The sequence below is a fragment of the Papio anubis genome, chromosome 4 (assembly GCF_008728515.1).
Source record: "Papio anubis isolate 15944 chromosome 4, Panubis1.0, whole genome shotgun sequence".
In the NCBI taxonomy this organism is placed as follows: Eukaryota; Metazoa; Chordata; class Mammalia; order Primates; family Cercopithecidae; genus Papio; species Papio anubis.
In genome coordinates, this window is record NC_044979.1 from 45,978,866 (window position 1) to 46,050,954 (window position 72,089).

Genomic DNA, 72,089 nt, shown 5'->3' on the forward strand with positions numbered 1-72,089 from the left:
GGTTCAGCATTTCAGCTGCAGCCATTAGACTCTTAACTAAGGTGGGGAATTCTCCAAATACGGAAGGGGATTCAAATGGGAAGCATAATAAATATATATAAATGTCCTTTAAAGGCAAGTTGATTTGGACGTGATGACAATCTATTTGAGTAGAAACATCTAGCAGTAGTTGGAAATGTGACACTGGTGTTCCCCAGAGAGCTAGTTACAGATTTGGGAAGTTGAGTTGTGATTGCTTTTAGGAGTCTCGAGAGACTCTAACTCAAAATTTTCATATACATATGCAGAATCTCAATCTGAGGGTTGTTCATTCTTGTAGATATGCTGGCCACACCAACCCCCAACATCTATTATGAAAATTAGGAAATTCACACCCTATTATGGAAAATAGGAAAAATATAGATAATACATGCAAAATAAGTGGGAGGAGAGAACTAGGGATCGTGGAGAGCCTATTGTACGTTATTATTTTACAAGTATTTAAGTGCTAACTTTGTGTCACGCACTATGCTAAGGTGATTTAATGTTTAGCAAAACCCGACATGTCCCGGCATTTGAGGAACTGAAGGGTTCTGAGGGCGGGCCTAAGGAGCTTGGGGCTTAGCTGGTTACAAAGCCATATATTATGCCATATATATTAAAGAGCAGCAACGCCTCCCGCAGTATTTACAGCCCACGCGTAGCAGTCCCGTCCGCCCTGTCCCCGTTCGGTCCAGCGCGAGGCGGTGGGCTAGATGCTTGATGGGCACTGTCAGCCTGATCTTTGGTGGTCTTCCCACTGTCTGTTCTCAGTCACTGATTCCAGGTCCCAGGAGTCGACTTTGGCTCGAGGAAGTCAGGCGCCTTAGGTGGGGCAGTTGACACTCGCGCAGCGTCTTGCTCACCTCGGTGCGCGGCGGCGCGCGGGTTTGGGCGGGGAGGGGGCCGGGCCTCGGGAAGGACGCGCGCCGCGCAGTTTGACCCCGGCGACGTTCCGTACCGTCGCGGATTTTGGCGGCGGAAACATGGCGGTCGCGGCCGGGCCGGTAACGGAGAAAGTTTCCACAAACACCGGCCTGTATTAGCGCGTATGGCCTCGGGCCCTCGTTCCCCAAGGCGTGCCGCCTCCCTGTTTTCCGTCGCAGGCTGAAGCCTTGTCTGCCCTCCTCCTTTTTGGTTTGGTTTTGGAACTGATTCTGAGGTTTGGGAGAGCGCGTTGGTGGCGACGGCCGAGTCAGGTAGGGAGAAATGGATGGACGGCAGGGCGGCGAGATCTAGGTACAGACACCGCCAGGCCTCCGCGTGGTGGACCCCAAGCTCCGCCCAGTCAGCCTCCCAGGGCCGGGGTAGGATACCTGCCCCTGGAGGAGTTGACAGTGGTGGTTGGAGATTGGAGGGTGTGGGAGCGCCTCTCCGTGTCTTGCAAGGGTTCCCCCTCAACTGGGCGCCACGTTGTGGTCGCGCTCTCCCGAGGTAGAGAGTGGTGGAGAACAGCCAAGCTCCTTGTAGGACCTCCCACATCTCGCTAAAAGGAGGCCGAAAGGGAGAGAAATTGCTATTGCTGCTCTAGTGCCCAGGAGTTTAATATTCGAGATACCATTTTCCTCGTATGAGATGGCTCAAATAGTTATCAGTAACTCAGAACCGAAGCACTGAAATTCCCTGGCCCTGTTTTTTCAGTGTAGTTGTTTTAGCCTTGACACTTCTAGATGGGACAGAAAGTTTCTGAGTGAAGGATAATGCAAGTGATACGGTATGCCTCAAGTCATTCCCTAGAGGTAGGACATGGAGAGAGGATTGAGTTGGAAGAATTTGGGTGAATTAAGTAAAGACTGGTGGAAAGCTGAAAGAGAAACCAAACATTTATGGAATCTCCCTTAGTACTACCAGTTATTAGTTGTGAGATATTAGCTAAGTTCTGTATTCTCTTTATGCATTAATAAGTGTCCAGTGGCGACCATTGTTGTTAAATGTAGTTATTTCTGTATTAGTCTTTATTTTTCAACAAGCATATATTGAATACCTTCTTGATGCCGAATTTTTGCTAGTCACTGGGTGTACAGTATTGAAGACAAACCCTCAGAGACCTTTTGATCTAGTGGGAAAAGCAGACATGAAATAAGTGATGGTATGTAACAGAGAAAGTACGGGGGTCATGTAGTGGGGAGGGGGCAAGGATAATCTCTTAAGATAATGTTTTATCTGAGACCTGAAGAGTTGGAGTAAGCCAGGTGTGAGCACTGGGGTGGGGCCAGGAGGAGGGAAAGGAGTGTACCTGGCTTGGGAATAGCATTTGTGCAGTTTGTAATTGAAAGGTCAGTAGGTTTGGAAAACAAAGTGTGAGAGGAAGAGTGGTAACAGATAAGGCAGGAGAGTTATTCAGGCCCAACACGGAGAGCCTTATAAGGCATTGAAGGAGTTTTGACTTTATTGTTAAGGGTGATGGGACGCCATTGGAGCGCTACATTTTGGTTTTAAAAAGTACACTTCTTAGAGAGGGCAAGAGTGGATACAGGGAAATGTTCAACATGATGGTGGCCAAAATCGGGATGGTGACCCTGGGGACGAGAAGTAGAAACACTTAAAAAATGTTTAGGAAGAATAGTAGACAGGACTTGGTGAGGGTTAAATGTAGATGATGGTGGAGAGGAGGGTTAGAGTAGTATGTAAGGTTTTATTAAATAATCAGACTCTGGCAGTGATTAGTTAACTTTTCCCGTATGCATATTGAATCTTCTATGCTCCATTTTAATCTACCTCTGGAATAATTGTTCATTGAATCATTAATGATGGCAAACCAATTGAAAAGGATTGTAATGTTTTTCTATTATTCTCTAACTCAGGCTGTCTTTTGAAGAAGATCAGAATGGGGAAAGACTTTTGTAAATTAGCCATTTAAAAACAATCTGCCATGTTGATTTTGGTCCATCAGAAGGTAACTGCATATATTGCATTATATGGATGCACTGTACTTGACTAATTTTTTTTTTTACATGTTTACATTTACTTTGTTTCCAGGTATTTACCTCTGTTAACAGTGCAGAACAGAGCTGGTGCTTCAATTTCTATAGTAGATTAATATATGTGTGCACTTAAGTAGAGAGATAATAATTGAACACATAGAAATAAATGACATTGCTTAGAGAAAGTATGTAGTGAGAGAAAAGCCTAGGTTTGGGGTTGAACATTACAAAGGATGGATTGAGAATGAAGAGCCTTCAAGGAGACCGAGGAGGGGAAACCAATGAATTAAGAAAAAAAATCTAGAGACAGTCTTTGGATGCCCACGAAAAGGAATGGTTTGGAAAGAGAGAGAAGTCAACAATGTAAGTTTGTTTAAAGAATATGCAGGATACGGCCGGGTGCAGTGGCTCACGCCTGTAATCCCAGCACTTCGGGAGGCCAAGGCCGGCGGATCACCTGAGGTCGGGAGTTCGAGAGCAGCCTGACCAACATGGAGAAACCCTGTCTCTACTAAAAATGCAAAATTAGCCGGGTGTGGTGGCGCATGCCTGTAATCCCAGCTACTTGGGAGGCTGAGGCAGGAGAATCTCTTTAACCTGGGAGGCCGAGGTTGCGGTGAGACGAGATCGCTCCATTGTATTCCAGCCTGGGCAACAGGAGTGAAACTCCGTCTCAAAAAAAAAAAAAAGGCCAGGTGCAGTAGCTTGTGCCTGTAATCCCAGAAGTTTGGATGGCGAGGCCGGTGGATCACCTGACGTCAGGAGTTTGAGACCAGCCTGGCCAATATGGTGAAACCCGATCTCTACTAAAAATACAAAAATTAACTGGGCATGGTGATGGGCTCCTGTAATCCCAGCTACTCTGGAGGCTGAGGCAGGAGAATCGCTTGAACCCGATAGTCAGAGGTTGCAGGAGAATCGCCTGAACCCGATAGTCAGAGGTTGCAGCAAGCCGAGATCCTGCCACTGCACTTGGGCCTGGACAACACATCGAGACTCCGTTCCCCCATCCCCCCCACCCCCCCAGAAAAAGAGTACGCAAGATACTGAGTGAAAAGTACCCATTGGATTTAGGAATTTACAGGTCATTTCAGCACTTAGCAGAGCAGTTGTGTAGTGGGAAACACCATTTAGTGGTTTGAAAAGTGAGTAGGTAAGAAGTAAAGCAACTACCTCCCAGCTGTCAAAAGGACACAAGATTGAGTTTCATATAGGATATGGGGATTAGCAAGGATTGTTTTTGTTTTGTTTCTTAACTTTTTTGGTATTGTTTTTAAAAGAAACAGGTTTATAAATGTTTAAATAGTAACAGATAAAAGTGAGAGTTTGCAGAGAGGAGAGAGTCTGATGTTCTGGAAGAGGCAGAAGGAAAGATGCACAATATGGCTGAAAGATTTAACCTTAGAGAAGCAACAGCCTTCTTTCCTTATATTTGGACATATAAGTAGAGATGGGTTTGTGGACTTGGGAACTCAAGTGAACTCCCTTTTGATGACTCTCTAGGAGGCAGAATCATCTGGTGAGCATGCAATAGGAAGAAGTAGGGTATCAGAGATTTGAAGAGAGGAAGTAGGGTTTTGAGTAGTCACAAGAATGGAGAAGAATGTTGACCAGGGAAGGATGTTCCATGGATTTAGAGTGGTACTATTTAGCCTAGTGTGTGGTTTTTTTCCCCCTCCTGTCCAGCAGTGTTCAGTAGTCTGAGCCCAGATTGTACCATCAGCTCTTTGAGGATAAATATTCTAATGTATTTGTTGAATTATTTTATAACACACAATAGTGATGTTTTAAAAAAAACCTCAGTGCATTCCAGATTTTGTCAGTTTCTCACACTCAAGTTAAAAAGATAAACCAAAATATACCAAAGGAAGACATTTTCTTTAACATTATGTGGTACCTTAAGACATAAGTGAATACAAATTTAATTAAGGCAAATCAGTTGGAATACTTAAATAGACTTAGTTGTAAAAAATTTTTTAAAAAATGCTTGTTGAACATATAAAAGCAAAATAAGTAATAATACTTGGAACTTCCCAGAGACCCTAAGGTTGCTTTAGTAACATTCCTCTCCAGCCAAATGAGTACGAAGAGTTGATTCTAGGTTCTCATATTTCTCTTGAGCCTTTTAGTGTAGAGCTATTAAGAAAGTACAGATAAACTAATCACAAACTAGTATTTTTTGTTTGTTTGTTTGTTTTTTGGAGGCAGAGTCTCGCTCTATCCCCCAGGGTGGAATCCAGTGGCGCAATCTCGGCTCACTGCAACCTCCGCCTCCTGGGTTCAAGCGATTCTCCTGCCTCAGCCTCTCGAGTTAGCTGGGATTACAGATGCCTGCCACCACACCCAGCTAATTTTTGTATTTTTAATAGAGACAGGGTTTTTTCATGTTGGCCAGGCCGGTCTCTAACTCCTGACCTCAAGTGATCCGCCTGCCTCAGCCTCTCAAAGTTCTGGGATTACAGGAGAGAGCCACTATGCCTGGCCCTAGTTTCTTTTTAAGTGTCTGATTGGGTTCTCTTTAGATAGAGTTACCATGAATCATTGATCAGTTCTTTTGAAACAGTATACTAGGAAATTTTGAAGAATTATAATAGATGGTTAAATCATTTTTTGACTACTATCATTTTGTAGGTGTGACTTGTGGAACCTTTAATTTCCTGGGTCCTCTAACAAATAATTGTAGTAACATTTGTTTAAGTACAATTGAAAAGTTCTTCATTTACTTTATAATGACTATTAGGGTGAGCATTTCAGTTTTTCATTTTTGACTCGGAATTGATCAGGAATTGGTTTCTATAGAGATAGTGTTTAGATTTGGAAAGCAAGTTTAGTAATCAGAGTAATTTAATAGAGGTAAAAGTACAGGGAGAATTATGGCTCAACTTTAGGGACTGAGTAACTTTAATACTAGTGAGTTTATTAGTTAAACAATGTAAAGACCTTGTGTAACATTCTAGAGCTGCCTTGTAAAAAGATGTAGGGGATATTTGGCAGGTAGTAATGGTTGCTGTTACTACTAGTATATACAAGTGCTTTTCACATTAGAGGTAACAGTGAAGTCCTTCATTTGCTTTAAGAACTAAGTAGCTTTATGTTGTACCAAAACCTGCTACAATCTAAGCTAAAGCTAACATATCACATTTCCTTGTTGTTGAAAAACCAGATATTTAAACCAGAATGGATTAGGTGAATTCTTCACCATCTCTGGAAGAACAATTCTATTCATGCAGTCATAGCATATGATGAGTAGAAGGCACAGCCATGTCTGTTTGGATAAACTGCCAAGTTTTAAGCCAGAAACAGTAATCATTAAGATATTGCAAATCAGGTTATAAATTGGATTTCAGTTTTTAAACTGGATTTTTTCACTTTTTATATGCATCTTTATATAAAATAATGAGTAACTTATATAAAATTAACTCTGAAATATTTTCTTCTTCTTTTTAGATCACTATAAACAAAATTTCCACGAGAGAAAATGTTGAAATAGGAGTTGCGGATACACTGGATATACTGGATGAAATACAAGCGGTTAATTTTTGTAACGTGAGGGAAAAGCCCACATTGCTGGTTACATGTGTAAATCACTGCGTTACTGCTTTAGTCATTGTCTCTATTTAGCAATGACAAGACTGGAAGAAGTAAATAGAGAAGTGAACATGCATTCTTCAGTGCGGTATCTTGGCTATTTAGCCAGAATCAATTTATTGGTTGCTATATGCTTAGGTCTATACGTAAGATGGGAAAAAACAGCAAATTCCTTAATTTTGGTAATTTTTATTCTTGGTCTTTTTGTTCTTGGAATCGCCAGCATACTCTATTATTATTTTTCAATGGAAGCAGCAAGTTTAAGTCTCTCCAATCTTTGGTTTGGATTCTTGCTTGGCCTTCTATGTTTTCTTGATAATTCATCCTTTAAAAATGATGTAAAAGAAGAATCAACCAAATATTTGCTTCTGACATCCATAGTATTAAGGATATTGTGCTCTCTGGTGGAGAGAATTTCTGGTTACGTCCGTCATCGACCCACTTTACTAACCACAATTGAATTTCTAGAGCTTGTTGGATTTGCCATTGCCAGCACAACTATGTTGGTGGAGAAGTCTCTGAGTGTCATTTTGCTTGTTGTGGCTCTGGCTATGCTGATTATTGATCTGAGAATGAAATCTTTCTTAGCTATTCCAAACTTAGTTATTTTTGCAGTTTTGTTATTTTTTTCCTCATTGGAAACTCCCAAAAATCCGATTGCTTTTGCATGTTTTTTTATTTGCCTGATAACTGATCCTTTCCTTGACATTTATTTTAGTGGACTTTCAGTAACTGAAAGATGGAAACCCTTTTTGTACCGTGGAAGAATTTGCAGAAGACTTTCAGTCGTTTTTGCTGGAATGATTGAGCTTACATTTTTTATTCTTTCAGCATTTAAACTTAGAGACACTCATCTCTGGTATTTTGTAATACCTGGCTTTTCCATTTTTGGAATTTTCTGGATGATTTGTCATATTATTTTTCTTTTAACTCTTTGGGGATTCCATACCAAATTAAATGACTGCCATAAAGTATATTTTACCCACAGGACAGATTACAATAGCCTTGATAGAATCATGGCATCCAAAGGGATGCGCCATTTTTGCTTGATTTCAGAGCAGTTGGTGTTTTTTAGTCTTCTTGCAACAGCGATTTTGGGAGCAGTTTCCTGGCAGGTAAGCTTATTGTTTGTCCATCAACCCCAATGATGTAATAAAATGCTAACTTCAATAATTGAAATTAAAGTTGTAAGGTCAAGTTCCTGATTTCAAAAGGATATTCATATTTGCTCTTATTTAATTTTGTTCATGGAATTGAAGTACTGAATGTGTTTCAAGAGGATAATTTGTTTGATTTCTAGCAAAGAAGTACCAAAATGTTATGAACACTCAGCATTGAGATGCCTCCCACTTCCTGACTGTTCATTAGTGAAACACTCATCGATTAAAGAGTCTTAGAAAACTAACATTCGGAAAGTATTTAAAGATAGTATTCTGATGCTTTCATTATACCCATGAGGAAACTGAAAGCCAAAGAAAACACATCCAGAGTCACTAATACTGGCAGGAACAAGATTACTTAATTTCTGTCTATTCCCTGGACTCCTCACTGTAACATGTTTCTTGTATGTAGCCATTTCTCTGAAGATTTTATATAAAAGGTGTTAGATATATAACTACATATCAGTTGCTTAATTATAGATTAGAGGTTATCCTAAGAAAGAAAACGTGGGTTTCACAGGAACTTTGCTGCCCAGAAATGTTTTCTAAAAGGTTCTTGTAGACAAAGACATTTGTACAGTTGGAGTTTGCATCTACATTATTAACAAACCCAGTCTTCCATTAATTGAGCATGTATTGACTATGCACTATATGCCAGGCACCGTAGTGGGTGTGGAAGATCTCAGGATGTCTGTCAAAGGTGGCACAATCTCCAATGGGAGGAGGAAGAGGCTGGCATGTAAACAAACAATTATGATTACAGTGTGATAAATACTATAATCTGTGTACATCAGGCTGGGATGTGGGGCATAAAGGAAAGTCAACTCTGCTTGGTGCAGCTCTCTGAAACAGTTTGTTCTGCTCAGTGATTTCTAGAGGAAAGTCAGCTCTGCTTGGTGCAGCTCTCTGCTTTGTAAGTTTGTTGCTGCTGAGTGATTTCTAGAAGTGTGTTTTGAAGAGGGAGATGTGGAGACTTGCCTGGACATGGTGCTTTCTAGTCAGCTGGGCTAGGGCAGGGATCCTGGTGGGAGTCAACCAAATGAGGAAAACATCTTGGGTGTGGCCTGAGGATATTGTCCTTACTTTGTTTGCTGTACTTGCTAGTGTTGGATACTATCAGAATTATGATGATGATGTCCAAAACTCAAGCATGAGTTTTCTTTCCTCTTCCTTGCCTCTCTTCCTGCTAGCTCCTTTCCCAGCCCTAAATACTTTTTCTTTTCCAAGTCAACCTCATTCATGCTGGATGCCATTCCAGGCTGTCAAATTCTGTTAACCAAATATTAATATTTTCTTGGTCTCCAAAGTTTTTCTTATCTAGTGGTCTTCAGATATGGTGTGTACCACTGGAGGTACACAAAAACTTTCCAAGGAGTCTGTCAGCAGCGATAATTTTAAGAGCATCAGTTTCCTGATTTTCACCTTCAATTCTGCTCTTTCCTAAAGTTGATCTGTTTGAGAATCCCTCGATTTAGATGTAGGGTGATAGCATTGTGGTTTTAATTTATGTCTCTAATGATTAATGATGTTGAGCATCTTTTTATGTGTGTATTAGCCATTTACTTTGTTGTTTAAATATTCACATCTTTTGCTCATTTTAAAGCTGGGTTATTTGTCTTGATTGAGTTTTAAGAGTTCCTTATATATTCTGGATACAAGCCTTTTGTAAGATAAATGATTTGGAAATGTTTACTCCCAGTCTGGCTTCCGTTTCTATTTTCTGAATGACACTTTTTGAAGAGTTTTCAGGAGTAAAGGTTTTTAATTTTACAGAATCCAAATTATCCACTTTTTCTTTTATGGACTCTGCTTTTAGTAGCTTATCTAAGAAGTCTTTGCTCAACACTAGGTCACAGTTCTTTCAAAAGCATTATTGTTTTAACTGTTACATTTAGGTGTATGATCCATTTTGAGTTATAGTATGAGATAAGGATCTATTTTTTTTTTTTTTTAATATATAGCTGTCTCATTGTTCCCAGCACCATTTGTTGAAAAGATTAACATTTCCCCTATTGAATTGCCTTGGTGCCTTTGTTTAAAATCAATTAAACATAAATGTAAGGTTGTATTTTTGAGTTCTTTTGTTATACTGACCTGTATGTCTCCCGTTATGTTAGTACTATGCCATCTGGTGAGATGTTTTCTAATTTCCTTTGAAATTTCTTCTTTGACTCATGGGTTATTTATAAGTTTGTTGTGTGATATCCTAATATTTGGAAGTTTCTCACATTTCTTTCCGTTGATTTCTAATTCCATGTGGCTGGAGAACACTGTATGATTTTAGTCTTTTAGGCCACTTGCTTTGTGGCATGGCATGTTTTATTCCATGTTCACTTGAAAATAATGAGTCTTCTGTTGTTGGGTACAGTGTACTATAAATATCAGCTAGATTAAGTTGGTTGGTAGTGTTATTCATATATCTATAGCCTTGTTAATTTTCTGTCTAGTTCTGTAATAGATTAAAATCTCTATTATAGTTCCTGAATTGTCTACTTCCTTTTTCAATTCTGTCATTTTTTTTTTTTTTTTTGCTTCATGTATTTTGAAGCACTGTTCCTAGATGTAAATGCATCTTTGTTATATCTTCTTACCGTATTAACTCTTGTAATTATGGTAAACAGCATAGTTGAGTAGTTAAAACAGAGATTGCAATGACGTGCAAAACAAAATATTAGCTATCTCTCCCCCCCCCGCTTTTTTTTTTTTTGACACAGAGTTTCACTCTTGTCACCAAGGCTGCAGTGCAAAGGCACCATTTCTGCTCACTGCAACCTCTGCCTCCTGGATTCAAGTAATTCTCCTGTCTCAGCCTCTCACGTAGCTGGGATTACAGGCACCCGCCACTAGGCCTGGCTCAATTTTGTATTTTTGTGAGAGATGGGGTTTCGCCATGTTGGCCAGGCTGGTCTCTAACTCCTGACCTCTGGTAATCCACCTGCCTCGGCCTCCCAAAGTGCTGGGATTACAGGTATGAGCCACTGCACCTGGCCCCCTATCTGGCCCTTTTAAGAAAAAGTTTGCCAATCTTTGTTCCAGACCAGTGTTTCTCACTCCTCAGTATGCATGTGAATCATGTAGGGATCTTGTTAAAATTCTGAAGATTGGAATTCAGTAATTTTGGGGAAGAGCATGAGACTCTGTGTCTCTAAAAATCTTCAATGTGATGCAAACACTTCGGTCACCAGCGTACTCATTTAGTGGCAATATATTCATTTAGCTATTCAAGACCAGTGTGAATCTACATGAGTTGTGTCTGCATTCCACAATTGGTCGCTATTTGGAAACTGCTGCCCATGGCATGCCTTAAAGGTAACTAAATTTTTTCAACTTAATTTAACCAATCCTCTGTAGAAAGATTTCAAACTCTGCTCTGCCCAGTGTTCTGTGAGATGTTAGTGAGTGTACTCTGAGAAAAAAATGTTCAAAGTACAGAAAGAAAAACATTTCCAAACTAACTTGACCGTGAAGTCCTTGCTCTACCCTCATTACTTACATTACACACCTCCCCACACCCATACCTTTTAACCTCTATGTGAAACATAATTTGGGAAGTATCTGCTGAATTTGTGCATGTTCCAGATCTCTTGAATTATGAAAGAACCAGAAAATTATGTAGAAAGGCAAATAATTAAGAGCTTTGTTAGGACATGACTGTTTTGGGGATAATAACACCATTGTTTAATGCAAATAAATTCTGAGGGCTATCTCAGATTATTTAAATTGGATTTTAATTGATTTTTAAAATTGAACTATTTTTACTTATTTCCTAAATGATATTAAGTTTTTAATATAATCTAAAACCATTTGTCATATTTCTGTGAGAGTAATACTAAGATACTAAACCAATTTTTCTCACTGTCCCATTAAAATATCCTTCAATCTATTTTCACTAGAAAAACTGTGCCACTGATTAGGTGAGGGCAGACCCAATGTGCCAAGAAAAAAATGAGGAATTAAAGAAGGCTTTGAGCAGATCAGTTTGCCAGCTATGACAGAATCTATGAAAGTAGACATAGACTGAAATCAAGAAGGCTAGCCAGGAGCAAGAGATAAGGACTTGGACTAAGGTGATAGGGAAAAGGGCTATGATAAGGATAAAATTGAGAGTATTATCAGATGAAAAACTAGTAGATTTTGTTGAGAAGTAAATTTAAAGCGAATTTCATATTAGTTGATAAAATGTAAAGTTGAAAGTTCGGACGTGGTAGATAGTCAAAATGTTAAAAAGATGTTGAGAAACTGAAGAGAGCAGATAAGAATGTAGGATGAGGGAAGACATGATGATGGATCTCACTGAGGTAATGACCTAGTGGACATTTGGAATTTATTAAATACCTTATAGGTTTCTTTATCTTTTAAAATATATTTTTAGGGACTCAAATGTACTTTTGTTTTACTATTAGAGAAGTAAAAACATGCAAGATTAACATGCCTTATGGAGCACAGTTGTAATTTAGATCATAATTCCAAAAAATGGGTTTAGCCATTTTTTTTTAAGGTTTTGCATATGAAAACTTTTGGGTTTTGTTTTACTTAGCTTAACATAAAAAATTTTTTATTAAGGAAAAATTTACATATAGAAACATTCACCTTTTTTAGTGTGTAATTCTGTTATTTTGACAAACACATATATTTGTGTGACCACTACTACCACAGTCAATGTGTAATGCAGTTAAATCACCACCAAAATTCCCTCTTGCTTCCTTGTAGTCAGTCCTTCTCCCAACCCCCAGGTACTTGGCAACCTGATTTGTTTTCCGTTCCTAGAAATTTTCCTTTTCCAGAATGTCATATTTGTAAAATCATTTAACACTGTAGTCTTTTGAGCCTGACTTTTGTTTTTGAGACAGAGTTTTGCTCTGCAGTGTGGGCTAGAGTACAGTGGCACAATCATGGCTCACTGCAGCCTTGACCTCCTGGGCTCAAGCAGTCCTCCCTGTCTTGGCCTTCCAAAGTGCTGGGATTATAGGTGTGAGCCACTGCACCTGGCCCTAAGTTTGACTTCTTATTTACATCATTTGAGATTCATCTGTGTTACTGTGTGCCATCAGTAAGTTAGTTACTTTTATTGTGAGCAATATCCCATTGTATGGATGTTCCACAGTTTATCCTTTACCCAGTTGAGAGACACTGAAATTATTTGCAGTTTTTTGGTAATTATGAATAAAGCTGCTATAAACCTTTGTAGACAAGGTTTTGTGTTAACATAAGCTTTTATTTTAGTGTGATGTGGAATTGCTGGGTCATGTGGAAAGAATTTAACTTTATACTGCCATACATATGTATTTCTAATCTACAGAATAAGCTCATGACATAAATTATCTATGTATATATTCCAGAAATCAAGACTGAAAAGGTTAATTAACTTATTCGTGCACACATAGCAAGTGGCTGAGCTGGGATTGAACCAAAGTCTAACTCCGAAGCTTGGGTCCTTTCCACTATGCCCTACTTCTTCTGCATAAAGAAGTCATTTGACTTTAAAATTATACAGTAGTCTTCATAATGTTCTTACATTTCCTGAACCAAGCAAAGTTTTGAAAGTTGCCTGTCGTTTCTTAAAGCTAGATTTCTCACAGTCTCTCCATTTATATATTGCTGCATTTATGTATTCTGTTTCTTAGTTGGGCTTTACTTTCTTTAGGCTTCTATGTATGTTTTCCAAATCTGGTTTGCATAAGGTGACTCATAAAAAAATACTTCTAAACAAACAAGCCGTATATGTTTATGTAAATGTTACATTTTAAAAACGACATTGCAGAAAGAAATTTTGTTCCTGTTACCTGAAAAATTTTAGGATATGAAACGTTGAATACTTTGACCGTGACTTGAAAGCCCAGCTGAATAGAGCTCTAATAACTAGTAACTTTTATTCAAAGGGCATCACTTACAGGTTGTTTATTGGTCTTCTTTTGTGCTGAGGTTGTATCTGCTTTGAAATATGAGCCATGTCTTAATATTTGATAGTGAGCTGAGGATAATTTGAGAAGCAAAGGAGAAAAAGTACTTATAGGCTTTAATCAATTGATCTTATTTGTTACTTGGATTTAAGGTGTAAGGAGTACTCCAAAATCACAAATGACTTCTAGATTGAAGCTATAGAGTAAAGGTTTGCAGGCCAATAAAATTGAAGCTCTCTGAAAGTGGCAAGTGGATAAAACATCCTAAATTTATTTTGGCTTCCCCTGGACATACTTGCCATCTGTTCAGTTAAAATTATGAATTTTTGTATTGCCAAAACATTAACTTGTGTGTGATCTTAATAGAATATTTAATACCGTTTTTCTAAGCTTGCTTTTTCAAAATAACCTAATAGAAGTACTTAATGATTTTTTCCTGATAAATTTGCTTTTTAAAAATGTATGACAGGGCCAGGCATGATGACTCATGTTTGTAATTCCAACAGTTTGGGAGGCCAAGGCGGGAGGATTGCTTGAACCCAGGAGTTTGAGACCAGCTTGGGCAACATAGGGAGACCTCATCTCTACAAAAATGAAAAAATTAGCCAGGCATGGTGGTGCATTTGCCTGTGGTCCCAGGCTACTTCGGCGGCTAAGGTGGCAGGATCACATGAGCCTGAGAGGTCGAGGCTGCAGTGAATTGTGATCATGTCACTGCACTCCAGCCTGGATGACAGAGTGAGACCTGTCAATCAGCATAAAATTCTCAGTTTCTAAGATTTTTTAATATAAAAAGCAAGTAGTAACAGATCATCTGTTATTTATGAATTGTGATCAGTAAACCCTCGAATATCTACTTATTTAGTCCTACTGTATCAAATATCATCATCAGTGTTACATAACCAACATTAGGGTATTGAATAACATCAATATCAATTAACATTTTAATCGGAATTTTGAATTATTAGGCTTTTCATTTAAGTCATCTACAAATTGATTGGCAATTGAACTTTATCATTTGTTTAGTTTGCTGCTAAATGAAACCGTTCAATACTTTTTCTAATAGTAAAAACATACTGAAGATGAGACGCACTCGTTTAGGAAAAATATGTAAATATATAAAATGTAATAGCCTGGAAATCAACCATCAGAAAATTGGAACTGATTCCATTTGTAAGAACAGAAACATAAAATAAGTTTTAAACTTATCAAACTTTTATTTTAAAATTACTGTAAACCTCAATGTAGGTTATAAAGGAAGACTTGAATGAATGGAAAAACACACCATACTTCCTGGGATGAAAAGACTCGATGCTGGGCCTTGCAGACATTTGTATACATAGAGGAAACTGTTTTCAAAGCTGAGCTGCACTTTTGGCCCCCTCAAGAGTGGCAAAAATAAAAGCCAAGCCCAGGGCCTCCAGAAGTGAGATCTCTGGTAAATTACCTCCCATTTTACGCTTACACAGTGAAAGAAGAGGGTGGAGCCATGTGTGTTATAGCCCTCTCATGAACTTGCTTTCTGCCCCCTTGTGTCCTGTTGGTGGTTCAACCTGGGATTAAGTGGTCAAACCCGGATTAAGATATGTAGACTCGTGATGTCCGCAGCTCTCTGGAAGAAACAGTTGTCCCTAGGACAAAGTGTCATTTTCTAGGCCTAAAATTAATAATAATATAATTTTTATATCCAGCGTTCTGCTTATAAATTTAACCAGGTACACACACACACACACAGCACCAAGAGCAAGAAGCAGCAAAATCAACAGACAACAGAAAAAAATCTTTAGGTATTGGAATTATCAAACAGAAAACCGTCATGCTAAGTTGCAAAAATAAAAGGAGAGATCAGGACATAATGGTAGTATACTGGAAACTTTAAAAAATGACAAGGCAGATTTTAAAAATAACTAAATAGAAATTTTAGGATCAGGAAATAAATTATTTCAGTGTTACAAACATAACATTAGACAAAGCTGAAGTGAGCATTAGTGAACTGGAAGATACAGTTCAGAAGAAGCTATACAAGAAGCAGCATGAAAGAGGAGAAGTATGGAAAATAGTGAACAGAAGGAAAGGATAAGACTCAGAGGATATGTTAAGAAGATCTCATATTTGTTTGATTAGAGTCCCAAAAATAGAGGGAAGAAATGAAAGCCAAAGGACATATGTGAAAGGATAAAAAATAGACCAACAGAACAGAAGAAGAGAGACCAAAAACAGATCCGTGAATACTTATGACAAAAGTGGCACTGTAATGTGGAGTGGTTGGTATTTTCAGTAATTGCTGCTTGGACAATTGAGTGTTTCTGTAGAAGAAAAAATCGGGCCATTATCATAAAATCAATTATATTTGGATTATAGATTTAAATGTGAAAGGCAAAACAATAAAGCCTTTAGAGGATAATGTTAAAATATCTTCTTAATGGTTGGATAGAGGGATTTTTTTTAACAAGGCATAAAGTGACTATATTATAATTAAGAACTCTTGTTAAGCAAAAAACAGCATTAAGGTAGTTACAGAGTCACCAGCAAAAGACTTTCATTTAGACTATGTTCAGAACCAAACAAAGCTAAATCAATGAAGAAAAGGTCAGCCCCATAGAAAGGTGGGCAAAATATTTAACACTTCATCACAGATGATACCCATGTGGTGAAAGGTACTTAACCTCATTAATAATCAGAACTTGATATTTATTCTAGTTTTGGTATAATGGCAAATTGTAAGCAATTTAAATACCAATAATAGGATCCACCAATTAAAGTTTTATATGTATTATAGGAATGCCATTTGGTCTTTACAAGTGACTTAGAGTTATGTAAGCTTAGATTAAAATGTTCACAGATTAGGTATCCCATTTCGGTAAAAAAAATACACATGAATATGTATTTGTGAAAAATACATTGCATGAAGTCTGGGAATATTTCAGAGTAGTTGTGCATATAGATGATGGTATTTGGAATTATTTTAATCACATATCTTTTTTACTTATTTGTATTTTATAGTGTTTCTAAATGGAGCATGTACTGTGTTATTTATGTCATTGACAAAATAGGATGTACCAAAATAGGGCAGTATATTCATTTTTCTATTGCAGGAATAAATTTTTTAATTAAATTTTGATCAAATGAACCACCCCTTAGTGTTAAAAGCATGTGTTCATGCACCTAGGCATATAGTATGTACAGTAGCAATACAGAAAGAATGTGATAGTTTAATATTCTAAAGGTATGTTCAAGTGACTATCCATTTTCTTTTCACTTAAATGAGTCTTAATTTTTTCTTTTTCATTGTGGCTAATACCTGATTGCCTTCTCCTTATTTCTTCTGCCTCTCTACTTTCCATTCTGCTTTTACAATGCTTATATGACCTTAAATTTTCTTCTGTTAAAATTTTGATTGCACATCTAGAGAGTTCAGTGCTTTATAAGGTAAACTATATCATATAAACGGAATTCATTTTTATAGCTTTAGGGTTTTAAATTTCCTTAAGAATTTATACAGAAAGAATGTAGAAATAATGTAATAGTTTAATATTCTAAAGATATGTTCAAGTGACTGTCATCTATTTTCTTTTCACTAAAAATGAGTATTAATTTTTTCTGCTTTTTCATTGCAATTGATACCTGATTGCCTCCTCCTTATTTCTTCTGCCTCTCTACTTCCCATTCTGCTTTTACAATGCTTACGTGTCCTTAATATTTTCTTCTGTTAAAATTTTGAATTTGTACATCTAGATAGTTCAGTGCTTTATAAGGTAAACTATACCATATAAACGGAATTAGTTTTTAAGCTTTAGGGTCTTAAATTTCCTTAAGAATTTATTTTCATAATTTCACGGGGAAAAAATGAGCCCTTTCTAAAGTACCCTTTTTGATAAATAAATCTGTTATTTGAAAAATGACAGGCACGTGGATTTTAACAAGATATTTGTTACTTGCATTTTCTCTGTCATATCGAAGAGTGGTTTTGGTTTGTTTTTTTTTCTAGTTTGGATAGGATGTTATTTGACAAATATTTTTTAAAAATGATGTGCTGTGTTTTGCCACAACTTCCAAAAAAAACTGAGAGATAAATTTAGGATTTATTGCACTAGTTAGCTCATCCATGTATACTTGCCTGCTTTAACTGAACATTGTTTTTAGATCATTAATTGTTCCTTTTATCCTTTTTGAAAGTAGAAGCTAAAAATTGTGAATCAGTGTGCATGTATGTAAATTTATACACATATGTACGTGTACTGTGTAAACGTGTTTTGGATTTCTTTTAGCCAACAAATGGAATTTTCTTGAGCATGTTTCTAATTGTTTTGCCATTGGAATCCATGGCTCATGGGCTCTTCCATGAATTGGGTAACTGTTTAGGAGGAACATCTGTTGGATATGCTATTGTGATTCCCACCAACTTCTGCAGGTACAGTAATCTAGTATAGTTAGTGGTAACTATTCAGTTCATAACATTTTCTTAATATTTATATGAATAAAATATAGCTCCTTTTCAAAACCATATTTTCAAAATATAACTTTGCGTTTCTTCCAGATTTTTAACAAACTTTATTCCAAGTGATATCTTCAGAGTTCAATTGAAATATTTTGATAAATATGATAAGCTTATATTTTAGCTAGAAACCAGAAAATATTCATGTATAACTTTTCTGAGGAAAGATCTTACCCTAAAGGGAATATTTTGTTTAAGAAAGTGTCCTCTGGCCAGGCGCGGTGGCTCACATCTGTAATCCCAGCACTTTAGGAGGCTGAGGTGGGCGGATCACCTGAGGTCAGGAGTTTGAGACTAGCCTGGCCAACATGGTGAAACCCCATCTCTACTAAAAATACAAAAATTAGCCAGGCGTGGTAGCAGGCACCTGTAATCCCAGCTACTCGGGAGGCTGAGGCAGGAGAATCACTTGAACCTGGGTGGCGGAGGTTGCAGTGAGCTAAGATCGCACCATTGCACTCCAGCCTGGGGGACAAGAGCAAGACTTCGCCTCAAAAAAAAAAAGTCCGGAACAACATAGTGAAATATAAAATGTGCACTGGGCCTGAGAGGCTGGAGGTTTAGTTCTGTGTTACCTTCGGTACATTATAACTCTGAACCTTATTATCTGTCTTTACCTAAAGACATCATTCCTGTTCATCTGACAGGAATGGTATGAAGAACAAAAAAAAAAAGAAAAAAGTGAATGTAAAAACACTCTGCACACTGAAAAGTGCCATGCAAATACTAGGAATTCAGAGGATTGGCAGTGAAGTTTAATAAATGTTTATTGCAGTTTTATTCCAAAATAAATTTTACCCACAAAGGTGGTGACAGCTGTATAAATCTGTAAATGTGCTACATTTTGATTTTTATTTTATAGCTAAATACCTTTAAAATAGTTATTTGCCATAAATGAATTCTGATGACAGTTTTCATCACACTTTTCCTGGGGGAGGGGAGAGTTGAAGTAAAGTTTTTTTTCTAATTTCAAGTATTTAACATAAAAATCTCCAAATAGACTATTTATAGGAAATATTTTCCTTCATGTTAAAGACTTAATCAAAAGTTGAAGGTTCAAGAACTGAGGGAAACAGATTTGGAAATGTCCGATAAAGTGAGAAATGACAACCTTGTAGAAAGAAAGAATGTGTGGAAATAGTAATATGCACAGTTAGATATTTATTACATTGTAATTTTTTAAATGTAGTGCTTACTCTTTTGTGACTGTAATTTTAAAAGTAGAATACTATTGATGATACATGAAGCAAAATCTAAGGTTTTCAAAAATCCTGACAGAAATCCCTTTTCTGGATAGGAATGATGGTTTTTTTCTTTCTCAATATTAATGGTATTTTGCTAGTTATAAGACTTGCTTTATCTACTAGAGTACCGTTTTATATTTATTCCAGGAGCAAATCTAAGTCTGCAACTAGTGTTCAGTATAAAGCAGTGGACCTAAATTTTAATAACTTTTTAAATGCCTATTAATAATTTCTTCTATTTATGTACCTTAAGTTAATGAAATTTGAACACAATTTTTATAGACTATTTTTCAATACAGAAATATATAATTAAAATATTGCTTTTATATTTTGTGTGTTATAATATTTTTAAACAATAGTTTTTTTTAATAGTCCCCACCCAGATGTTCTTGAAACAGTGTAATCCTGCTTTTAAAAAACCTTGTCCAATATCTGTCATGTAAGAAAATATGAATAAGGAACAAAATGTAGTATTATCTACATTTGGAAGTATTATCCCAGCTTTTAATTTGATTATTGTTTTAATGATAGTGAGTATTTAGAAACCAGGTTTTGATTTTCTAAGCTTAATTCTTAGTACTATAGGAATTTTAGAAAGGATGATTTTTTTAAAAAAGCCTGCCTCTTAGCAGCAACTATAACTTATTCTTAGATAATCAGTTATAAATGACAGATGAGAATGTGATACAGAATGAATACTTCTTAAACACCAAAATAATTGTTTTTTCTCTGCTTCAGTCCTGATGGTCAGCCAACACTGCTTCCCCCAGAACATGTACAGGAGTTAAATTTGAGGTCTACTGGCATGCTCAATGCTATCCAAAGATTTTTTGCATATCATATGATTGAGACCTATGGATGTGACTATTCCACAAGTGGACTGTCATTTGATACGCTGCATTCCAAACTGAAAGCTTTCCTCGAACTTCGGACTGTGGATGGACCCAGACATGATACGTATATTTTGTATTACAGTGGGCACACCCATGGTACGGGAGAGTGGGCTCTAGCAGGTAAACTCACCTTTGGCAGTTTCACTATTGTAAAGATACACATGTATATGTAGAAATCTGTACTTCACACACAGTCATTAAATTTCCAGGGTTCTTAGTTTACTGAACTGTACATATGACTCTAATTTGTTTTTCTTTGCTCTAGCATCCCTGTTTAGCCATCTCTAATGATAAGATTCAGAAATATGTCTTGTAGTGATTAGAAGGAAAAAATGCTTTGAGACTTATAGTTTCCCTGAAAATATTTTCAGAATTGCTAAATATATTTTTCAGAAGCTGATAAACTTCGTTGACTAGTATTTTTAAGTTTTGAAATGTTATGGATGCAGATTTCAGTAGTCCTTCACATCTGTAGTTTTATTTATGTTTATAAAGCTCACCAAAATTTTAAACAGCAGATCATGTAGTATGGTGGGAGTAGCATTTAGGTCAGGAGACCTTGGTCCTGGTCCTAATTTGCCACAACTGTGTTATTTTAGGCAAGTTAGTTAACTTCTGTTAGCTTCAGTTTTCTCGCCTGTAAAATCAGGCGGTAATTTTAAATGATCATTGAATTTTATTCTAAGGTACAAAATTCTGTAGGGATTGTTTTGCATTTGAAAAATCATAAAATAACTTTGGTTTACATGCATTATGGGAAATAGAAAACTTCTTAGTTATTGCCAAGAGAGAAATGAGATCTCTTTATATAATATATAAATTTGTCAGGCTTTCCAACTATTAATAGAGAGTAAGTCAAGGGCTTTGTTTTATGAATTGTTACTTGCTTAGGACCTATAACAGAGCCCAATACATAGTAGAGGATCCTTAAGTAGCTAATAGATGAAATCATTGAATAAATCATTAAAAAAGAAAGGTAATTTTGTTATTTTAGATTAGAAATAGTTATTTTAATTACATGATTTTTTTCCATAAAAGAGTGTAGATGTTTTAAACCAAGAATATATAAATAATAAAATAGTCATGAATAAATTGGAAACATTCAGGATGAAGAAAAAGATAAATAGAAGTAGTATGGAAGGACAGAGGCAGAGTTGCCAATATAAGAACTCCAGAAAGAAACAAACAAAGGGTTAAGGTAGAGATGATTTTAAACCAGTGCGATCTCACTAATTTCATGCCAGATTTGTAACTGGAGTTTTTATCATAAAGAGAAATTTTTTTGAAATTTTTCTTTTTTGCAAATAAATATTGAATAACTCAGTGGCCTTCTAGTAGAAAGACGAGCTACTATTTATTGGGCACATTTTAAGCATCAGCTTACTGTACTTAGTACCTTACACACATTGTTAATCTTTATGTGAAATCCTTTGAGATGGATACCACCACTTGTTATCTTCATTTTTGAAAGGATGAAATGGAAATTGTAAGTTGTTATGCAACTTATGATTTAAGACCAGATCTGCCCGGTTCCTAAAGTGTATTTTCCCCCGCACTGTACCATGTTGCCTCCAAGAGTGAAAGCCGTGATAATAAAAAAATGGCATGTTCTGGTTAAATGGATATTTTTGTTAGCATGGGTTACCCATTTCAAAAAATTAGAATGTACAAGACTAAAAGATGTACTGAACATTAAAACTACTTGAATATAGTTTATAAAATCATTTACTTGACCTATAACTTTTTAATTACAAGGTAGAAAACATCTTTTTAACCTTTATGGCTACTTTAGTTTCAGGTAAAGTATGACATTCTGTGTATTCCAACTCAGAGCACAAGAGAAAGCTTTAGTCAATTAAAATAGTCTTTACAGAAATAGAATTTTAGATCTAAAAGTAGGGATTACTGAAAACTTACTATAATCCTTATGATAATAAACTCTACCCAGATCAAATGGAAAAAACAGGGCTAATTTTTGGTGGCCATGCATATATCCCTAGTTATTTTAAAGTGTTATAAGAGAGTAATTTTAGAAGTAAGTTTTTTTGTGTGTGTTGATATGAAAGATTTATTACTTAATGGAAACACTTTTCAAAAAGTTTGCAGTTTTCTTAAGTAATTTAAAATTCATTAAGTATTTCTTAAAGATAGCTATGGAAATCAATTCTAGATGTTCATTTACTAATTCTTATATCAGCGTTTTATTTTTCTAAGAAAATAAAAAAACACTAAGATACACACATATATATGTATCAGGTTTTCAAAATTTTCATTCATCATTAAGTTAGGAATAATTTTTGAAAACTTTAAGAACTCTAAAATAGAGTCATATTTTAGGTAAATGTTTAGCAGTTACATTCTAGAATGATGTCTTTATAATTTTTTTTGAAGTATGTTACCAGTAAATTGACCATTACAGAATTCATCTGTTAGCTAAGATTTGTTCTTGTGTAACTTTGAGAGCTTATTATAAGAAGTTTAAAAAAATAGAGAGAGAAAGCATACTGATCTCCCTTCCCTGAGAAAGGTAGATTTTATCTTATAATTCAGCAACTGCATACTGTCAAGCATGGCCTGAGGCATCTGGCATACAGAAAAGCCTGCTTTTCTTTTTTTTTTTTTTTTTTTTTTTTTTTTTTTTTTTTTTGAGACGGAGTCTCGCTCTGCCGCCCAGGCTGGAGTGCAGTGGCCCGATCTCAGCTCACTGCAAGCTCCGCCTCCCGGGTTCACGCCATTCTCCTGCCTCAGCCTCCGGAGTAGCTGGGACTACAGGCGCCCGCCACCACGCCCGGCTAGTTTTTTGTATCTTTTTTAGTAGAGACGGGGTTTCATCGTGTTAGCCAGGATGGTCTCGATCGCCTGACCTCGTGATCCGCCCGTCTCGGCCTCCCAAAGTGCTGGGATTACAGGCTTGAGCCACCGCGCCCGGCAAAGCCTGCTTTTCGGTTAGTTCATGCCCTGACCTGCTTTAGACATAACCCTCAAGGGCTGATTCTGCCTCACAAATAATATTGAATATCTCTGCTCTGAGGAAAATGCTTTAATCTATTCCAAATTACATGACAAAGAGCTTTAAGCTCTGCTAATTTATTAACAGTTGGGTTTTTGTTGTTGTTGTTGTTGTTTTTTCAGCCGACTTTGAAATAGGAAACATCACAACTGGATTTTAGTTGGGTTAGCAAGTTAGTAGCAGACCCAGTATTAATATCACTGTGGGAAAGAGAATCTATATTTGCCGTTTATCCCATACGTACTTAGAATATGTAGTCTTCTTATATTTATGGAGTTTCATGATACGGAACCTAATATTTTTGCCTCTGCTTGAGGATAGAAAACAATCATGGTAATTACAAGAGAGACAGAAATAAATGGGAAAAATGTACATAATTTATAAAGTAGTTTATTACAAATAAAGCCTTTAAAAAGCAGTCTCGGCCGGGCGCGGTGGCTCAAGCCTGTAATCCCAGCACTTTGGGAGGCCGAGACGGGCGGATCACGAGGTCAGGAGATCGAGACCATCCTGGCTAACGCGGTGAAACCCCGTCTCTACTAAAAAATACAAAAAAAACTAGCCGGGCGCGGTGGCCGGCGCCTGTAGTCCCAGCTACACGGGAGGCTGAGGCAGGAGAATGGCGTAAACCCGGGAGGCGGAGCTTGCAGTGAGCTGAGATCCGGCCACTGCACTCCAGCCTGGGCGACAGAGCGAGACTCCGTCTCAAAAAAAAAAAAAAAAAAAAGCAGTCTCAATTACTTGAAATGCATCAGATGGCTGTTATCTTAGATAGATGTAAGTACTTTGAATCTGGGCCAAAAGCCAAATGTAGCATAGAACCTATTCATAGGAGAAAGCAGAGCAAAAGAAGAGAAATCGTTTAGAAAGCTTTAATGCTGCTTTAAGTCTCTTGTTGATATCTAAAGAGCATTTATATAAGAGAATTAGGGTAGAATATGCTAAAGAGTATTTATTGAAATAGTTGTGGATGGCATGTTGGGCAATGATGTTTTGTGGCAGATGGAATTTATATAATAGTTCTTGTAATCTGTGTCATCCTCTGATCTCTAGAGAAATTTAATAGAGCTGGCAATAATGGAGAGTTAACGTTTGGCCATTTTTGAAAAAGTATCTTTTGGAGGTATCAGTGGAATAACACATTAGTAATATGTGGAGACCATGTACTGAAATACTGTCTCTGAGATAATATGTGTGAGTGTTAGAGCGATTAATAAAACAAGTTTATTTTCATGTTCTTAAGCTATTGTGGGCTGATTAATAAAACATTAATCAATTACACATAAAGAATATGATAGAATCCCAATTCTAAAGCATTCTCTCTGGTGGTGTCCATTTTTAATGGTGAAACCAAGAGGACAGCTGATTTGGGGGAAATATGTATTCTGGAGTTAGGTTGTTGGATCTTGTGCTGACAGATTATAAAAGTAACTTATGCTCAATGTAAAAATTACAGAAAAGTATTTTAAAAACCACCTGGAAGTGAAACACCTAGCAATAGCTGCTGTTGTAATTTTTGTAGATGCCTTGTCATGCTTTTTCTAATACATTTGCTCATCAATAAATTTTCTTTATAAATATTTTGTTATAAGATTTCCTCCTAAGATTTTAGGACATAGTTTATTTCCATTTCCCAAATGGGAAAGAAGTCTTTTTTGCAATTTTTTGTCCCTATGTCTGTTCTTTTCTTAGGATAGATTCGTAGAATTGGAATGATCATTATCAGTGTACCATTGAGGCAGGGCCAAATGAGGTGAGGGTGGCAGTTGCCTCAGGCACAAAACATAAGGAATGCCAAAAAACTCAATAATCAAAATGAACATTTTAATGTAGTACATTTAAAAATCAAAATTAATGCAAAAAAGATCCACGATGAACTAGATGTAAAACCTGTAGTCAGAAGTTTATTTACTTTAGAACTTTCTGGGTATATATTTTTTTAATCCCTTGTTCTTCAGCTATAAAACTGATTTAAATGTAAATCTGTTCTTAAATTCATTCTTGTACAGGTAGGAATAGGGTTTATTTTCATTCAGTAGGTACTTACATATGAGGAAGAGAAGGAAACAATGATACAGAATGGGGGCCAAACTTTTTCTGTAAAGGGCCAGATATTTTTGGCTATGTGGGTTTAGATCCCTGTTGCAGCTATTCAGCTCTGCTACTTTAGAGCAATAGCAGCCATAGACAGTGTAAATGAATGAATGTAGTTGTGTTCCAATAAACTGTTATTTATGAAAATAATTATATGAAACTTAAATTGCATACAATTTTTACTGTCACAAAATATTCTGATTTTCTTTCAACCATGTAAAAATATAAAATCAGCTCTTAGCTTTCAGGCCATACAGAAAGAGGTGGCAGGCTGGATCTGGCCCATGGGTTGTAGTTGCTGCCCCTGGTATAGAATGTTAGCTTTTCTGTATAGTTGTTTTCACTAAATACAAAGTATTTTCTTAATTTATACTAGCAGATTCCTTTTTATGTGATTAATAAGGATTTTTTTTTTTTTACCTGAAGTTGAAAATCTGTTGTAAAAAATATCTTTTCAAAAGATACTTTGAAAGTGTAATTTAAATACTTTATTTTTTGCTTATTTAATTCTAAGAACTTAAGGAAAATACATGTAAGATGAGTATGTTCCCACTAGGAGAAAATTATTAAGAGAGTTTTCTTAATGAGAAGCTGCAGAAATTATTGCTGCATTGAATTTTCTCTTGTTCACAGGTGGAGATACACTACGCCTTGACACACTTTTAGAATGGTGGAGAGAAAAGAACGGTTCCTTCTGTTCCCGGCTTATTATCGTATTAGACAGCGAAAATTCAACCCCTTGGGTGAAAGAAGTGAGGAAAATTAATGACCAGTATATTGCAGTGCAAGGAGCAGAGTTGGTAAAAACAGTAGATATTGAAGAAGCTGACCCGCCACAGCTAGGTGACTTTACAAAAGACTGGGTAGAATATAACTGCAACTCCAGTAATAACATCTGCTGGACTGAAAAGGGACGCACAGTGAAAGCAGTATACGGTGTGTCAAAACGGTGGAGTGACTACACTCTGCATTTGCCAACGGGAAGCGATGTGGCCAAGCACTGGATGTTACACTTTCCTCGTATTACATATCCCCTAGTGCATTTGGCAAATTGGTTATGCGGTCTGAACCTTTTTTGGATCTGCAAAACTTGTTTTAGGTGCTTGAAAAGATTAAAAATGAGTTGGTTTCTTCCTACTGTGCTGGACACAGGACAAGGCTTCAAACTTGTCAAATCTTAATTTGGACCCCAAAGCGGAATATTAATAAGCACTCATACTACCAATTATCACTAACTTGCCATTTTTTGTATGCTGTATTTTTATTTGTGGAAAATACCTTGCTACTTCTGTAGCTGCTCTCACTTTGTCTTTTCTTAAGTAATTATGGTATATGTAAGGGTTGGGAAAAAACATTTTATAATGAAAGTATGTAGGGAGTCAAATGCTGACTGTAAATGCATAAGAGATGTTAAAAATAACACTGCACTTTCAGGAATGTTTGCTTATGGTCCTGATTAGTAAGAAAACAGTTGTCTATGCTCTGCAATGGCCAATGATGAATTACTAATGCCTTATTTTCTAGGCATATAATAGTTTAGAGAATGTAGACCAGATAAATTTGTTTACTATTTTAAGAAAACTACCAGTTTACTTACAGAAGATTCTTTTTTCCAAACAGTAGGTTTCATCCAAGACCATTTGAAGAACTGCAAACTCTTTCTCTTAGAAAACAAAGAGGGCTGCCTAAAATAAACACAAAATTTGCTTCTACTCCATCACATTCAGATGTCTTGGTTGTGACCTATTACCAGTGTAGCAGAGAACCCAAGTTACATTTTAGATCAAAACATTGTTTATGTAGGTATTGTTAAAAGGCTAGCGCCTACAAATTGCCCTTTCATGCTTTGGTCAGGGGGCCCTGAAAACACTGGTAATATTAAGAGTCTTTCTCAGGGTAACTTAATGTTTTCTTAATGAACAATGTTTCCAGCTACAAATTCTTCCAATAAACTGTCTTCCTTTTTGAAAAGTACTCTCATAGAAGAAATTTAGCAATTTCTCATTTACTGACTCAATCTGTTTTAAGTATTCAGAAAAGATTTTGATCCCTATTGAGTTAATGCTCTGCCATGAAAATTATTTTTCTGATCCTTGTTAGTGATAACCTTTTTTTTCTACTGAAGGTCAAAGGCTAGGAAACAAGTCATTTCTCTTCTTGTATACATGTAATGTATTATGTAAAAAAGTATTCATATTGGCAGTTTTAGTTAGGCATAATAGTGTGGTTGTAATTTTTAAAACTTAGTGTTTGTCTGATTAAAGCAGGCACTGATCAGGGTATCTCCTAAGAGGTAATTCACTTCTAATTCCTTTCCAATAATTATTACATTCTAAATTTTCATCTATGAGAAATAACAAGAAGGGAATAGAATTAAATTGGAGAATAATCTAATCTTCATTGTTTAAATGGTTTGACTTCTCACCATTGAAGCCATTTTTTCTAGCCTCAGAAAGAGGAAATAATGCCTCCACCATTTTCTACCTGGTGACTTGAAAATTGAACTTTTCAGTTAGGAAGAAGAGTCGGGGAACTTGTATACCACTATCTATGCAGCATTGTTATAGTCTGATTATTTCTCTGTTTTGAGTATGATTTTCCTAATACTCTAAATAAAATTTTGTTAAAAATTAATTTTTCATTTAATGTGCAAATATTGAATAGTATATTAAAAGTGGTAGTCATTAAAAATGCCCATGTTTTAGAGTTCACGTTTGAAAGTTTCCAATATAGGTTAAGGATTTATATTAGCACTGTCCAAACAGTATAGTTTTTTTTATTGTTCTGTTCAGCAGTAGTGTAGTAGAAAAGCCAAATGTTAAAACTGTGAGCTTTTAGCTTAAAAAAAGTTAATGGTAAGTAAAATCTCCCTTTAGATTTCTCAGCTCTTTGTGAGCAAGTTAGCTTTAACTAAAGCATTATCTCTTCACTGTAACAAAGTCAAATACAAAAGTATATTCTCCATTCTTTATAAGGTAGTATTAAGGTGGTACTAAAAATTACATTCTAAAAACAGCTGACAGTTTGACAGCCACAAACCTAACTTTTTGATATGTATTTTCTGTGAAAGTAAAACCAAAAATGGTCTTTGGGCCAAGAATGTGACTTGAGCCAATTCGTTAACCAAAAATTTATAGAATATCCACTTTGATGAATTCTCCTACCCAAACAAACAAAAAACTATAAATGACTTTTTGGGATGGTACCACAAAGCTGACATTTTAAAAACAATAACAAAGGGTGTAGAAAACAAATATTACAAGAAGGATAAAGTGATTGGTTACTTTCACCTAAAGATTAAAAAATAGATCTGACAATTAATGAGACTAATTTGTCCATGGCTGTCAAGTTTAAGAAAGAGTTGCTTGGAGTGAAAGGAATTCTTTTAGGGTGAAACTTTACCATTCTATTAAAAAGAAAGAGGTAACTTGGAGATATTTTTCAACATAATTTTAATATTTGTTTCCTCGTGTGATACCTTGCTAAAACCACAAAACCACTAGCCTCTAAAAACATCTTTTAAAATTGTGTACACACTGTTGCAAAATAAATAAGGAGCCAAGTTCTTTCTCTCCCCATGACTTTTCAGTTATACTGTCATTTTATTCAAAAATGTTTAGTTTGCTCCTACCTAAACTCTTCCCTAGACTACTTGGGGTTATATTTCCATAGAATTCCATCTTGCTCTTAATAAATTCAGAATTCTTTGGAAAAGATGCATTTCAGAAGATTATTCTTATGACCAGTTATGCTTTAAAAAATTATATTCTTAATTAAAATGCACTTATATTTAATGCATTAGTGGGTAGATTTTCGTTGTGAGTAAAATGTTCATTAGAATCTATTTGTAACTGGATATTTTGTAATTTTGGACTTAAACATATTTACTCTTGGGTACTGCTTTTTTATATGTATTCAAATTTATAGCTTAGTCTCTTTTAAAGTAATACTCTACATTACTTTCCCACAAGTGATGATAGTTAATATAATGTATGCCAGAAGAAAATGATTTAATTTTAAGAATGTGATTAGATATATTTGACAGTAAATGCTCAAAGGAGTTAGATCTGTCAGTACTTTTGAATGTCTCCTGTATTGGAAACTATTAGACTGTCACCTCTTTTTAGGCAAAGGCTTACACGTGTTGGTATTTCTGGTACACAGTTACCGAGAAGAGTGCCTTGTCCATAATGAGAAGCATTTAATAAATATTTTGGGCTGAGTGAATAAATTTAGAATCCTAAGGAGAAATTGGAATAACTTGATTGTAAATTACTACATTTTCTTTAGTTTTACATAAATGGATATTATTTCAAGATCTTCATTAAGCAAGTAATTTAGTAAAAACTTACAGAATCCGTAAAAGGAAAGCAAATCTCAAATTTGTAGTTAATAAGTGTTAAGATTAAGGAAGGAAAAACTGTTTCAGAACTGGTTTGAATGAAAACATAGCTGATGTTGCCAAAAAAATGGCTTTTTGTGGGTTTAGTCCATTTCCATCATGACTCTAATATCATTAAGATTGAATCATTCATTTCCTCACTATTATATCTAGACAGATTGAAATTTATCACAAATGGAAATTATTAAAAGAAAAAGTCTGACTGATGAACAAAGAAGGAATTTGGCTATGCATATCAGTGACAACTAAATTGTAAGGTCAGTAAAACAGGCCTATAAACGTAAGCAAGGTAAGGACAAGCTAGGGAAACTACAAGTATCTCCTTTTTTATATTGTCTTAACCTATTCACTAATTACAACACATAGAAACAATATAAAACAATGAAGTTTAAGCAGTAATTGTTTTGAGAAACCATTCTGTCGATAATTTACATTTATGTTTATTAGGAAATATTGTTTTTATTACTTAGACCGAAGTTGATTTAAAATTGAAAACTGTGGGCTACCGTAAGGTTTTTTGTTTTGAAATATTCAATACCTAAAAGCCATTCTGATTTTTAAAATTGAAGTTGACTAGTCATCTTGTATAATGACCTCATATTTTATAAGTTTGAACTTAAAATAGTTAGAAGTAGACAATTTTAGTAAGCTTTTGTTTTTATTTGGTCTAGCCTAAAAGACATTGATTTATCTCAAAGATTTTTAGCAGCGTGCAAGGGATAAATGAGTACGGCATAGACAAGCAGTGTTCACTCAATGCCAAGTAAACTTTTCTAAGTTTAAAAATATTTTTATATTAAAACATACCAATGTATTGATAAACAAAATTTGCATTAATTTTTAATATAAACTATAGACTTCAAAGCAATTTTAATCTTGCAATGGGTCATTTGATTCATCCTCCTCATCCCCAAACACTTTGGACCTAATACTGCATGTTAATGACACTCTAAAAAGTTTTTTTTTTTTTTAAAAAAAAACCTTTTTCTTTTGACTTGGAATACAAATAGCACAATTAATTTTCACTAAACAAATACTTTTGTTTATACATAGAATTTCAGATAGATGCCATTTTAATGGGATTTTATAATATTTCTAGATTCTTCAGAGTCCTTATACACAATTTGTTCTACACACTTGGGTATTGGTAAGGAAAATACAGGATATGGATTTTAATTTGTAATCCACATCCATGTGTATTGATACACGTTCTCTCCTATTTCTCTCCTACCTAATTAGAAGAGGTATTTTTTACAACACCTAACCTTTGGATTTCTCTCTTCCCTTCCTCATGAAACAACTTGAAATGACAATAGCTATTACTTATTGTTCGCTAGGTTCTAGCACTGTGGTAAGCACTTCTGTATATTGATTTCGTTGAATCCTCCCACCCACCTTTTGTGGTAGATATACTTTTATGAATGAGGAAACTGAGGCATAACTTTACCAGAATGACAAAGCTATGTCTAAGAAATTGGGTATCAAACTCAGCTTTAACCCTGAACTCCTTAAAAAAACAAAAAAAAAAACTGCTTTGTAATCCTATCAATTTGGTATCTTCAGGGTCTCTACTGGCACTTTTCCATCAGAATACAGTATGCACATTCTCAAGGCCTTTTAGTAGTAAAGAAATCCTCCCACAATTTTATATCAGATCTTTATTTTTTGCTTACAGTGAGGTTATTTGAAAGTGAGTATTCTGTACTCAGTCTCCAATTTCTCAGCCTCCATTTTATCTTGTATCCATAGCAGTCTGGTTCCACTCGGCACTCCCCTGACAGTGTTCTTGCTAAATCACCAGTGACCTCCATATTGCCAAATAGAGAGACATCTGATCTCTAGAGCATTTATTAACTACTTACTTTATTTTGTTTGTTTGTTTGTTTTGGCTTCTGTAAATACTATTCTTGATTTTTTCTGCTGTTTTTCTGGACATTCCTTAGTGTGTTTTGCCAGCTCTTCTTTCTCTACCCTATATTTTGGGTTTTCTCATATTCCTTCTCTGCTCATTCCATCACCTGCTTTCAGTAATCTCATTCACACCTGGGATTTCAGCTATAACACGTTCCACTGATTACTCTCAAACATCTGTCTCCAACATAGACATCTCTGGCACTCCAGGTACATGTATTCAGTCATGTACTAAACATCTCATTTCACAGGTTCCTCAAACTCAAATTCAAATCAGGTAGAGCCTCATCCAAATTGCTTAGTTCCCTCTATTCATGTACATGTGGATGGTACCATTCATGCTTTATTACTCAAACAAAAATTTGGGCTTTATCCTTGACTCTCCCTCTTCCTCGTTACCCACATCCCATTAGTCTCCAAGTCCTACTAATTCCACCTCCTACCTAGTATTTTATATAACCATCCCCTCATCTCCATTTCTACTGCCTTTACCCTATAAAGGCCTTCACCATTTTTCCCACTAGTTATTGTTATAGCTTGTTAACTGTTTTTATTCTCCTGTCTCAAGTCTCATTTTGCTCCAATGTAACTTCCATAGTTTTGCCAAAACAACCTGTCTATACTCCCTATAACTTTCACCATAAAGGATACATTCCTTGTGTTAGCATATCAGGCCTGCCTTGTGATTAGCCTGTTTCCAAAATCTCTTAACTGTTCATCATCTCAGTCACCTTCCTGTCATTTAGAACTGTTTGTAAATCTCTGAAAATGTTATGTGTTTTTTTTTTTTAAAACCTGTTCCACGTGGGTTCAAAATACATGCTGGTCTCAAAACATGTTAGTCACAAGTGAAGCAAGGCTCAGCAGGGAGAATAGATCGTGCTGGTGGCATAAATCTGGCATGAAAAATGTTTTCCCTTGTTATTTATGAGTCAGGTTTGCATCCAGGAGAGATACTCGAGAGTAGAGAATCATGGACAGTGACTAATGAATATAACAGCTTAACTGACTTTTTATGTCATTGGTCCCCACCACAACATGTTGGAGATGGGAGGATCATGGCAGGTAGAGGGGAGAGCCTTACAGCTGGTAAGGAGGTAGGTCTAGATTGCAAGGCGTGGTCCACATAACTATGTAGCATCACTAAGTCTCTCTTCAATCCAAAGGCAGGAGCTTGCTTGCCACTCTAGTTTTGCCAAAACATAGGAAAATGCTTATTACCCAGGCAGTGCAAAATAGGATTGGAGCTGTGAAGTCCAGGGGTGAAGTAAGCAGCCCCCTTGCAAACCATGCACCATTTTGTTTTGTGATTTTTCTTTTTTTTGACCCATTGTAGGTAGTGCTGTTTCAGCACAGCTGGCAATGGAGCTGCATGGCCAACATCTGTGAAACACTAAGAGCAGTCCCCACATGGCCTTCTGTCCTCAGTGAGGCTTATCAATTCAGAAAGAGTAGGGATTCTGGAGCTATGCTAGTTAATATGCAGGACTCGTCTCATTCCATGTTATCCAGTAACTGGTAGAATAGATACTCTGCTTCATTATGGATGACAGTTTCACAGTCAGGGGGCACCACTCCCACCCCCTGAACCTTTGAAGAACTCCATCCTCAGGCCTTGGTCATTCCACACAAAGTCCTGAGAAATGACCCAAACTCCACAGTGAAGGGAACCATGACCTACTCCTACTATCCCCTTCATGGAGTCGTCAGCCAGCTCTTTCCCAGCAGAGCCACCAGACCCAAAGCTCAGCCCTAGAGGCTCAGGGAAAAAAAAATTTTTTTTTGAGACACCTCTTTGTATCTTCTGCCAGAGTTCAGACTGGAAATGCTGTGTGTTCTGTTGCCTCCTTGAATTTGGTGCCTAAGATATCTAGAATTTCTGAATGAGAGTGCTTTGCAGGGTACTATGCTTCCTGTTTTATTTGGAGAGGCAGGCTCAGTAGCTTCAGAAGAGTAAAACGTTCTATTTACACCAGACGAGAGCTCAGATCTCAGCTCTGAAAGATACGGGCTGAAACAGCTACCTTGAAGTCACTTTTCAGTCAGAGGATGAGGTTCTGGCAGTCTGCTGCACTCAAGGGCCCATACTTATATTTAGAAGTGACTACTAAAGCTGTAGGTGCAGCCAAGGATGGGATGTGGAGTGAGGGTCTTGGCTGACCTATTGACCACAAATAGATGGTAAAGCTCAGCAGTAAAACCCTGAAAGACATCAAGATGTCTGGTTTGGTCGTAGTGTCAGAATTGGAGAAAAGCTAAAAACTCCAAGGAACTAAACTACTGTCACTGTCCAAAAAAAAAAAAAAAAAAAAGTAATAACCCTCTTTTTTTTTTTTTTTTTTGACAAGTTCATTTCATCCAGTGTGGTAGAAAAGGCACAATTCCAGTGTATCATTTACAATCGAATGTTGTTAACCTGGCGTTGTTCTTTGGAAGAACAATCCTCTTGTTAGGGTTAGGTAATTACTCTTTTCCCTTACTCCTGGACAGTGACAGGGGTCTGACATTGGGATATGGTGTCCCAGGAGCTTAGCTGGTCAAGTGTGTGGAACCCAAAGGAGCAAAGAGCCAAGACAGCCCCTTGGAGAGAGACATAGATTAAAACCAAGCATTGTTAAATTGAATATCACTCAGGATTTAGGTAGAATGAAATAATTCAGCCTTGGGATGACGGGACAAAAACCAGATGAAAGCAATAGGGATTTTGAGATGACAAAGGGTACAGAGAAGTCACAAGAGCAAGGGAGAAAATCTTGCACTTTTTTTGTTTCCTGAAGTAGAGTAGTGCAACTGGTCTGATAAATAATCAGGACTTACGAAAAATTTGGTAGGTATGGTTGTTCTGGCAGGTTGACTGAAAATTCAAACTGTTTCTTCTTTTTTTTCCCCCAGGATATGTTTTGAAGATACAGTCTCACTATAGTAATGAGAATGGACCATTTCCATGTAAAGGGCAAAGATTCCAGCCTTGTCAAAATTACAGCTACTTTTAACTCCTCTAGCTGGAGAAGGAAATAGGGATAGCTGCTTCTTTCCTTCTCTTCCTTCTTCAGCTTGCAGTCTTCGACCCGTCAAGGGTTGGAAGAGAGGTGGAGGGGAGGAAAGAGACATAAGGAAGGCAGAAGAGTTTGAACTTGACTAGGACCGTGGTAACCTGGCTCTGGCAGACTGCATCTTCTGATATTTACAGTGGCATCCTGCACTGATACTCCTGATACTGGGGATCTCCCACCTGTATGCAGTTGCTTCTTTGCCTTACTCTTTCCATGGCTTTTAGGAATTCATTTGATACCCTAGCTTCTCTCTACTGAGGTCGGTTTGCTGTTCCAGGTGGCCCTCATGGGCAGGACCTCCCATGGCCATATACTGGCACTCTATTCATGGCCCTCTGTGGTCTGTGGGAAACCCTTTCACAACCTTTGCCCTTGCAAGTCTGGGCACCCATGCAGATCTACAGCTGCCTCTTGAATTCATTTCTCAACACCTGGCCAACACTCTTCTGGTTTCATGGGCAAGAATCAACACTGGTGCACTGGACCTACCAACTGCAGGGCCATGTACCAGTCTCTCTGAGGGCCCAATTAAATCCCTTTCCACTAGGATTTGAGGCAAGGGGTAGTCACCCCATTACCCCCTCCCAGTGGGGGTACTCACAGCATTATAACAACTCTCTCTAAGGAATCCTCTTTATGAACCTGCCTTTCATCTCCAGCTCCTGAACTTTTTATAACTCCTATGTGGGTGAGGGATTTCAGTCATATGAGTGGTTCTTGACCCTCTTCTTTGGCATTTTTCTTCTTTGTCTGACTTACCAGTCTGTCAGTTACCCTTTTTTGCTGAGAGTCTCTCACTCTGCTTAAACATCCTTTTCACCACCCATAACTATTTGAAATATAATGGGAAAAAGATTTCTTCTACCAACAGAAATAGAGAATGTAAGATTAATCAGAAATATTTGGGTCCTATAAGAAAAGCATAACTGCACTAAAATATAGAGAAGATTACTAAATACAGAGACAGCATTTTTTTAAGGGAATGAATAAATACTGTAAATATCTCAGTTCTTAACAGGGTAGTAAAATAAGTTTAATACAATCATAAGTAAAATGTCAACAGTAGTTACCTATAGTCCAAGTGTTTTGAGTTTGTTCCCCTGTTTTCTGAAATTTTGACTATAAATTTGTTTAATCTTATACCCTTAAGAATAAAGTTAAATACATCAAGGGAATGAAGTCATACTGAAGGAATCATAATGAAATGTAACAGTCCCCTATTCCAACATTTCTGACCCAAGTCCCACTCCCAAGAGGAAACCAGTATTATTTCTTATGGTAATCAACTCCATGTCTGTAAATAATGTGTTATTTTATAATTTATAATGCTGTCTTTTCCTAAATTTATCAACTTTAGATATTATTAATGGCCCACTATGATAGATGAGGGCTTATTTCACTTACACAGTTTACTCATCCTTCCAAATGGTTCTATAAAATTATTATATTTTAATATACTCAAAACTCTTATTTCTTATTTCCTCAGTTGTGGACACTCTCTCTTGACTCCCTTCCTTTTGTGATGAGGGAATTAGCACTTCTGGTCTTTCCTCACCTTTTACTTCCCCTACTACCACCAACTTGTGACTTTAGTCTCTTTGGTAGAATAACCACAGTCACATCTCCTGCTTTATTTAATGGTTGATTCTAAGAACTAACAATTCCATTAGTATGACTTCATTATATTGTTCATAGCATAGCCAAATGTGCTGTGACTACATTTCCTCTTTTGTGTAACCTTTTTCACCTGAAGTTTCTGATTGTCTACCTCATCCCACCTGAAGTCCTAATTTTTCTTATTTTCTTCCTGAATCCCCCATTAAATTATATAATGCATGGAATCTTGTTTTCCCCAAATTCTTTCTCTTGGATCCCACTCTGCCTCTTCTAGTCAGTACCATTTATTCTCTAGAGCTTCTGCAAGGCTGCCATCCTAGGACTTCCCTTGATTATTTTCCTATGTTGGATCTAATATTTCCTGGACCCCACATCTTTCTCTTTCATTTGCTCATTTTGATTGGAACACTTTATGAATCAAATTCTAAAGAAATGATGCATGGAATGTAAATGTTCTTAGACCATGTTTGTCCCACAGAGTTATTATTCTGTTCTTTGTCCTTGCTGGTATGACTGGATAGAGAACTCTAGTACATAGAAACTTACAGGCTTTGCCCCTTATTGCTCCATTTTACCGTAGGTGGTCAATATTCTAATCTTTCTTTTCTCTACAGAAGCTTTTATGATATCCTCTTAAAATAACTTCTCTTTACCTTGGTTCTGAAATTATAACTGTTTGGGGCATGGGCATATATTGTAATCATTCTTAGCATTCCATAGCAAGCCCTTTTCATTTGAAGATGTGTATCTTCCTAGAGCTCTGAGAATTATCTTCCATTATTTTCTCTTTTCTCTATTTTCTGTGTGCTCACTTTATTAATATCCTACTACTGGGATGTAGGACTTAATTTGTTTCTTTTTTTTTTTTTTTTTTTTTTTTTTTGCTGCTGTTCTGTATTTTGGAAGATTTTCTTGGGTTTGCTTTCCAATACTTCTGAGTCTTTTTTTTTTTCCTCCAGCAATCATATATTTAATTTCCAAAAACTCTTTCTCATTCTTTATAATTCCCTTTTCATGATATGGATTTAGCATCTAAAAATGCTAATTAGAGATTTTTTTAAAAGACTATTGTAGCATTTTTAATAGCAAAGTTTTTTTAAAGAAGCAAAATAAATGTTTACAGGAAAATGGATAAACACATATTTATACATCCATTTAAATGAAAAAATTAGAACTATACTAATATAGATAAATCTCAAAAACATACTTTTTTAAAAGTTGTAGATACATTAAGCATGATACCATTTATATAAAATTTTAAAACTTGGAAAGCAATGCTATATGTTGATTTTGGATACATATATAATGAAAGTAATATTTTAAGAGAGTAAGGGTAATGTAATATTTTATAAAAATATACATGGAAATGACACCTAAATTCAAATTAATGGTAAGAAGTTAGAGATTTAGAAGACAGTGAAGAAGACCTTGAACTACCTTTTTTTTTTTTTAATCATACTTTTAAGTTCTGGGATACACGTGCAGAACATGCAGGTTTGTTACATAGGTATACGCGTGCCTTGGTGGTTTGCTGCACCCATCAACCCATCATCTACATTAGGTATGTTTTCACTCATAAGTGGGAGTTGAACAATGAGAACACATGGACACAGGGAGGGGAACATCACACACGGGCCTGTCGGTGGGTGGGGAGCTAGGGGACGGATAGCATTAGGAGAGATTTTTTAAAGTTCTCTTTGGATTTCTGAATTTCCTTTGCTTCCTTTGGCATTTGTTGACATTCATGTTAGTTTCCCTCAGTTTCTCTTTTAAATTCCAGGCTTTTCTCAAATAGCTGAAGATCTTTGGCTACCTATTCATGTTTAAGGAGAGAGCAATAAAAAGGCTGGTGTATGTGCTGCCTAAGTGAATACTAAAAAGGCTGATTTAAATCTCTTTGTCCATAGTGGAAGCTGTCAACCAGAGAGCTTCATATTAAGTGAAAGGGTGGGAAGCCAGCTTTTATATTATGGGGATTTTCCACATGCCAGAAAAAGGCAGGCTTTACTCTCAAGTATAAATACCTACATGCCCTTTAGAGAACTGTTTGAGTTTTTTGCCTGGAGAGTGAAACACTTGGCTATAAGCACATGAACATAGGGGAGAAGGGCATTTGGTCGATAGAAAGATCTTCAATTATTAATTGCACAAATATCAGCCCCACTTCTTAACTCCTTCCTCAATTTACCAGCAATCTCTGAGGCCTCTCCCGAGTTGTGCTCCATGAGACTAGATGGGACATTTCAGAACCAAATGGAAGTTTTAGGACTGATAAATATATCTTAAATTTTAAAGTAAATTACTGGATATCACTCATTGTGTGTTAGGGGAGGAAGGGTATCTGGCATAGGATATCAGAGCATGTAGAAGGAGTCCACAAAAAGGAATGGTCTGACATGGGCTGAGGAGGGCATCTATACCAGCAATAGACGTGGGATGATGATGAGAGATTGTCTACATTTATAAAGGCAGACTTGTCAAGTAAGATCATGGGGAGCAGGTTCTTCTGATGAAGAAAGAAATTGCAAATATGGAAATGGAGAAAACTAGAATGATCCCTAGGGTGCTGGATTGAAAGATAAAGTATCAGGTATATATAGAAATGAATGCAGATATAAATATATGTAACCGTGTGTGTGTATTTTTTCACACATATTTGATAGATCTGCCTACTAAAAGGGCCTGAGACTACCAGTCCCCAATAGCAATGAACATACCTATATCTCAGATCTTGGCTTCTGAGTATTATTCCCTACCGAAAGGAATAAGGGCTTCTTGGAGAAATAACTGATTACATCCGAATACTTTCGCTGAGGCAGCAGATATACAAGGTAAGCTTGGAAAATGTTAGTTCTAGAAAGGAAAAAGTGTTCAAAGAATGATAAGAAACAAATTGAAAAAAAAACAGTAGTTTGAAACAACTCCCATTGGCCAGAGATGGGGAAAATTAGTATCAAAACAAATAATTCCAGTAATGGACTATAGCCCATTGAGTAATATTAGAAATAATGTACCTATACTGATAAATAAATGTATAAATGAAAACTTCAAAGAACAGAATATTTACATTAAAACAAGAAGAGGCATAAAAGAAGAGAAGAAAACAGAATACTAAAGAAATAACTGGTTTGATCCCATAGGAGGCAAGAAGAACAAATGAACAAAGAACGGATAGGATGAACAGAAAACAAATAGCAAATGCTAGGTTTACATTAATGCACATTGATAACTATATTAAATGAAATTACACTAATGGCTTTAATTAAAAATCAGATTATCAAACTAGAGTTTCTCAGTCTCAGCACTGTTGACATTTTGGAACAGATAATTCTTTGATGCAGAGGCTGTTCTGTGCATTGCAAAATGTTTAACAGTATCCTTGACCTCTACCCACTAGATACCAGTAGTACTACTCTCCTCCCCTTCACTTGTGATAACTAAAATTATTTCTAGGTATTGCCAACAGGGAAACTCCCTTTTATGATACCATCAGATCTTGTGAGACTTACACAATATCACAAGAACAGCATGGAAAAGAGCTGCCCCCGTGATTCAATTACTTCCCACTGGGTCCCTCCCACAACACATGGGAATTCAAGATGAGATGTGGATGGGGACACAGCCAAACCATATCATGCCCCATGGTGGGGGGAAAGAAATCACCTCTGATTGAGAAACACTTGACTAGATAAAAACCCAAATCCAATAATATGTTGTTTAAAAGAAATACATGTTAAATACAAAGATATGAATAGTTTTAAAGAAAAGGATTAAAAAAGATATTCCATGCAAATATTAAAAATGAAATCGCTACCAGGCATGGTAGCTCAGCTACTTGGGAGGCTGAGGTGGGAGGATCACTTGTGCTAAGGAGTTTGAGGTTGCAGAGAGCTATGGCTATGCTACTGCACTCCAGCTTGGGTAACAGGAGAACCTATCTCTCAAAAAAAATTTTTTTTATTAATTTTTAGCTGATGGGGCTCTGTTAATGTCAGACAAGGTAGATTTGAAGACAAAGAACATTACCAGAGATAGGTAGATCCTTTCATCATCATGAACTATCTCTGTCAAAGGGAACTAAATGTGCGAGTACCTGATAACAGAACTTCAAAATACACCAAGAATATATAGACATAAAGGAAAAACATAGACAACTCCATTATCATATTTGACAATTTAAACACTGCTCTTTCAGTATTGCTAGAGCAACTAGATGCAAATCAGTAAGATAACAGACTACTTGAATAATGCTATCAACCAACCTGACCTAAATGATACCTTCACAATATTACACTCAACAATTGCAGACTATACATTTATTTCAAAGTCACCCAGAATATTCACCAAGAAAGAGCATATGCTGGGCCAGCAAACAAGTCTTATTAAATTACAAGTGACTACAACCAAACAAAATATTATTTTCTGACCACAACAGAAATAAATTAAAAATCAGTAATGAAAAGATATCTAGAAAAATCCACAAGTATTTTATAGTAACATACTTCCAATAAAAGTAGAATCTTTTTTTAGATCGAAGACGTTTTTGTGACCCATAGGATTTTCTTTGGGCCAAAGAATCACAAGGGAAACTTAAAAATATTTTCAAATGATGTCAAAGTTCTTTGAAATAATTCGGTTTTAAAGTATCCCTGATTTGCTGGTACTTTAAGCAAGTAAGTAAAGCAAGCACTGATGCAGGATTATTTTCATGCCAGTATGTAGAATATAGAAATTCATTTTTTTACTATAGGTACAAGTTCAATAATAACTGAAAAAAGTTTGTCAATTAATGTATATGTAAAGGCATATTTTACTGTTGTCTTTTTACTTTTTTAAATCTTTCACAATATCTAACATCAAAAGACACTGGTTTGATTGATGTTTTCAAATAGTCTCACCAAAAATAATGCTAGTGGAATGAAAATAATTGTGTGTGAAAAATTTTCCATCAGATGACAGATGCCTTTGGAAAAAAAAAGTTTTTCAGAACTTTCAAATGCTTTAAAGATGCAAGATAAATTTGCAAATCAACTCAATATTTTTTGATTTTGAACAACTGTCAAGACTGAGATACAGTATTTTTAATAGGTGTGACAGTTTTCTTTCAGATGATAAAAATTATAAATTTCATAAGATATTTTATCTTGTTTTATTCTTTAAACAATTTTCTTGACTTTTTGAATATCTACTTAATATTAAAATGTTTTTTTTTCTCCCCCCGACTTTTATTTTATGTTCAGAGGGTACCTGTGCAGATTTGTTACTTGAGTAAGTTGTGTGTAGCTAGGGTTTGGTATCTAATGATTTCATCATCCAGGTAGTGAGCATAGTACCCAATAGGTAGTGTTTCAATCCTCACCTTCCTCCCGCCCTCTACCCTCAAGTAGATCCCAGTATCTGTTGTTCCTTTCTTTATGTCCATGTGTACTCAGTGTTTAGCTCACACTTATAAGTAGGAATATGCAATATTTGGTTTTCTGTTCCTGCATTAATTCACTTAGGGTAATAGTCTCCAGCTGCATCCATGTTGCTGTAAAGGACATGATTTTATTATTTTTATGGCCATGTAATATTGTATAGTGTACATGTACCACATTTTCTTTATCCAGTCCACCGTTGATGGGCATCTAGTTAAGCTCCATGTCTTTGCTATTGTGAATGAGAAGTGCTGCAATGAACATACACATGCATGTGTCTTTATGGTAGAACAATTTATATTCCTTTGGTTATATACCCAGTAATGGGATTGCTGGGTCGAATGGTAGTTCTGTTTTAAGTTCTTAGAGAAATCTCCAAACTACTTTCTGCAGTGGCCAAACTAATTTATATTCCTACCAACAGTGTGTAAGTGTTCTCTTCTATCCACAACCTTGCCAACATCTGTTACTTTTTGACTCTTTGGTAATAGCCATTGTGACTGGTGTGAGATGGTATTTCATTGTGGTTTGATTGGCATTTCTCTAATGATGAATAATGTTGAGCATTTTTTTTCATATGCTTTTCAGCTGTGTGTATGTCTTCTTTTGAGAAATGTCTGTTTATGTCTAAAGGCATATTTAAGATAACAATCAAATCATAAGATTTTGCTAAGTATCAATATATAGTCATGTATTGCTTAATAATGGGGATACATTCTGAGAAATGCATCATTAGGTGGTTTCCTTGTTGTGTGAATATCAGAGTGTGCTTACATAAATCTAGATGGTATAGCCTGCTAAACACCTAAGCTATATGTTGTAGCCACCATCATTGATGTGCGTCATCCTTGACCAAAATGTTGTTATGCTGCACACGACTGCATTAAAAACCTGAAGCCATTTTTCAAATCCAGGGACCCTGGTGTCCCCCTTATGGAGCATTATAGAGTCACAGAGGATAAAACCTCCAAAAGAGAATGAACTCAGAACTTTCCTCACATGAAACAATTCTCTCTACTTTTTGTCAGAGGATGATGTTTCAATTGAGTGTCTAATCTGACTCTAGAAAGTGATTTTCATCCTTGAATACAATAACTGAAGTTTCTTGCCTGACTGTGATCATTTACTGTGGAGATACAGCTCAGCTTATTCTGACACTTCAAAAGTAGACATTTCTACCATAGGCTGGTTTTGACAACTTTGCCCTGGATAGGATAAAAGTCTTCCCATTATAGAACTTCATCAAAATCCGTGACTGCCTGTGAGTATTTCCTGAACACCTGTAGTTCTCACTCAATTATTTTTATCCGGCTTATGCAAATTGCTGCCTAGAATCCCAAACAGAACTCCTATGTAGAACACATATTCACTTAACCCTGGGATCATACTTGCTACAATAGATTCTAAAACCCATTCTCAAGCCCAACTAGCTTTGGATGGCCAAAGAAAGAGTTCATCAAAACCATTTAAATGATTTCCTTGCATCCTTGGGCAGTCACTTACCCCTTCATTTTTAACCTCACACTTATAAGAATGGAAGGCTAAAGAAGGTTATAAATGTCATGTTAACATTCAGTTATTCAGAACAGAGAATAAAGAAATTCAATGTTATTTCATAAAGAATTCAATGTTATTTGATAAGTCCAGAAATTGTTGTTTTGAGCGTAGTCAGTGTTGGGATTGCAGAAAATTATGGTTATAACTAGTATTTTGCATATAAGGCATTGCCGACTAGGAATGAGCTTATAACTTTAGCTGGCATGTGAAAAGGAATAATTTTAGTGATGGATCCTAATCAGGATAAAAAACTGTTAAGTCTGTACCTAGACATTTCACAGTGAAATTGCAGGGAAAAAAAAGAAAAAAATCTAAAACAAATAGATTTTTTATTATTTATTTGTTTGTTTGTTTGTTTTTTGAGACACAGTCTCTTTCTGTTGCCCAGGCTGGAGTGCAGTGGCATGATCTCAGCTCACTGCAGCTTCCACCTCCCAGGCTGAAGTGATACTCTCACCTCAGCCTCCCAAGTAGCTGGGACTACAGGCATGAGCCACTACGCCCAACTAATTTTTGTATTTTTTGTAGAGATGGGGTTTCTCCATGTTGCCCAGGCTGGCAAATAGATTTTTAAAGTAACAGATTGTCTTCAAAGAGGCAAAATGTACCCTGTCAGCTCTGGCTTAGCAGCAACAAGAAAAATCAAGGGACAACAATTATATAACCAATATACTAAAAGAAAATAATAACTAACATAGAATTCTATGCCCAGCAAAAATATCCTTCAGGAATGAAAATGAATAAAGACATTGTCAGTCAAAAATTGAGAGAATTTGCTACCAGCAGTCTTCCAGGAAGGAAATAGGGACGTTGGGCATAAGAAAAAGACCAGCTATGCCGGCAAGGAAGAATATGAAAAAAAGCCATAAATCAGTAGATAGATAAGTGAACATTGACGATGTAAAATAATAACAGTAAAGTTTTGTGGAGTTTAAAATATAGAGAGATTCAAAATAAAGATCATATGTCCAACAATAGTATATTAGTTGTATTTTCCTACTAGAGGGTTAAGGTACTAATTAATTTGTCATTTCTAGGGTAAAAAAAATTGCATAGTTTTCAGACTAACAGGAAAAAATAAAATTGAAAAATCAATCACTTCATAAGAAGGCAAGAAGAGAGAGAAAACAAAACATAGAATAAGCAGGACAAATAGCACAGTAAGAAGGTTGATTTAAACCTGCATTTACCACTTCAAGACTTTTGAGGATGACATATAGGAGTTTATTAGTCCTTTCTCTCATTGCTATACAGAAATACCTTAGACTGGGTAATTTATAAAGAAAAGAGGTTTAATTGGCTCATGGTTCGGCAAGTTGTACAAGAAGCATGATGCTGACATCTGCTTGGCTTCTGGGGAGGCCTCAGGAAACTTACAATTATGGTGGAAGGTAAAGTGGGAGCAGGCATGTCACATGGCCAGAGCAGGAGGAACAGCGAGAGGAGGGAGGTGCCACACACTTTTAAACAACCAGATCTCAGGAGGACTCACTCACTATCATGAGGACAGTACCAAGCAGATGGTGCTAAATCATTCATGAGAAACTGCCCCCATGATCCAGTCACCTCCCAACAGGCCCGGCCTCCAACACTGGGGATTACAATTCGACATGAGATTTGGTGGGGACACATATCCAAACCACATCAGGGAATATGATAGAAAAGAATGTACCTGATTTAGTTAATTCAATTTGCCCTGCCCTAAGAACTTTTTAATAAGTTCCCATGCACAGAAGTTTTAAAATGGTTACTTCTTGGATACTTTAGGTACCAAAAGAGCACCAACAAGGCCTTCTGCATCCGTCAGATCTCTTAGTCCTCACGATGAACTTTGAGGACCTAGAATTGTGTATCCCTAATTTAGAGGTAAGGATTGTCTAAAGTTGCTCAGATAGTAAGTGACAAAAACAGGATTCAAAACCAGGTCTAACTCATCCCAACTCCAACACACATCCCACTATGAGACTTAGGCATTTAACAGCATAAAGTTTAGTCATGATGTTCAAATATATCCTGAGTTCTTAATTATTCAGAAGAAACAGATGGACATTTTGCAACAAACCAACCTTCTTAAAAAAAAATCCCGAGATCTATTAAGTTACAAAATAGGCCTTCAAAACAAATGTACTAAACTTAGCCTGTAGTTCTGTACACAGCTACTCATATTCAGGAATTTATGGAGGTGTTACACATCTTATATTTTCCCCATATTGTGGCCCACACTGCATATGCATCTCAGGTCCTGCTTGGATCTCCATTTAATTCTGCTAAGAACATGCATTCATTTCTTGTTAAAAGTAGAGTTTTCATTTCTGAAATGATTTATAATAGAAGACAATGTAATTACATTAGAAGACATTTTAATTTGCAAATTCATTTCCAGCTAAGATTTGTGGAAAATAAAATCTAATTTATGCGAAAGAATATCAAACCTGCTGATCAATTCTCTTTTAATGACTTCCCAGGAAGAAACTGATGTTGGCTATAATTCTTCACACAGCAGTTATCTTTCAACCATATTGCTTTTGAAAAGCACCAGTCCGTTTTTATGCTGCTTCAGAAATGAAGATTGCATTACCTATTTACCTCAAAATGAGAACTTTGCCCAAACTATAAAAAAGGGAGGTTTTGGTTGTTTTCTTTCCAGTCATTTATTTCCAGGTACATTCACTTTTATTTCCTTCACATTTTTACTATTTGAATCCTGATGCCTTCTATACTGACTTGTTAACTGTATTCTAATATACACATGAAGTGACTGTAGCTTGTTCCAAGATCATTACAAGAGAATAAGTTGGAGAAAGAAAATTCATTGCTAGAAAAGATAAATGGATGACATATTGGCCCCTAAACCCTGTTTCTAATGGAAAATCCCATGCAAGAGATGAAACGTTACTAGAAAACATGAACTGCTTCATTAACTTTATGCCCAACTTCTATCAGCGATTGATTTTTAACGCCTGTGTTCATCATTTATGAGCTCTTAGTATTCTTTACATACATTTTAAATTAAGTTTTATAAAATGAACTAGTTATACTGTGACTCTCACTGTATCATCTATATAAAGCATCTCAAAGAATAACTCACAGAGGAGAAACAGAAAGCTTATGAGCCTGTGGTTTGGTGATGCAAATTACTAAATGTCAAATGTGGCAGCTATAAATGCCACTCTATTTGAAATGACCTTAAAAATTGCCAACATATTGTGAAGTATACTTTTGGAAAAATCAAGATTACATTGCTTGCTTTGATTATATTTCGATGGTATCTTTCAGTCAAGGTTCCTAGCAATATAACAGTGAGGCCATCTGCATCACAATATATTTATTATTGATAGAAAGATATGAATTTGGAAATTGCTGCAAGTCAAAGCAAAGTAGATTAAAGTGAGCCAGGCACACTAGTTATCAAGGTGGGTTCTAGAAATAACAATTCCACAGACACAGTAAACAATCCATTGAGATTCATAGAGTTGTCTGGAATAATTCTTTTAAATAGGAATTTTAAAAGCAAATGCAGACCGGGCGCGGTGGCTCACACCTGTAATCCCAGAACTTTGGGAGGCTGAGGTGGGCAGAACACGAGGTCAGGAGTTCGAGACCAGCCTGGCCAACATGGTGAAACCCCATCTCTACTAAAAATACAAAACTTAGCTGGGCATGATGGTGGGTGCCTGTAATCCAAGCTACTTGGGAGGCTCAGGCAGGAGAATCGCTTGAAATCGGAAGGCAAAGGTTGCAGTGAGCTGAGATCATGCCACTGCACTCCAGCCTGGGGAACAAGAGGAAACTCCATCTGTGTAGAAAATGAAGTTTTAAAAAAGGGTTTTATAAGCCTGCTTTTAACCAGTGATGGGGCAAAACTGTTAAATATAGCTTTGTTGTTACCGGAACTAAGTTAAAAATAAATTACCAGAAGCTAGGTCGATTTAAGAGATGTTTTTGAACTTACCACTAGAGGATAGCTAACATTGGCTAACATAGCCAACCTCTGTTGTAAGCCCTTGACATATGTTAACTCATTTAATCTTTTTCACAATCCTTTCAAGGAGGTACTATTTTTCTTATTTTAGGAATGAGAAAATGAGGCAGAGAGGTAAAATGAGGTAAAAATAATTCACCTGAGATCATCACGTAGGAGAGGGAGGGGTCCACTCTGGGTGATCTGGCTCTGAAGCCGGATTCTAACCACTTATGGTAAGCTGTCTTCAATTGAGTGTTCGAATCAAGTGGTAATGTCCTTTCATTAAAGGCACAGAAGTATATTCAGAAGAATTGTAGTATATGTGGGAGGCCTTAAAGAATCTTCAAAATTAAACCAATCATTAGTGGGAATATCAAACTTTCACTGGATTCTTCCCGCTCTAACAAAAAGATTAACCCTGTAATCTGCAAGCATTCAACCCCTGACATTTAAATACTTACTAAATACTCTGTTATCTCATTTAATCCTCATAACAACTCTATAGACTAGAGTGGATTTTATTTTCTCCATTTAAATTAACACATGACATGGACTTTTACAAAATGAGGGTGGACACCACAAATATAAATTCTGAAAATGCCAAGGGATTTATATATTACTATATCCTATTTATAGGTTTATGAAAAAATTTTGCCTAAAAAATCTGAAACCACAAATATCAACATATCTGGTTCTATAAGAATTGCAATGGGAAGCACTACTATAGAAGAACAAACTAACATAATAAGTTAACATAAGAGATATAGAGTAGGGTAATGATACTTGGGTAATGTGGAAGTTGGGTTGGTTCATAGACTGTTTTTTATAGTTAAGGACATTTAAAATTGTAGAATTACAAACCTCAGCAACAGAAAAAAAAAAAAAGACCTCAGCTGGGCTGGTAACATTCACCTTTTTAGCTGTATTCTAGGAAAATTAGAAAGAAGAGCTGTCTCCCCAGAGAAGTGCTCCAGGCTGTAGCAGCTCAGTTCCAAACAGGTTTCACTACCTTCTATGCCCACTTAGAGGGAGGCTCCACAGGCTCTAATCTCTGTGTTCTCTGGCCATGCTTGAGTGCCTACCAGCCCTCTCCTAATTAAATTTTGTCAATGCTTCTATTCTAGTTCTCTGTTCAATCTAATATTCCCTGTAGTGAATTCTGATCACACTGAGCTGCCTGCCTTGACAGGCCCTTTTAATACCCAGGTACCTGTGGTTTTTTTTTTTTTTTTTTTTTTTGTGGTGGTTGTTAGTGCTCTGGTTATCATTAAGATGTTATTTTATTATTTATATTATAACATAAAAAATAAAATAATCATAAACATGGAAAAGATTTTTATTAAAGGATAATATCTCTCCTGGCATTGCAATTCTCCATCCACCTCCATGTTTATTTTTTCCATTGGTCTTCACCTGGTTTGAGGTGGGGAGCAGATATCAAAGTCACTTACGAAAAGCTTTTAAATAATTTCTAACCTCCTACTCCCCTTCTGCAAGATTATGTTTTGTTGAAAACAACCAGTTTTTAAAAACCAAGCATAACCTACATTTCCCTAATTCCTCAAAATTCTTAAACAAAAGTTTCAAAATCCTTAGGAATTTATAGACCTTTTTATTTTTCTAAGGCAGGGAGGAAGGCTTTATGTTTAAATGCACTTACATAACAAGCTTTCCTGGCCATGAGTAAAACATCCTGTTTTATGTTAAGCACCATCACATAACAAGATATAACCGTGTGTGTATTCGCAGCAATTTTAAAGTTTCTTTCATTACTAAATTGAAAAAGATACTATTAAATTTAAAATCTCAGTTAAAGGAAAAAAGATAATTGAAGACCCCTTCGTATGTTAAGGAACCATAGATTATTCAATAGTATTCTCTGAAGGTTCTCAAAATAAAATGATTTCCATCCTGATTTTAATTTAAGGGAATCTTAACTAGCACTTTAACTGTGTACTTCCTCTGTTGTTCTCTCTTCTCAATCTCCCAAGTGGATTTTTTTTTTATTGTACTTTATATTCTAAGGTACATGTGCACAATGTTCAGGTTTGTTACATATGTATACATGTGCCATGTTGTGCTGCACCCAGTAACTTGCCATTTACATTAGGTATATCTCCTAATGCTATCCCTCCCCCCTCCCCCCACCCCACAACAGGCCCTAGTGTGTGATGTTCCCTTTCCTGTGTCCAAGTGTTCTCATTGTTCAATTCCCACCTATGAGTGAGTACATGCGGTGTTTGGTTTTCTGTTCTTGCGATAGTTTGCTGAGAATGATGGTTTCCAGCTGCATCCATGTCCCTACAATGGACATGAACTCATCCTTTTTTATGGCTGCATAGTATTCCATGGTGTTTACGTGCCACATTTTCTTAATCCAGTCTGTCATTGATGGACATTTAGGTTGGTTCCAAGTCTTTGCTATTGTGAATAGTGCCGCAATAAATGTACGTGTGCATGTGTCTTTTATAGCAGCATGATTTATAATCCTTTGGGTATATACCCAGTAATGGGATGGCTGGGTCATATGGTATTTCTAGTTTTAGATCCTTGAAGAGTCACCACACTGTCTTCCACAGTGGTTGAACTAGTTTACAGTCCCACCAACAGTGTAAAAGTGTTCCCATTTCTCTACACCCTCTCCAGCACCTGTTGTTTCCTGACTTTTTAATGATCGCCATTTTAACTGGTGTGAGATGGAATCTCATTGTGGTTTTGATTTGCATTTATCTGATGGCTAGTGATGATGAGCATTTTTCCATGTGTCTGTTGGCTGCATAAATGTCTTCTTTTGAGAAGTGTCTGTTCATGTCCTTTGCCCACTTTTTGATGGGGTTGTTTTTTCCTTGTAAATTTGTTTGAGTTCTTTGTAGGTTCTGGATATTAGCCCTTTGTCAGATGAGTAGATTGCAAAAATTTTCTCCCATTCCATAGGTTGCCTGTTCACTCTGATGGTAGTTTCTTTTGCTGTGCAGAAGCTCTTTAGTTTAATTAAATCCCATTTGTCAACTTTGGCTTTTGTTGCCATTGCTTTTGGTGCTTTAGAAGTCCTTGCACATGCGGCCGGGCGCGGTGGCTCAAGCCTGTAATCCCAGCACTTTGGGAGGCCGAGGCGGGCGGATCACGAGGTCAGGAGATCGAGACCATCCTGGCTAACACAGTGAAACCCCGTCTCTACTAAAAATACAAAAACTTAGCCGGGCGAGGTGGCAGGCGCCTTAGTCCCAGCTACTCGGGAGGCTGAGGCAGGAGAATGAAATAAGTGAACCGGGAGGGTGGAGCTTGCAGTGAGCTGAGATCGGCCACTGCACTCAGCCTGGGTGACAGGCGAGACTCCGTCTCAAAAGTCCTTGCACATGCCTATGTCCTGAATGGTATTGCCTAGGTTTTCTGCTAGAGTTTCTATGGTTTTAGGTATAACATTTAAGTCTCTAATCTATCTGGAATTAATTTTTGTATAAGGTGTAAGGAAGGGATCCAGTTTCAACTTATTTATTAAATAGGAATCTTCGATTTCTTGTTTTTGTCAGGTTTGTCAAAGATCAGATGGTTGTAGATGTGTGGTATTATTTCTGAGGGCTCTGTTCTGTTCCATTGGTCTATATCTCGGTGTTGGTACCAGTACCATGCTGTTTTGGTTACTGTAGCCTTGTAGTATAGTTTGAAGTCAGGTAGCATGATGCCTCCAGCTTTGTTCTTTTGGCTTAGTATTGTCTTGGCAATGTGGGCTCTTTTTTGGTTCCATATGAACTTTAAAGTAGTTTTTTCCAATTCTGTGAAGAAAGTCATTGGTAGCTTAATGAGGATGGCATTGAATCTATAAATTACCTTGGGCAGTATGGCCATTTTCACGATATTGATTTTTCCTATCCATGAGCATGGAATGTTCTTCCATTTGTTTGTGTCTTCTTTTATTTCATTGAGCAGTGGTTTGTAGCTCTCCTTGAAAGAGGTCCTCCACATCCCTAGTAAGTTGGATTCCTAGGTATTTTATTCTCTTTGAAGCAATTGTGAATGAGAGTTCACTCATGATTTGGCTCTCTGTCTGTTATTGGTGTATAAGAATGCTTGTGATTTTTGCACATTGATTTTGTATCCTGAGACTTTGCTGAAGTTGCTTATCAGCTTAAGGAGATTTTGGGCTGAGACTATGGGGTTTTCTAAATATACAGTCATGTCATCTGCAAACAGGGACAATTTGACTTCCTCTTTTCCTAATTGAATACCCTTTATTTCTTTCTCTTGTCTGATTGCCCTGGCCAGAACTTCCAACACTATGTTGAATAGGAGTGGTGAGAGAGGGCATCCCCGTCTTGTGCGAATTTTCAAGGGGAATGCTTCCATTTTTTGCCCATTCAGTATTATATTGGCTGTGGGTTTATCATAAGTAGCTGTTATTATTTTGAGATATGTTCCATCAATACCGAATTTATTGAGAGTTTTTAGCATGAAGGGCTGTTGAATTTTGTCAAAGGCCTTTTCTGCATCTATTGAGATAATCACACGGTTTTTGTCTTTGGTTCTGTTTATATGCTGGATTACATTTATTGATTTGCGTATATTGAACCAACCTTGCATCCCAGGGATGAAGCTCACTTGATCATGGTGGATAAGCTTTTTGATGTGCTGCTGGATTTGGTTTGCCAGTATTTTATTGAAGATTTTTGCACTGATGTTCATCAGGGATACTGGTCTAACATTCTCTTTTTTTGTTGTGTCTCTGTCAGACTTTGGTATCAGGATGATGTTGGCCTCATAAAATGAGTTAGGGAGGAGTCCCTCTTTGTCTATTGATTGGAATAGTTTCAAAAGGAATGGTACCAGCTCCTCCTTGTACCTCTGGTAGAATTTGGCTGTGAATCCATCTGGTCCCGGATTTCTTTTTGTTGGTAGGCTATTAATTATTGCCTCAATTTCAGAGCCTGTTATTGGTCTATTCAGGGACTCAACTTCTTCCTGGTTTAGTCTTGGGAGGGTGTATGTGTCCAGGAATTTATCCATTTCTTCTGGGTTTTCTAGTTTATTTGCGTAGAGGTGTTTATAGTATTCTTTGATGGTAGTTTGTATTTCTGTGGGGTCGGTAGTAATATCCCCTTTATCATTTTTTATTGTGTCTATTTGATTCTTCTCTTTTTTCTCCCTTATTAGTCTTGCTAGCAGTCTACCAATTTTGTTGATCGTTTCAAAAAACCAGCTCCTGGATTCATTGATTTTTTGAAGGGTTTTTTGTGTCTCAATCTCCTTCAGTTCTGCTCTGATCTTAGTTATTTCTTGCCTTCCGCTAGCTTTTGAATGTGTTTGATCTTGTTTCTCTGGTTCTTTTAATTGTGATGTTAGGGTGTCAATTTTAAATCTTTCCTGCTTTCTCTTGTAGGCATTTTAGTGCTTCTCGGCTTCCCTCTACACACTGCTTTGCATCATGTCCCCAGAGATTCTGGTATGTTATTGTCTTTGTTCTCATTGGTTCAAGAACATCTTTATTTCTGCCTCATTTTGTTATGTGCAGTGATCATTCAGGAGCAGGTTGTTACAGGTTTGCATTTAGTTGAGCAGTTTTGATTGAGTTTCTTAATCCTGAGTTCTAGTTTGATTGCACTGTGGTCTGAGAGACAGTTTGTTATAATTTCTGTTCTTGTACATTTGCTGAGGAGTGCTTTACTTCCAACTATGTGTTCAATTTTGGAGTAAGTGTGATGTGGTGCTGAGAAGAATGTATATTCTGTTGATTTGGGATGGAAGTTCTGTAGATGTCTATTAGGTCTGCTTGGGGTGGGGATGAGGTTCAATTCCTGGATATCCTTGTTAACTTTCTGTCTCGTTGATCTGTCTAATGTTGACAGTGGGGTGTTGAAGTCTCCCATTATTATTGTGGGAGTCTCAGTCTCTTTGTAAGTCCCTAAGTACTTGCTTTATAATCATCTTGGGTGCATATATATTTAGGATAGTTAGCTCTTCCTGTTGAATTGATCCCTTTACCATTATGTAGTGGCCTTCTTTGTCTCTTTTGATCTTTGTTGGTTTAAAGTCTGTTTTATCAGAGACTAGAATTGCAACCCCTGCCTTTTTTTGTTTTCCATTTGCTTGGCAGATCTTCCTCCATCCCTTTATTTTGAGCCTATGTGTGTCTCTGAATGTGAGATGGGTCTCCTAAATACAGCAAACTGATGGGTCTTCACTCTTTATCCAATTTGCCAATCTGTGTCTTTTAATTGGAGCATTTAGTCCATTTACATTTAAGGTTAATATAGTTATGTGTGAATGTGATCCTGTCATTATGATGTTAGCTGGTTATTTTGCTCATTAGTTGATGCAGTTTCTTCCTAGCATCAATGGTCTTTACATTTTGGCATGTTTTTGCAGTGGCTGGTACCAGTTGTTCCTTTCCATGTTTAGTGCTTCCTTCAGGAGTTCTTGTAGGGCAGGCCTAATGGTGCCAAAATCTCTCAGCATTTGCTTGTCTGTAAAGGATTTTATTTCTCCTTCACTTATGAAACTTAGTTTGGTTGGATATGAAATTCTGGGTTGAAAATTCTTTTAAGAATGTTGAATATTGGCCCTCACTCTCTTCTGGCTTGCAGAATTTCTGCCAGGTGATCTGCTGTTAGTCTGATGGGCTTCCCTTTGTGGGTAACACGACCTTTCTCTCTGGCTGCCCTTAACATTTTTTTCCTTCATTTAAACTTTGGTGAATCTGACAATTATGTGCCTTGGAGTTGCTCTTCTTGAGGAGTATCTTTGTTGCATTCTCTGTATTTCCTGAATTTGAATGTTGGCCTGCCTTGCTAGGTTGGGGAAGTTCTCCTGGGTAATATCCTGCAGAGTGTTTTCCAACTTGGTTCCATTCTCCCTGTCATTTTCAGGTACACCAATCAGACATAGATTTGGTCTTTTCACATAGTTCCATGTTTCTTGGAGGCTTTGTTCATTTCTTTTTACTCTTTTTTCTCTAAACTTCTCACTTCATTTCATTCATTTCATCTTTAATCACTGATACTCTTTCTTCCAGTTGATCGAGTTGGTTACTGAAGCTTGTGCATTTGTCATGTAGTTCTCGTGTCATGTTTTTCAGCTCTATCAGGTCATTTAAGGACTTCTCTACATTGGTTATTCTAGTTAGCCATTCATCTAACCTTTTTTCAAGGTTTTTAGCTTCTTTGCGATGGGTTCAAACTTCCTCCTTTAGCTCAGAAAAGTTTGATCATCTGAAGCCTTCTTCTCTCAACTCGTCAAAGTCATTCTCCATCCAGCTTGGTTCTGTTGCTGGCGAGGAGCTGCGTTCCTTAGGAGGGGGAGAGGAACTCTGATTTTTAGAATTTTCACCTTTTCTGCACTGCTTTTTCCCCATCTTTGTGGTTTTATCTACCTTTGGTCTTTGATGAAGGTGATGTACAGATGGGGTTTTGGTGTGGATGTCCTTTCTGTTTGTTAGTTTTCCTTCTAATAGTCAGGACCCTCAGCTGCAGGTCTATTGGAGTTTGCTGGAGGTCCACTCCAGACCCTGTTTGCCTGGATATCAGCAGCAGAGGCTGCAGAAAAGTGAATACTGCTGAACACCAAATGTTGCTGCCTGATCATTCCTCTGGAAGCTTCGTCTCCAAGGGGTACCTGGCCGTGTAAGGTGTGAGGTGTCAGTCTGCCCCTAGTGGGGGATATATCCAAGTTAGGCTACTCAGGGGTCAGGGACCCACTTGAGCAGACAGTCTGTCCATTCTCAGATCTCAACTTCTGTGCTGGGAGAATCACTACTCTCTTCAAAGCTGTCAGATAGGGACATTTAAATCTGCAGAGGTTTCTGCTGCCTTTTGTTTGGCTATGCCCTGTCCCCAGAGGTGGAGTCTACAGAGGCAGGCAGGCCTCCTTGAGCTGCGGTGGGCTCCACCCAGTTCGAGCTTCCAGGCCGCTTTGTTTACCTACTTAAGCCTCAACAATGGCGGGCGCCCCTCCCCCAGCCTTGCTGTCGCCTTGCAGTTAGATCTCAGACTGCTGTGCTAGCAATGAGGGAGGCTCTGTGGGCATGGAACCCTCCGAGCCACGTGCGGGATATAATCTCCTGGTGTGCCGTTTGCTAAGACCCTTGGTAAAGCGCAGTATTAGGGTGGGAGTGACCAGATTTTCCAGGTGTTGTGTGTCACAGTTTCCCTTGGCTAGGAAAGGGAATTCCCTTCCCCCTTGTGCTTCCCAGGTGAGGCGATGCCTCTCCCTGCTTTGGCTGTCATTCAGTTGGCTGCACTGTCTGACACGCCCCAGTGAGATGAACCTGGTATCTCAGTTGGAAATGCAGAAATCACCCATCTTCTGTGTCGCTCACGCTGGGAGCTGGAGGCTGGAGCTGTTTCTATTCAGTCATCTTGCAACCACCCCTGCCCCTAGTGACTTTTTCATCCAGAAATTGGAAGGCACTACACCTTTAGGCTGGTAGCCTTCGGGTGAATGAAAAACAGAGTTCAGACTGAAGAAGTGTTGTGTGTGTCTGCTCAGACTATCTTTCTTCCATCATCTCCTGCTACTAATTCTTCACCAGTAAAATTGTACATTCCCATCCCCACCCCAAGCTTAGATAATTGGGGAATTGTTGGGAGTCTCTTATTAGTTGGCACAGCTGAGTTTTATTTATTTATAATTTATACTCCATGTATCTCCAACATATTTGAGGTGGTCAACAATAAAAGTATTATGTCCTTTATAGAAATTAAAAGTAATCTTTCCCCTCTTCCCAACTAATCCCTGTGTACACCCCCCCTCCCCCCCGACAATAATAGAAAGAAGTAAAAGTTAACTTTGATTCAGCCTTGGTTAAAGTGATAGGAAAGCATAAGTTACAATAATATTCAATTATTTCATGTCAAAATATTCTGATCATCTCAAGAACATAGGAAACAAAGATATTGGATAGGTGGGGGAAACATTTTATTTAGAATTAAATGAATGTGCGCGTTACTAAGTTTTTGTATCTCAGCACCAAACTTATCCATTCTGTGCTACATGATACTGGAACTGAGACTTTACAAACTACATTCCAGCTGGCTCCCTCTTAAGTTCTGCCAATTATGGTGATGACAGGAGGTTGTTTAGAAGGAGAGCACAAGGTGGAGACAGGAAGAAAGAACTACTTGCTCTTGCTTGCTTCCTCTTCCTGGAAGCATCAGTCCTACAATGCTTTTTTTGCCCTAAAAAGGCAATTCCGCTCCCCAGTGCTGCCTCACCCTGAGAGGGTAAGTCCTTCCCATCACAACTCTTATAGAACCAGCCTTTTTGAACCTCATCAAAGACACAACAACTACCTATCTAAAGACCCCTTTTCAGAGATCTGAGTTTCAGAGCTTCTTGTCTCCAAGCTTCCAAGTTTTAATACAGATTGAACATCCCTAATTCAACAACCTGAAATTTTAAATGCTCCAAAATCTGAAACTTTAAGGGCTGACATGATGCCACAGGTGGAAATTTTCACAGTTGACCTCATGTGATGGGTCACATCCAAAATACAGTCAAAACTTTGTTTTATCCACAAAATTATTTAAAATCTTATATAAATTATCTTCAGGCTATATATATGTATATGGAACATAAGTGAATTCCATGTTTAGACTTGGGTGCCATCCCCAAGGTATCTCATTATGTATATGCAAATATTCCAAAATCTGAAGAAAGCTGAAATCAAACACTTCTGGTCCTAAGCATTTTGGATAAGAAATACTCAAACCTGTATATGCAACCTCTTCCCTTTGTTCTCCCAGCCTTAGAGGTGGTATCTGCTCCTGCAGTTGCTTTACGTTTCCTTTTTGTCTTTTTAGCCACCTAATTAACAACTTTATACCTAATTAACAATTCCTTATGTTATATTTTCTGTTAAATAAGTAGTGTGACTGCTGTATCCTAACAGGATCTTAATGGCTACAATGGATAGAGGCCATTTCTCTTATTATCTTCACTTATGGGAAGCAGCATGCCTCCTAAGATAGGCACACTCTCTTCCAGAGCTATTAATACAAAGATCTTCCCATGATAGTCAATTTTTGTTGAAGTTTCCCTAACCACACTGGAAGCAAGAAAAAAATATTTTTTAAAGTTTCTTTTAACAAGGAGGCATGTAAGACATTTTATTCCCTTTTTTATTTTTGGCAAAATATGTTTATTGTAAAAGTTATAATTTGCTCCTTTTTATGGTATAAATAAACTTTGTTAGACCTATAACTGCATGTATTATATGTGGGTCAGAAAAGCCAGACTCTAGGTCTAATTTTTCTGTTTGTTAGCTTGGTAAATAAAATGAAGATGGTGGTGCTGGCAGCTTAAAAACTACACGCAATGGGAAGTCTGGATTATTTAATGATTTGCTATTGGAAAATTAAAAATAAATTTAAAAGAATGGTAGAAAGATTGCTAGTTCTATAAAGAGGGAGATCACTGGGAGCCTGGCATTATATTCTCAAATGAAATTTTAAACTTCAGCTCTCTGGCAAGCCAAGGAAATAATCATTGCTTTTATGTACAAGTAAAGAAGTGACTTCATCAAAATGGCTGACTAGAGATGCTTGATACTCATGCCTCCCACAAGAAAGGACCAAGGCAACGAATAAACAGCTAAGATTTTACTGGGATGTTGAAGGGAGAGTGCTGGTGTTCAGCGAGGGAGTGGAGATGCACCTGTGGTGATTCATCAGAAATCCAGGAGGACGGCATGGAGGTACCCAGTGTCTGCAACCACCTCCCCTGCTCAGATTCAGTCTGCCTAGAGTTAGGAGGAACTTCCCATTTCAGGGGAAAAGGTAGGCAAAAGATCCCCACCAGTTGCCATTGCCACCACAAACACCCACAGTTCTTACTACAGGAGAATCACATGCTCCTTGCAAGCCCTGAGCCCAGTTTGGAAAACTGCCAGGAATTCATGCAGCTGCATTGCCCCAGTTTAGGGGCATGACGTGTGTACTTCCCACGCACCACTCGCCCTCTGCAAAACAAGCTGGTGCTGCACAGCATCATGAGAACAGAGCCGCCTCTGTAGTATACCTTGTTCTGATGGCCAGTAGCCACTGTTCCTCTCCAATACTGGGGCTTCATCTTAATTTCACCAAGCCTACACAGGTGGCTAAATGTCACAACTCCATCTGCACAAAACTCAGGCCCAGGGTAGGCTGTGACTCAGGTCTTGCACAGCAAGGTAACCCACCCATCCCTGCCGCCACACTTCCAGCTGAATGAACAGTCTGGCAGTCCCACACAGGGTGAACTCAACCTTGAGCCAGTCCAACCACTGCATGCCCCCTTCAAAGTAGAAGAGGCATCCAAGCCTCTGAACAGCTAATACACACATCAGGCTGATGGAGCAACTACGCACTTCTGCTCAGGACCTGAAAAATAGCCCTGTCCCTGTAGTGTCCTCCCACTCCCCAGCAGACATGCCCCTAGCCTGCCCAATGGCCCTGCACCTGCAATCAAGATCTGAGACACAGTCCCACAGTCTGGCTTCTGGTGGGCACACCCCTAGGCCAACCAAGCAGCTTTGAGCCCATGACCCAGACCTGAGAAACAGTCCCAAAAGGCTACCCTGAGCTAGCTGAGCTGCCTAACACCTGTGTCCCAAAATTGAGAAACACTCCGGTAGGTCCCCCTTCCCCAGAGCAGACACACCCTTAGGCCATCTGAGCAGCCTTGCACCCATGTCTCAGGCCTGAAAACAATACTGTGGGTTGTCCCTGGTAGACAGATATACTCCCAAGCCAGCTGACCAGCTATGTGCCTACATTCTGGGCCTGAGAAACAATCCCACAAATCTACTCCTGGGAGGCATGCCACAAGGCCAGCCAAGCAAATGTGTGCCCATGCTCCCAGCCAGAGTAACAACCCCATGACCCCAATGCCAGTGAGCCAGACCCCAAGGTGACTGAACCACCATGTGCACACACACTCCCACAACCTAAGAAACAGTCTAGAGAACCCACTCCCAGCATAGCCACACCACTACCATCAAAATCTTAGCCTAGGCCACTGAGACACTCATAAATGTTACCAGTGTGGATTACAGCTGAAAAAAAGAAAAAAAACACAACTACATGGAGACTAGAGTGTCCACCTGGAACCAAGGCCAACAACACTCCAAGGCCCATTCATACAAATAAGCCTTTCCCTATGAAACCTACTTAATAAAATTGGAAGAGGCAACTTTTCTACCAGATACATAGAAATCAATGTAGGAACGGAACATGTTGAACATGAAAAAGAAAGGAAACATGACACCTCTAAAGGAAAAAAATGTCTCCAGTAATAGTCCCCAATCATAAGGAAATCTGTCAAATGCCAGAAAAAGAATTCTAAATAATAATATTAAGGAAACTCAGTGAGATATAAGAGAATACAGATAGACAATTCAATGAAATCAGGAAAGTAATTATTTGAATGAGAAATCCAACAGAGAGATATCATTAAAAAAAGAGCCAAACGGAAATCCTAGAGCTGAAGAATTCAATGAATGAAATGACAAAATACAATCGAGAGCTTCAACAACAAACTAGACCAAGCAGAAGAAATAGTTTCTGAACTTGAAGACAGGTATTTTGAAATATCACAGGTGAACAAAAGAAAGAAGTAAAGAAAGAAAGAAAAGAAAAAAGAAAAAAGCTTTTTAAAAATGAAGAAAGCCCAGAAGTGCAAAGCGTGCACTCCTGGCTGGAGCTGCAGCACTGGGGCAAGGGTCTTGCAGCTGGGCATGGGGCTACTCCACAAACACTATGTGCCCAAAGGCTAGGCCGCTTCAGAGCTGGAGTAGCAGCCCTGTGGCCAGGGTGGGTAGGCAGGGGCAGCCTCAGAGCCGACACCCATGTGGAAGGGTCAGCACCAGCTGGTCCCTGGTGGACTCCACCTTCAATGTCAAGCTGCAGGACTATGCTTGGACCTGTTTAGTGAGCACTAGGGTCTTTTTGGATGTCCTGAGCTCAGCGCTGCAGAAAGATTTCATATTGCACAATAAAAAGCCTTGAGGAAGACAGAATTGCTTGTGGAACATGCATGTTCCACCCCACCTGGACCCCAGATTGTGTGCATGTTTGATGAGCTCTCAGATTCCTTGTGCAGAGTGGCTGACTTGGTGGAACACAAATATGGAATTATGTCAAAGTTTGCAAAAATTACTATCTGATTTAAAAAAAAAAAAAAAAAAAACTCATGGATTCCCTTGATCCAGAAACCAGGCAAGTGGCTGAACTGTTTATGTTTGATTTTGAAATTAGTGGAATCCATCTAGACAAAGAAAAGTGTAAAAGAGCAGTAGACCTCAATGTTAAAATCTTGGATTTGAGTAGTCCACATCTTATGGCAAACAACTTTCCCAACAAGACTGAGAAGCATCTCTTACCAGAACACATTCACCATAACTTTTATCTGATGGGGATCGTATCATAATTGGTGGTCTCCATGCAGAAGCATGAGGTGACTTGGTGTGAGAAGCTGCTTACAAAATTTTTCTTTATTCCAATACTGGTCAATTAAAATGTTTAGAAGAATTGCTCAGCAACAGAGATCTTCTGGAAACGTTGGTAGGTATTCTGTGTTTTCCCACAGGGCTCTCCAAGGAACAATAGTTAAAAATTCAGAGACTGTCGTCCAGTTCCTTGAGAAATTCTCTGACCAACTTTCTGAAAGAACTCTAAAAGATTTTGAGATGATATGAGGGATGAAAATGAAACAGAATTCTCAAAATTCCAAAGTAATGCCTTGGGACCCCTGCTACCACAGTGATGTGATTCATGAACATAGGTATAATATTGAGCCTGGCTTACATTGCCTGTTTTTCTCCCTTGGAGCATGCATGGAAGGCCTGAATATTTGGCTTAACAAACTGTTGGGAATTTCCTTATATGCAGAATAGCCTGCAAAAGGAGAGGTATGTGTGAAGATGTCCAAAAACTGGCCGTCATTCATGAATCTGAAGGATTGTTGGGGTGCATTTAACTTTGATTTTCTTCAGCAAGCAGACAAACCACATCAGGATTGCCATTTTACAATCCATGGATGCAGATTAAAGGAAGACAGAGACTATCAACTCCTAGTCATAGTTCTTATGCTGAATCTTCCTCATTCCTCAAGGAGTTCACCAACTTGGCTAACTCCTGGAATGAGGGAAAATCTTGTCCATGAAATGGGACATGCTATGCATTGAATGCTAGGATGTACTTGTTACCAACATGTCACCAGAACCAGGCTGTCCCACTGATTTTGCAGAGGTTCCTTCTATTCTAATGGAGTACTTTACAAATGATTATTGAGCAACCAGTTTGCCAGACATAATTAGAATGGGCTACTGCCAAAAAAATATGGTGTCTCAGCTCTGTGAATCTAAAAAGGTTTGTGCTGCAGCCAATATGAAACTTCAGGTTTTTATGCCACTCTGGATCAAATCTACCAGGGAAAGCATCCCTTGAAGAGTCCAACCACAGACATTCTCAAGGAAACACAAGAGACATTCTATGGCTTACCATATGTTCCAAATACTGCCTGGAAGCTGCGGATCAGCTACCTCGTGGGCTATGGTGCCAAATACTGCTCTTACCTCATGTCTAGGGCAGTCACTTCCATGGTTTGGAAGGAATGTTTTCTACAAAATTCTTTTAACAGGGCCACCAGGGAGTGCTATTGCAGGGAGATGCTGGCCCACAGTGGAGGCAAGGAGCCCATGCTCATGGTTGAAGGTATGCTTCAGAAGTGCCCTTCTATTGATTACTTTGTAAGTGCCCTTGTTTCTGACTTGGATCTGGACTTTGAAACTTTAGTCATGGATTCTGAATCATGGAAACACCCTAAATCTCTTAAATTAAGGTCATGTAGATATTGACTTTGTTATAAATGCTACAGCTGTGAAAGTTTGTTTCTGATTTCAGTGTTGACTTCTGTAATAACTTCTGAAAAACTTTAAACTCATAGAACTTGAGATAAATCATTTGTTCTAATTACATAGAAATGAAGAAAGCCTACAGATGTATGAGACACCATTAAGTGAATAAATATTCATATTATGGGTGCTCTACAAGGAGAAGAGAAGGGCAAAGGAGAGGAAAACATATTTAATAAAATCACAGCAGAAAACTTCTCAAGTCTTGGGAGATAGATGGTCATCCAGATCCAGAAAGCTCAAAGAATCCCAATTAGATTTAACCCAAGCAGGTCCTCTCTGAAGCATGTTGTAGTCAAATTGTCAAAAGTCAAAGACAATGAATTTTAAAAACAGCAGGAGAAAAGCATTAAGTCATACATAAAGGAATCTTCATTAGATTAACAGTGAACTTTCAGCAAAACATTACAGGCCAGCAAAGAACAGGATGATAGAATCAAAGTTCTGGGGAAAAAAAAATCTGTCAGCCAAGAATATTAAACCCAGCAAAGTTATACTTTAGAAGTGAAGGAGAAATAAAATCTTTCACAGATAAACAAAAATTAAGGAAATTTACCACTAGACTAGCCTTACAAGAAATGCCCAAGGGAGTCTTACATCTGGAAGTGAAAAAATGGTAACCACCATGATGAAAACATGAGAAACTATAAAACTCACTGGTAAAGCCGATACACAAAGGAGAAAAAGAAAAGAATAAGCCTTATCACTACAGAAAACCACCCAGCTGCAACAACAATCAATCAGGAAGTAAAGAACAAAGATACAAAACAAACCAGGTGTAAATATACAAAACAACCAGAAAAACATCAATAAATAACAGGAGTAAGTCCTCATCTATCAGTAATAACCTCAAAAGTAAATGGATTAAATTCCTCATTTAAAATATATAGACTGACTGACTGAATTAATAAAAACAAGACCCAATAATATGCTGCCTTCAAGAAATTCACTTCACTGTAAACACAGACTGAAAGTGAAATGACGGAAAAGATATTTTATGCAAACAGAAGCCAAAAGTGAACAGGAGTAGCAATACAAACAGACTTTAAGTCAAAAGCTGTAAAGAGACAGACAAAGACATTATATAATAAAGGGATCACTTTGGAAAGAAAATGTAACAATTGTAAATATATATATACCCAACACCAGAGTACCCAGATATATAAATCAAATATTTTATCTAAAGAGATAGACTGCAATACAATAATAGTCAGGGAGTTAATTCAACACCCCACTCTCAGCATTGGATAGATTACCAAAACAGAAAAATCAACAAAGAAACATCAAATTTAAATTATGCCATAAAACAAATGGACCTAGCATATATTTAGAGAACATTTCACCCAACAGCTGCAGAATATATATTCTTTTCATCAGCATATGGAACATTGCTCAGGATTGACCATATATAAAAACATGAAATAAGCCCCCAAAATATTTTTAAAAATAAAAATTATATCAAGTATTTTATCTGACCAAAATGGAATAAAACTAGACATCATTAACAAGAGGAATATTTGAAACTATACAAGTACAAGAAAATTAAACATGCTCCTGAATGACGAATAGATGAGGAAAATGTTAAGAATAAACTAAAAAAAAAAATGAAGAAGAAGATAGAAACACAGCAAACCAAAACCTATAAGACAAAGCAAAAACAGTATTAAGTAACGTTTATAGCAATACATGACTACATCAAAAAGCTAGAAAAGGCCAGGCACAGTTGCCTATATCTTCAATTCCAGCATTTTGGGAGGCTGAGACAGGAGGATCACTTTAGGCCAAGAGTTCAAGACCATCCTGGACAATGTAAGACCCTGTCAATCTATCAGTCAATCAGTAGACTAAGACAAGAGGATTGCTTGAAACTAGGGGTACAAGACAAGCCTGGGCAACATAGTGAGAACACCATCTCTTCAAATAATTTAACAAATAAAATGAACCCAAATCTAAAAAAACTAGAAAGATTTTAAATAAACAATCTAGTAATGCATCTCAAGGAAGTAGAAAAGCAAAAACAAACCACACCTAAAATTAGTATAAAGAAAGAGCAGAGCAGAAATAAATGAAGTTGAGACTACAAAACAAAAACCACAAAAAATATCAATGAAACAAAAAGCTTATTTTTTTCCATTTTTAATTGTTATTATGGAATTTTTTAAAAATAAAAATTGACAAACCATTAGCTAGACTAAGAAAAAAAAGAAAAAAAGAAATAAGAAATGAGAAAGATTTAACAGATACCACAGAAATACAAAGGACTATGAGGCTCCCATGAACAACTCTATGCCAGTCATTTTGAAAACCTAAAGAAAACAGATAAATTCCTGGACACATACAATTTACCGAAATTGAACCAAGAAGAAATAGAAAATCTAAACAGACAAATGACAAGTCTCCCAACAAAGAAAATCCCAGGACAAAATGGCTTCACAGCTGAATTCTACTGAACCTTTAAAAAAGTATACCAGTTCGGCGGAGCAAGATGGCCGAATAGGAAGAGCTCCAGTCTCCAACTCCCAGCGCGAGCGACACAGAAGACCGGTGATTTCTGCATTTTCAACTGAGTGCTAGGTTCATCTCACTGGGGAGTGCGGACGATCCGGTGCTGGTCAGCTGCTGCAGCCCGACCAGCGAGGCACAACAGAGGCGAGGCATTGCCTCACACCTGGGAAGCGCCAAGGGGAAAGGAATCCCTTTTCTAGCCAGGGAACTGAGACACACAACACCTGAAGGCCAGGGTAACTCCCACCCCAATACTGCGCTTTAAGCAAACAGGCACACCAGGAGATCATATCCCACACCTGGCCAGGAGGGTCCCACACCGGCGGAGCCTCCTCATTGCTAGCACAGCAGTCTGTAATCTACCATAAGGCAGCAGGGCTGGGGAGGCGCCCGCCATTGCTGAGAGCCCAAGTAGGTAAACAAAGCTGTAAGGAAGCTCCAACTGGGTGGAGCTCACAGCAGCTCAAGAAACACCACCTGTCTCTGTAGACTCCACCTCTGGGGACAGGGCACAGTAAGCAATAGCGCCCAGCAAAACCTCTGCAGGCATAGCTTGACTCTGTCTGACAGCTTTGAAGAGAGCAGTGGATCTCCCAACAGGAGGTTGAGATCTGAGAAGGGACAGACTCCTGCTCAAGTGGGTCCCTGACCCTGAGTAACCCTGCTGAGACATCCCCACTAGGGGGCAGTCTGACACCCCACACCTCACAGGGTGGAGTACACCCCTGAGAGGAAGCTTCAAAGCAAGAATCAGACAGGTACACTCGCTGTTCAGCACTATTCTATCTTCTGCATTTCTGCTGCTTTAATTACCCAGAGCAAACAGGGTCTGGGACCTCAAGCAATCTCCAACACACCCACCTACAGCTGAGGTCCTGACTGTTGGAAGGAAAACTATCAAACAGGAAGGACACCCACACCCAAAACCCCATCAGTACCTCACCATCATCAAGATCAGAGGCAGATAAAACCACAAAGATGGGGAAAAACAGGGCAGAAAGCTGGAAATTCAAAATAAGAGCGCATCGGCAAAGGGCGCTCATTGCCATGGATCAAAGCTGAATGAATGACTTTGTGAGATGAGAGAAAGAGAACCAGTCATCAAATTTCTCAGAGCTAAAAAGAAGTGCGATACCCAAGCATGAAAACTAAAAATCTTAGAAAAAAAGTGAAGAATTGATGGCTAGAGTAATTAATGCAGAAGGTCATAAGCGAAATGAAAAGATGAAAACCATGACCACGAGAAATGCGTGACAAATGCACAAGCTTCAGTAACCGACTTCGATCAACTGGAAGAAAAAGTATCAGTGATTGAGGATCAAATGAATGAAACCGAAGTGAGAAGAAGAAGAAACCAAAAGAAAAAGAAAAGAAAAAAAGAAAATGAACAAAGCCTGCAAGAAGTATGGGATTATGTAAAAGACCAAATCACGATGATTAGAGGGTGCCTGAAAGTGAGGGGAAAATGGAACCAAATTTGGAAACACTCTTCCAGGATATCATCAGGAGAACTTCCCAACCTAGTAGAGACGGGCCAACATTTACAAATCCAGGAAATACAGAGAGAGCATACAAAGATACTCCTCGAGAAGAGCAACTCCAAGACACATAGTGCCAGATTCACAAGAAGGATTGAAATGAAGGAAAATCTTAAGGGCAGCCAGAGAAAGTCGGGTTACCCACAAAGGAAGCCCATCAGACTAACAGCAGATCTCGGCAGATACTCTACAAGCAGAAGAGAGAGTGGGGGAGGCCAATATTCAACATCCTTAAAAGAAAGAATTTTCAACCCAGAATTTCATATCCAGCCAAACTAAGAAGTTTCATAAGTGAAGGAGAAATAAAATCCTTTACAGATAAGCAAATGCTTAAATTTGTCACCACCAGGCCTGCCTTACAAGAGACCCTGAAGGAAGCCTCAGCATGGAAAGGAACAGCGGTACCAGCCATTGCAAAAACATGCGAAAATGTAAAGACCATCGAGGCTAGGAAGAAACTGCATCAACTAGCGAGCAAAATAACCAGTTAATAATATCATAATGGCAGGATCAAGTTCACACATAACAATCTTAACCTTAAATGTAAATGGACTAAATGCTCCAATTAAAAGACACAGACTGGCAAACTGGATAAAGTCAAGATCCATCAGTCTGCTGTATTCAGGAGACCCATCTCACATAAAGAGACATACGAGCTCAAAATAAAGGGATGGAGGAAGATTTACCAAAAACAAATGGAGAACAAAAGCGGAGGATTTACAATACTAGTCTCTGATAAAACAGACTTTAAACCATCAAAGATCAAAAGAGACAAAGAAGGCCATTACATAATGGTAAAGGGATCAATTCAACAGGGAAGAGCTAACTATCCTAAATATATATGCACCCAATACAAGACACCAGATTCATAAAGCAAGTCCTTAGAGACTTACAAAGAGACTTAGACTCCCATACAGTAATAATGGGAGACTTCAACACCACTATCAGCGATAGACAGATCAGCGAGACAGAAAGTTAACAAAGGATATCAGAATTGAACTCATCTCTGCACCAAGCAGACCTAATAATCTAGAACTCTCCATCCCAAATCAACAGAATATACATTCTTCTCAGCACCCACATCACACTTATTCAAAATTGACCACATAATTGGAAGTAAAGCACTCCTCAGCAAATGTACAAGAGCAAGAAATTATAACAAACTGTCTCTCAGACCACAGTGCAATCAAGCTGAACTCAGGACTAAGAAACTCAATCAAAACGGCTCAACTACATGGAAACTGAACAACCTGCTCTGAATGACTACTGGGTACATCCAGAGAGGCAGAAATAAGGATGTTCTTTGAAACCAATAATGAGGAACAAAAGATACAACATACCAGAATCTCTGGGACACATTTAAAGCAGTGTGTAGGGAACATAGCACTAAATGCCCACAGAGAGAAAGCAGGGAAAGATCTAAAATTGACACTCTAACATACTTGAATTAAAAGAACTAGAGAAGCAAGAGCAAACACATTGAGAAAGCTAGCAGAGAGGCAAAGAAATAACTAAGATCAGAGCAACTGAAGGAGATAGAGACACACAAAAACCCTCCAAAATCCAATGAATCCAGGAGTTGGTTTTGAAAAGATCAACAAAATTGACAGACCACTAGCAAGACTGTAGAAAAAGAGAGAAAAGAATCAAATTGATGCAATTAAAATGATAAAGGGGATATCACAGAGCCCCACAGAAATACAAACTACCATCAGAATACTATAAGCTTTACCTCTAAATAAACTGGGAAAATCTAGAAGAAATGGATAATTTCCTGGACACTTACACTCTTCCAAGACTAAACCAGGAAGAAGTTGAATCCCTGAATAGACCAATATTAGGCTCTGAGTGAAGGGCAATAATTAATAGCCTACCAACCAAAAAAGTCCAGGACCAGATGGATTCACAGCTGAATTCTACCAGAGGTACAAGGAGGAGTTGAACCATTCCTTCTGAAACTATTCCAATCAATAGAAAAGAGATCCTCCTAACTCATTTTATGAGGCCAACATCATCCTGATACCAAAGCCTGGCAGAGACACAACAAAAAAGAATTTTAGACCAATATCCTAATGAACATCGTGCAAATCCTCCAATAAAATGCTGGCAAGCCAGTTCAACAACACATCAAAAGCTTATCCACCATGATCAAGTGGGCTTCATCCCTGGGATGCCAAGGCTGGTCAACATTAAGCAAATCAATAAACATAATCAGCATATGGCAGAACCAAGAACAAGAACCACATGATTATCAATAGATGCAGAAAAGGCTTTTGACAAATTCAACAGCCCTTCATGCTAAGCAGCTCAATAAATTGGTATTGATGGAGCGTGCCTCCAAAATCATAAGAGCTATTTATGACAGAGCCCGTAATATCATACTGAATGGGCAAACACTGGAAAAACTCCCTTTGAAACTGGCACAAGACAGGGATGCCTCTCTCACCACTCCTATTCAACATAGTGTTGGAAGTTCTGGCTAGGGCAATTAGGCAGAGAAGAAATCCAGGGGTATTCCAGTTAGGAAAAGAAAGAAGTCAAATTGTCCTGTTTGCAGATGACATGATTGTATATTTAGAAACCCCATTGTCTCAGCCCAAAATCTCCTTAAGCTGATAAGCAACCAGCAAAGTCTCAGGATACAAAATTAATGTGCAAAATCACAAGCATTCTTATACACCAGTAACAGACAAACACAAGAGCCAAATCATGAATGAACTTCCATTCACAATTGCTTCAAAGGAATAAAATACCTAGAATCCACTTACAAGGGATGTAAGGACCTCTTCAAGAGGAACTACAAACCACTGCTCAAGTGAAATAAAGGGACTGAAACAAATGGAAGAACATACCATGCTCATGGATAGGAAGAATCAATATGCGTGAAAATGGCCATACTGCCCAAGGTAATTTATAGATTCAATGCCATCCCCATCAAGCTACCAATGAGTTTCTTCACAGAATTGGAAAAAACTGCTTTAAAGTTCATATGTAAGCAAAAAGAGCCACATCTCCAAGACAATCCTAAGTCAAAAGGAGAACAAGCTGGGAGGCATCCACGCTACCTGACTTTAAACTATGCTACAAGGCTACAGTAACCAAAACAGCATGGTACTGGTACCAAAACAGAAATATGAACCAATGGAACAGAACAGAGAGTCTCAGAAATAATACCACATCTACAGCCATCTGATCTTTGAAAACCTGAAGGATAAACAAAGAAATGGGAAAAGGATTCCTATTTAATAAATGGTGCTGGAAAATTAAACATATAAATTAAAGCTGAAACTGGATCCTTTCCTTACTCTTATACGAAAAATTAATTCAAGATGGATTAGAGACTTAAATGTTAGACCTAATACATAAAAATCTAGAGGAAAACCTAGGTAGTACCATTCAGGACATAGGCATGACAAAGACTTCATGTCCTAAAACACCAAAAACAACGGCAGCAAAAGCTAAAATTGATAATAAATGGGATCTCATTAAACTAAAAGGCTTCTGCACAGCAAAGAAACTACCATCAGAGTGAACAGGCAACCTACAAAATGGGAAAATTTTTGCAATCTACTCATCTGACAAAGGGCTAATATCAGAACCTACAAAGAACTCAAACAAATTTACAAGAAAAAACAAACAACCCCATCAAAAGTGGGCAAAGGATATGAACAGACATTTCTCCAAAGAGACATTCATACAGCCAACAGACATATGAAAAAATGCTCATCATCACTGTGCATCAGAAATGCAAATCAAAACCACAATGAAATACCATCTCACCAGTTAGAATGGCGATCATTAAAAAGTCAGGAAACAACAGGTGCTGGAGGGATGTGGAGAAATGAACACTTTTACACTGTTGGTGGGATTGTAAACTAGTTCAACCATTATGGAAACAGTATGGCTGATTCCTCAAGGATCTAAAACTAGATGTACCATATGACCCAACCATCCCATTACTGGGGATATATCAAAAAGGATTATAAATTATGCTGCTATAAAGACACATGCACCGCATTATGTTTATTGCAGCACTATTCTAATAGCAAAGACTTGGAATCAACCCAAATGTCCATCAGTGACAGGTGGATTAAGAAAATGGCACATATACACCATGGAATACTATGCAGCCATAAAAAAGGATGAGTTTGCATCCTTTAATAGGGACATGGATGCAGCTGGAAACCTCATTCTTAGCAAACTATCACAGAACAGAAAATAGCTTACCGCGTATTTCTCACTCATAGGTGGGAACTGGTAATGAATCACTTGGACTCAGGAAGGGGAACATCACACACGGGGCCTATCATGGGAGGGAGGGGGAGGGATTGCATTGGGAAGTTATACCTGATGTAAATGGCGATTTGATGGGTGCAGCAGACCAACATGGCACAAGTATACATATGTAACAAACCTCCCGTTATGCACATGTACCCTACAACTTAAAGTATAATAATAAAAATAAATTTAAAAAAAAGACACATGCACCACGATATATTTATTGTGGCAATATTCACAATAGCAAGACTTGGAACCAACCCAAATGTCCATCAGTGACAGACTGGATTAAAAATGTGGCACATATACACCATGGAATACTATGCAGTCATAAAAGGATGAGTTAAATTGTCCTTTGTAGGGACATGGATAAACTGAAACCATCATTCTGACAAACTATCACAAGGACCAGAAAACCCAGCACCACATGTTCTCACTCCTAGGTGAGAATTGAACAATGAGAATACTTGGACTGGGATGGAGAACATTACACACTGGGGCCTGTTGTGGATGGAAAGGTGGGGGAAAGGGATAGCATTAGGAGATATACCTAATGTAAATGGCGAGTTAATGGGTGCAACACAACAACATGTCACATATGTATAAATATGTAACAAACCTGCAGGTTATTACACATGTATCCTAGAACTTAAAGTATAATAAAAATAAAATAAAAATAAAATAATAAAAATGGCCATAATAAAAAAACAGTAGATGTTGGTGGATCTTTTGATTGATAGGGAGCGCACACTAAAAAAAAAATCCTAGAGGAAAACCTAGGTAGTACCATTCAGGACATAGGCATAGGCAAAGACTTCATGTCTAACACCAAAAAGCAGGCAGCAGCAAAAGCCAAAATTGACAAATGGGATCTCATTAAACTAAGAGCTTCTGCACAGCAAAGAAACTACTGTCAAGAGTGAACAGGCAACCTAGAATGCGAAGATTTTTGTCCTCACATCTGACAAAGGGCTAATATCCAGAACCTACAAAGAACTCAAACAAATTTACAAGAAAAAAAACAAACCCCATAAAAGGCTGGGCAAAGGATATGAACAGACATTTCTCAAAGAGACATTCATACAGCCAACAGACACACGAAAAAATGCTTATCATCACTGGCCATCAGAGAAATGCAAATCAAAACCACAATGAGATACCATCTCACACCAGTTAGAATAAGCGATCATTAAAAGTCAGGAAACAACAGGTGCTGGAGAGGATGTGGAAAATAGGAACACTTTACACTGTTGGTGGGATTGTAAACTAGTTCAACCATTATATGGAGAGAAACAAGTATGGCAATTCCTCAGGATCTAGAACTAGATGTACCATATGACCCAACCATCCCATTACTGGGTATATACCCAAAAAGTTATAAATTATGCTGCTATAAAGACACATGCACATTATGTTTTATTGCCTTTATTCTAATAGCAAAGACTTGGAATCAACCCAAATGTCCATCAGTGACGGGCACAGTTAAGAAAATGTGGCACATATACACCGCGGAATACTATGCAGCCATAAAAAGAGTTGATTTGTGTCCTTTGTAGGGACATGGATGCAGCTGGAAACCATCATTCTTAGCAAACTATCACAGAACAGAAAACCAAACACATGTTCTCTCACTCATAGGT

The 72,089-nt window shown here is 37.6% G+C and overlaps 1 protein-coding gene and 1 pseudogene across 5 annotated transcripts; both read left to right on the top strand.

Moving 5' to 3' along the window:
* Window positions 1-501: 501 nt before the first annotated feature.
* TMEM168 (transmembrane protein 168) lies at window positions 502-28,645 on the top strand. 5 transcript variants are annotated; one of them, XM_021936192.2, is made up of 7 exons: window positions 502-1,217; window positions 2,028-2,107; window positions 2,823-2,914; window positions 6,390-7,645; window positions 17,859-18,001; window positions 20,068-20,342; window positions 25,960-26,507. In XM_021936192.2, the coding sequence occupies exons 4-7, from the start codon at window positions 6,518-6,520 to the stop codon at window positions 26,505-26,507; spliced, it is 2,094 nt and encodes a 697-aa protein (XP_021791884.1). In that variant the 5' UTR covers window positions 502-1,217; window positions 2,028-2,107; window positions 2,823-2,914; window positions 6,390-6,517. The 5 variants fall into 5 exon arrangements, with proteins under 5 accessions (XP_021791884.1, XP_009201979.1, XP_003896544.1 ...); XM_009203715.3 differs by lacking the exon at window positions 2,028-2,107 and having other exon boundaries at window positions 25,960-28,645; XM_003896495.4 differs by lacking the exons at window positions 2,028-2,107; window positions 2,823-2,914 and having other exon boundaries at window positions 25,960-27,300.
* A 30,707-nt stretch (window positions 28,646-59,352) lies between these two features.
* On the top strand, window positions 59,353-62,201 carry LOC110742895 (annotated as a pseudogene).
* The last annotated feature ends 9,888 nt before the right edge of the window (window positions 62,202-72,089 follow it).

What these genes read in the sequence shown, in the direction of transcription:
- TMEM168 (XM_009203715.3), top strand. Translation starts at nt 6,518, where the DNA reads ATGTGTAAATCACTGCGTTACTGCTTTAGTCATTGTCTCTATTTAGCA. An exon ending in ATTCCCACCAACTTCTGCAG is followed by an intron (nt 18,002 to 20,067) that starts GTACAGTAATCT and finishes TCTCTGCTTCAG; the next exon opens with TCCTGATGGTCAGCCAACAC. An exon ending in GGGAGAGTGGGCTCTAGCAG is followed by an intron (nt 20,343 to 25,959) that starts GTAAACTCACCT and finishes TCTTGTTCACAG; the next exon opens with GTGGAGATACACTACGCCTT.